This window comes from Papaver somniferum, unplaced genomic scaffold (genome assembly GCF_003573695.1).
Source record: "Papaver somniferum cultivar HN1 unplaced genomic scaffold, ASM357369v1 unplaced-scaffold_10, whole genome shotgun sequence".
Lineage (NCBI taxonomy): Eukaryota > Viridiplantae > Streptophyta > Magnoliopsida > Ranunculales > Papaveraceae > Papaver > Papaver somniferum.
In genome coordinates this window covers 9103144-9175232 of record NW_020618825.1, presented here as the reverse complement: position 1 = coordinate 9175232, position 72089 = coordinate 9103144, and the positions used below count along the sequence as shown (strand labels likewise).

At 35.2% G+C, this 72089-nt stretch overlaps 1 protein-coding gene across 1 annotated transcript; it reads left to right on the top strand.

The window, feature by feature from the left end:
- Positions 1 to 38074: 38074 nt before the first annotated feature.
- On the top strand, positions 38075 to 39788 carry LOC113326743 (3'-hydroxy-N-methyl-(S)-coclaurine 4'-O-methyltransferase 2-like). The gene is made up of 2 exons (XM_026574401.1): positions 38075 to 38943; positions 39106 to 39788. The coding sequence occupies exons 1-2, from the start codon at positions 38164 to 38166 to the stop codon at positions 39397 to 39399; spliced, it is 1074 nt and encodes a 357-aa protein (XP_026430186.1). The 5' UTR covers positions 38075 to 38163; the 3' UTR covers positions 39400 to 39788.
- The last annotated feature ends 32301 nt before the right edge of the window (positions 39789 to 72089 follow it).

Sequence of the window (72089 nt, the reverse complement as noted above, 5' to 3'; positions counted from 1 at the left end):
AGTTTGAGTTTGAGTTTGTGTAAAATCATTCTCACAATCTAAGAAATTAGCCATTTCTGGATCATTGTTGTAGTTGATATGTATTTTCCTGGGTTTTTAAGATGAAGAATGACCCTCCTCATCCTCCATTGAATCAAGAAGAAATTTTTTCTCACTTTCTCCTTCTCTCCTTCTCAATAAAAACTTTGATTTTTTTTTTCCCCAAATTTTTTCATCCAAACAAACCTTTATAATTATGAAAATTATCTTAATCACTAATCCAGATTACTAATACTAATACGTGAAGGGTAGATTTGCCATTAAAAAGAAATTTGGTTAAGGGGATTTCTGATTTTGTTATTTCACATCCTTTTTTGTCTTTATTCAATATGCCTAATAAGATTTCAGTATGCCCAAAATCATAGTTCATTTCTTTCTGCCTCTCTTCCCACCCTCCTGAATCACAAAATTCAAATCTCCTACAACTAACCAAGGTAATTCAATAGTTACAACAAGATTTGTAAGATAATTCCATCTTAGTTGTTTTCGAATCTTGTATAGGCAGCCATGAACATCTGACAACATCCACTCTAAATTTCTAGGTGTGTATTAGTTGGACTGTGACATTGGAAGACCAAGCCAAAACTATACCTCCAGCAGTACCGATTACTCCCGTCGGATTTACAACAATCATATCCAGGTATTGAAAGTTTTTGATTATGGCTTTGATGTAATTTTCAATATGTTTAGCTTTTTGCAGGAAAATGATATCTGGGTTTTAGGTTTTGATTAGTGTGGCTAGGTGTATTTTGGTATTTTTGTTTAATCCCTGACAATTCCGAGCTAATATATTGAGAGACATAGCATTAATCAAATGAAATCTAATCTAATTGAAATTATCTGAATGAAATTCTAGGTTTTGATTTACCTAGTTCACCTCCGAGATTGGTCCCATTGAACTTGAGCTAGCAGTTCCATTAGCCGTGGTTGTATTCACAACTGAATTCCATTTCTCATCTTGTTCCTTTGTGCAACTGCGCAGGAGACGCATCTGAAGTCTCTCGCTGCTTGACTCCACGGATCTATCAGCAGGGGGAGAGGAAAATAGGATGTTCAGAGGAAGATCAAACAAGGTATCATTGTTGATGGATCTTGAGGATGGTATCAATGCTGATGGGTAGTGGATGGCCGTAGGATTTTCCCTAGATGAAGTTTCTGGTGGCGTGTGATGGGGTGTGGTTTGTGCTGGTTGAGAGGTTGATGCTTGGTTGTGGGTTAAAATCTCAGCAGGTACTACACTTCCAATTTCTTCATTTTTAAGCTTAGTTGATGGGAAAGTTTCAGATTAGGATTGAGTTCAAAATCCATGTTGATGATTTTTTCCTTTATCCTTCTTTGCTTTTTCTCCGTGAGTTGGAGCATTGCCTGCAAAAGAGCTTTCTCCAAATTAGTTTTTAGGTTTTTGGTTGAGAGTCTTGCATTAACTTTTTTCTTCTTCCTCAACTTCGTCTTTCTTGTAGCATCTCCCATCTTCCTTTGGTTTTGCAGAGAATGAGCTTGTGTGTTGTTATTGCTTGAGGGAAGCTGTCTAAGAACATGTTTCACGTTGTTCATCTGCCCCTGTCACACTTTCACCTTATCTCCAGATCTAACAGGTAACTTTTGCTTTTGTGTACATCTGAGACTGAAAAGGTTCGAAGTGATAGATTATTTTTCCTGTAGTGCCTTCTATTGAGAGAGTTGTTTTTCCTTTTCTTCGGATGCAGTACTCCACCATTTTTGTTTCCTCAGTTTGCTTTCCTGTCCTTTTATCCTTCTTATTCTTACCCACCTGTGCATTTCCAATAATCTTTGCAATCTGAATTCTTTGAGTAGACTTAGTTATTTTCTTGAATTTTTCAAACCCTGGTGGTGGTTCATCAAAAGAGCCTGGATCCACCAACTGAAATACTAAGTCAGATTGTGCTTCGATACTGAGTCAGATTGTGCTTCGAAGCTGATTTCTATAGGGGGACCATGACAAAATCTAAAGCTACTAGATTCCGTAGTGCGATGCATGCCACTCATTAGTTCTCTTTCTGTTCTTTGGATTTTAGGGGCTGGTGCCATGTTCTCCCCATTGGTAGATGGTCTTTTAGTTGTGCCTACATCGTCTTCTAGTGGGGTCTCTTGATGGTCTTTTAATTATGCCTTCTAAGAGTTCTTGTTTTTTTCGTTTGCGTTCGATTGATGTATTTGTATTGCTATGTATATTTAATGGATGTATAGTTGCATAAATTCCTTCTATTGACATAATATCCTTCTCAGTTAAACTCCTACAAACAACATATGTATAAACAAAGCATAGACTCTAGCTAAGATGGCACAGAAACACAGCGCATTAAAGAAGGTACCGGTATGACGAAACAGAACGAACATATTCCCTCCGTCTTAATTTACTTGTCAAAATAGTATTTCGTAAAAACTTGAAACAAATTCAAATTACTTCCACATACACCATTAATCTTCCAAATTATTTGTTTACTATATTAGTTTTCATATCCTAGTTTTTATTTCTTTCTTAATAATTAGAAAATTTTAGCGAAAAATATAATAATTTTTTGGTACATTTTTGTTAAAAAAACTTAATTTTAGCAAGTAAATTAGGACGGAGGAAATATGAAAGTAAGGCATGTTGATTAATCCAACGCGTCCACGATGAAATTGTTGATTGGGAAGGGGTGTCTATTTTCTTCTCAACCTCCTCATCCTCGTCCTCTTCAATTGTTTTGTTGTTGAATTGGGAATCTACTTCCCTCTCAATAGTTGAAACCAAGACTTACAAACATACATATAAATACAAATTACTCGTACCCTCAGAAGAATTTCGAGGTAGATCGATTTCTTCCGGAAGGAAGGGTCGATATATTATTTAGTTCCATCATTCCATTTTATTATTCTTCGACTTCGATTTTATATATTATTTAGTTCTATCATTCCATTTTATTATTTTTCGGCTTTGATTTTCTTGTAAGGTGATAGAAAATAAAATACGATTTTATCGTCATATAAAATAGAGAGTATCAAAACGTGCAATTTAAGACATCAACAACTTTGGTGTGAAATCCTGGACTCAGAAGGAATTGAAGTAACAAGTGACTAAAAGGTCCCCATACATAGTACTCTACGGAGTATTCATGAAAGAGTATATCAACTCTATAACCGGGAGAGTGCCATTGTTAAGTTTTTCATTTGAGGAAATTAGGCACATACCCAAAATAAATAATATTCTCATTGTCAGACCCACAATTAATTTTTAGTTCCGTGACACCCATAATTATATGAAATTTTGAAAAACGTCTGCATAACAGGTTATGCATCATAGGTATAATTGGTAACACAACTTGGATATGACATATCTAAAAAACTGCGCCTTGGAATTTTACAAATTGTATATCGTTGGAAATCTTTTTAAGAGAGCTACACAACGAGAACAAACAACAATATCAAATTTTTGTTTTTCACGAAAAAGTCGGAGGTGATCATCATTTTATGGGAAAAATTCGAAAACTGACTACATATTCGTTATGCAGCCTCCAAAAAAGATGCATAACACAATATGCATACACCAAAAAAGATGCATAACACGTTATCTAACTATATTTTTGTTCATGCATCTATTATTTTGGTTTATGAGCCACTAAAACGTTGTATATGCCTGAATCCAACAGAAAAAACAGACGCATAACGAATTATGCAACCATTTTCTTAACTGCATAACAAGTTATGTAGCCATTGTTTTGGTTGATTTTAGTGCATACAAATAATAGGTTATGCATCCAATTTCATGACTGCATAACAGATTATGCATCCATTTTCATGACTACATAACAGGTTATGCATATGTTATTGTAGGTGCATGACAAGTTATGCAGTCTTTATTTTTGTTGGTTTCAATAGTAACAAAAAAGTTGCTGCATAAACGTGTTACGCAACCGTTTTCTGGATTGCATAACAAGTTATGCATTAACTTTTGTAGATGTATAACATGTTATGCATCTATTTTGACAGCTGCATTAGATGTTATACAAATATTTTCTCGACTGCATGAAAGGTTATGCATTCATAACATCATCATCATCTTCTTTCCTGTTTCAATATCTCCCATACAAACCAAACAGCATAAACACCTCTCCCATTTCTCTACAACCAACAACATTTTCACCTTCTTGTAGTCTGAATTTCATACAAAACTTAATTTGAATCCGAGTACAAAAATCCCTGAATTTAGTTGGTGAATAAATTCAAATCATCTCATACTCTGAATCATCTTTTTAACCTACACCAGTTCCATAAAAACCCAAATCTTATGAAACCCTGATTTCAATTACAAACTAAGGTATGAAACCCTGATTTCAATTATAAACTCAGGTCTTATGAAACCCTAATTTCTAATCTCAATCTTCAGAAACAGATCTCTTCTATTGTCCATGGCTTCAATCAATATCACCCATTTACTCGATCATCATCTTCTCGATCTCCACCTCTGATTTCACCTGTGAATCTCTTTGCATAATGATTTCTGATCGAAATCGGTTTAACGATTGATCGAACAAAAACCTCCTAGATTAAAAGAGAGATGACTTGGAATAAAAGAAGTCATGAAAGAAAAACGAGGAAGAATAAGCGAAGAAACAATTTTAGAAATTCTGGGTGTGGGAGAAATTTTCATCGAGGAAATGGGTGCGTGCCTGAAATTTTTTGTCGGTGGGTTTGACAGTGAAAAAAATCTGAAAGATGAGTGTGACTGTAGTTTTCACTTTTCATTTACTATCTACACAAAACTGCATGTAATATCTCATGGTGTATTCAAAAGAAAACAGCTAATCTGTGATAGGTTCGTCATATTAACAAAGAAAATGAAACCTCGCACGAAACACTGAATTCTTATCCTAACACTGTATTCTTCCGCGACTACTGCTAATTAGTGGCAGTAACGCCAAAAAGAAACATCAAAAAGGAAAAGAGGTAAGAAACTACCTAAAACAAGACGACGTCAATAAGCAGTAGCGCCAACAAAAAACACGACTGCTTTAAAATTCAGACGATTTCAAATGAAGATGTTTTTTATTTTCTTTCTTTTGGCAAGGTCCACTGTTAATACCAACATGTATATTGCATTTTACTTGTCATATAAACGTAACAATCATCTTGAAAAGACACTTGATGTTTATTATTGGATCTAAGATGAATATCAAATTTATTTGATAAGAAAAATGCAATATACGTTTGTTTGTTTTGTCAGTGAAATTGCCAAAAAAAAAAAAATATCAATAAAAAAATCAAAAATATTTCCAATTTAAGGGTTTCATATATACATGCATCAAGGTTACATCCTTCGGCTTCCCTAGTGGTTTGACAGCACCGTCATTATCAAGTGTAGGCATGAAACTTTAATGGATCTGGGCGTTGTTGGACCAAGCTAGTACCCCCTTTGTTCTGCAACACATATATTTAACTAATTAAGTCGTAATAACACACCACTAGGAGACTCAGAATCTAAATCACAAAAAGATGTGAACTGTGTATGATGAAAAGAAAACGAACTAATTAACACGCCTTAGTTTTTCCCTTCATGATTTGCATGTAGTAATAGCTCAGCCTTCCAACCGAACGCAACTTCAACACACCGTTCTGTTGTTGTGAAAAGATTGTCTGGAGACGGTGATGTTAATGGAGGTGGTGGTGGTGGACAGGGGTTTGGTCTCTCAATTAAGTGATGCTCCTTCAAGGGGATTGATGGTGGTAACCTAAAAGCGGCGGCAGTGATCGTGGTGGGTGGCTGCCAAGGGGAGGCAGTACTAGGGTTTCGAGAACTAGGAGAAGTTTGTGAAAACTACAGGGAGACCCATTCTTCCTGATGTTTCTACTGTGAAACCCACGCTCCCAAAACTACAGGCGCGCATCCAAAGTCTTTCTTTTTTCTTTTTTCTTCTTCTTCTTCTTCGTCTTTTTTTTTCTCTTATTCTTCTCCACTATACCTAGATCTCAGAAAAAGGGAGAGATTCGATTGATTTCGAGAACAAATTCATGCCTAAATTCGATTGATCTCAACAGCAGCACCAAATCGTCTTCTTCGAATTAACGACAAACCCTCTTCATTACAATTTCAATTCACTACTGTTATTAATGGTAGCAGCAAAAATCCCTAAATGGGTTTGTAGAACACGGTTTGGTCATCATAGATTTATGATCAAAACTTCTTTTCAATGAAGATTTTGAAATGAATTTCAGATTTTTATGAAATTCTCAGCGGTGAATTGAGTTGGAGTAAGCAATACTGGATGAGTTGTGAAGAAGGTTTAATTGTAGATGATGGTGTAAACACATGAAAGAAAATGAGGTGTGAATACATGATTTTGACCAAGAGCCCCCGAATAACTGAAAGATAATGGTTTGCGTGGGAGTTAATGAAACATGAAAGAAGATGATGATGTGGTTATGACTGTATAACATGTCATTCAGTCGAGAAACTGTCTGCATAACATGTTATGCATTCGTGAAAATGGATGCATAACCTGTTATGCATCTACAAAATTTGTTGCATAACTTGTTATGCAGTCCAGAAAACCTGCATAACCTGTTATGCATACGAAAATATGGCTACATAATGCATTATGCATCGAGAAAATAGATGCATAACCTGATATGCATCCGTAAATATGAATGCATACTACATTATGCATCAATTTTTTATATGTACGGGTAAAATCAACCAAAAAAATGGTAATATAACTTGTTATAGATGCATAATTTTGTTATCCAAATGCATAAATTGTTATGCAGTGGAGAAAATGGTTGCATAATTCGGTATGCGTCTGCAGAATGTGTTATGCATCGGTTTTGGTGACTGCATAATGGTTAAGTATCAAGTTTTCAAAAAAATTCCCTAAAATGAGGATCACCTCCGATTTTTTCGTTAAAAACAAAAATGCGATATTCTTTTTTGTACTCGTTGCGTAGCTCTTTTAAAAAGATTTCCAACGATATAAAGTTTGTAAAATTTTAAGGCGCGGATTTTTAGATATGTTATGTCCAAGTTGCGCTGCCAATTATACCCATGAAAAATTAGGCTGCGTAACGAGTTATGCCTGAAAAGATAGTATGCATAACCAGTTATGTATTGATTCATATAATAATTTCATATAATTATGGGTGTCACGGTATACAAAATTAATTATGGGCCTGAGAATGAAAATATTATTTTTTTTGGGTCTCTCACTAATTTCCCCTTCTCTTTTTATACGGAACACAGTTGGGCTTAGCTCCCCTGAACAGACCCAGCCAAACGGACCAGCCTCACTGTTGATCCAGTTGCCATCCCAACAAGAAGTTCGGAGAATTTATTAAAGTTTGGTTTTTAGATACTTACGTTGGAAAAGGTTAGAGAGTTTGGGTTATTGTGGCAAAACAATGCCAGCATGGTGTTCTAAAATTTTAGTCTAGACAAAAATTCTGCAATCGGCTTACTTCTCTTTTTACCTTGTTTTTGTGCCTTGAATGATTTATGTAGATTACACACCGTAATGGTGGCCATAGCGGTGATGGTTTTCAACCAGTCAATCACGATAAATGATAAGCATTACATGGAGAATGAATGAGATAAGACTCTTATAACATCCGGTTTTCCAGTGCGTAAACTATAGTGTTTTCACTGTTATACACTAAACAAAAAAAGGTACATCCACTGCACAATCATCTGCATGCGAAAACCATCAGCCATCATCAGAACTTCTCCCTCTCTTTTCCTCCTCCTAGAATGAGGAACATAAAGAATACAAAAACCAATATTATGATAATGAAACTCAAAATTACTTCTTCTTCTTCATTTATTGTCCGCTATGAAGTTTGGTTGCCCATGCAGACCCGTCTCTCCAAAACGTTAATATGTCCATGTCGACCTTGCTGCCCAAATCAAGGTAGGAGCCGTAGCGCAAATTGTCTTATCCAGCATATATAACTTCAACATAAACAACAATAAGAACAAGCATTAATGCAAAGGATTTGATATAAGGCATCCATCTGATACAGCACCTCATGAACACCAAGGTTAAGAAGAAAAGAGAAGAACTTCGACAAATAACTGCAAGTCATCTGTACTTGAAACCAACCTTAAGCGGGTGGAATAATGGATGTGTAACTTAAAACCTAATGGGCGTGCAACGTTACTAACGTACAATGCTCCTGGCACAGATAATTAGTGGTCTGAGAATTTTAAGATCTCTTATATCTACACATAACAAGTGATTGAAAAACTTGTGCTCAAACCAATTGGTGGCCAATCGTAGAGATGCTATCACCTCTTCAAGGGGAAAAACTGTTTTATTTTATATGAAACGGATAGCTCACCTGACTATATCCTCTAGGTCATCCCAATATAGAAAGCATCCCATTTCTCAGCAAAATTTCGAGGTGGTCGCTTGACAAGTGGAACATGTCTGCTACAAAACTGCTTCAAGAGAAGGTTTTTTTATATTTAAAAAAGTTAGGTTTTGTTGATGAAAGAAAAAGAAAGGTAAAGAAAAGCACATATAGTGCTACAAAGTGGCAACAGCCATAGCCAAAGGAAAAAACAAAAGCACAATCAGTGCACCACCAGCCACCCACCAAAGCTCCAAGGCAACACCGAAAAAATAAAAACAAACCAATTCAAACTAAAACCAGCCGCAACTCATTTCGCAATTGTCTTTCATTTTGCTAGATGAACTAAATAAATTTGGACAGTTTCAAACTCAATGCAGAACATGCTTGTTATGTTGACACTAAAGCACACGAAAAATCTTCCTCAAAGGAAAAAGAAAGAAACAAAACAGTAAAGATGCTTTTTGTATTTTTGATACCATCGTTTAGGAGGTATATTTTATGTCTACACAAACGTAAATGTAATACCTCATGGTGTATGTCTACATAAACCAGAGGTAAATAAATGATTAGCTGCAGCATTACATGGGGAGTGAATGAGACAGGACTCCTATTGACAACATCCGGTTTGCCAGTGCGTAGATTGCTGTGCTGCAGAATTATGCACTAAAATAAAGCCACCACTATAATCTGCAGGTAAAAACCACCACCTCTTTTCTCTATGCGACACCATCATCTACTCATACAATTAGAACTTCTCCCTCCCTTTCGCTTATGGTACTTGTAAAGTGGAGATCAGAAGATAGTAATGAGTAGTCATAATTGGCAAAGCTTTTGCGTTCACCCACCTCATATCAGTTGAGATCCCCACAAATTTCTAAAAGCAAACTGATTTAAGGTGTGAAAGTAAATATTCAACTCTGAATAGTGGACAACCAACTATCATATTCATAGTTATAGCTGGCACACTCAGCACTGTCAGAAACACCTACTTCGTCTTTGTTTTCATAGTTGTTATCGCCCTCCAAAGACTCCGAATCGTCGTCTTCGATGCCATGGTTGTTAACCCCTCCATGGAGTCTGCATCGTCGTCTTCACTGGCATCATCCCCATCGCCATTAGTATCGTCACATGAGTATTCTATAAAATCAGTCTATGCTCCTTAGAAATGGATCAAAAATTTCAGTGGGACGAGGTAACAAAACGAATTTTTGGAATGATGTTTGGTGTCATGAAAAAACTCTTAAAGAGCTATTTCCAAGATTGTGGAAAGTGAGTAGGAGGAAAGAAGCTTCAGTTAAAGACATGAACAATAACAACGGTAATGGGCAGTGTTGGAACATTGATCCTTGTAGAAGGCTTAAGGATCAGGAAATTCAAGAGGCCGTGGAGTTTTCAAGAATCTTAGAGAGTCAAGGAGAGCTTGCTGCAGACGACGACAAACGGGAGTGGACTTCTAATCCAAAAGGCACATTTTCTGTTAGTTCTTGCTATGCTTGGCCCATGCATGATCAAGGACAAGTTATACCTCCAAAATTTCCTTCTGATTATATTTGGAATAAGACAATTCCTCCTAAAATTAGCTTCTTGGTATGGGCTGCTGCAAATAGGGTTGTTCCTACTCTTTCCTTGTTGTCAAGAAGGGGTATGACAGTGGTGAATGTGTGCGCCTTTTGTAATGTTAGTGAGGAGTCAGTAGAGCATTTGTTTCTTCATTGCTCTTTTGTTGGGAAGATTTGGGAACACTTTTTACATCAACTGGGTATTGGTTGGGTTCATCCTACGACAGTTATGTAATTCCTTTGGAAGTGGAAATTGAAGTTTTCTACTAAACCTCTCATTTTCTTGAGGTATTGTTTACCTTTTGCGATATGGTGGTCGGTGTGGTTAGAAAGGAACGACATCTTAATAACGCAGAAACAAGGAAGAAAAAGCTTAACTTCTCTTATTATAGATATCAAGTTGTTGATTTTTAGTTGGACTGTTAATGTTGAGTCGTTTAAGCAGATCAAATTTGATGATTTTGTTTTCGATTGGGTGAATTTGTTTAGAGAGTAGTCCAATGTAAACTCTCTAGTCGCCTATCTTCGTGTATCTTTGGAGGATGCCATCTTGGCACTCTTTCTTTCATTTTTAATATATCCTTTGCCTTTTTCAAAAAAAAAAAAAAAAAGTATTCTATAAAATCATCAATATATGAAACTGAAACAATTGAAAGATATCCAACGCTTAGACTTAGATACAACAGGCATAATCAATCAACGTACAAACCCAAGCCCAAAATTTGAACATTTCATCCAATATATTCATAACGATAAGAATGATCATTAGCTCTGGATACTTGTATCAACAAACACGGGTGACTCCAATTTGGACGATGCTTTGAACAAAACAATTAGTCCCGGTTCACGGATTAGGTGGTCATCTATGTTCAATATTTACCGCAAGACTGACATTTCACAATGGCGAAATACTGAACATAGCTGACCACCTAATTGATCAGTAAACCATGACTAATTGTCTTGCTTAAAACAACACCAAATTTGAAGTCACGGTCACGGGTATTTGCTGAGACAAGTGTTCATAATTAATGATTATTCTTTCCATCCTTGGATGAAAAATTCACGTTAACTAATTATGTCTGTTGCAACAAAACATTTGATATCTTTTTGTTCTTTCAGTTTTAGTATATTGATGATTTTATAGAATACTCTAACGTGGGTGAGGATCCAGTGACAACACTGAGGGCAATGGGGATGATGACAGTGAAGATGACGGTGCAGACTTTGAGGAGGGCGATACCCATGACATTGAAGACAAAATAAATGTTTGTGACGTTGTTGAGTGTGTCAGCGATAATCAGACTGAAGCTAACTATGACTATGATTATTATAGTTGGATGTCCATTATTCCGAATGTTGGATATTTCCTTCCACACATTAACTCAGTTTGCTTCAGCAATTTGTGGAAAAACCCACCTGAGATGAGGTGGGTGAAACTGATATCGGAGAATTGTAATCCAACACTGTAATCCCCTGATTGACTTGAGCGTAAAATGCGAATGCGATTTCGGAAATACCTAAAACAGCCTTAGAGATCCGCAAGGTACTGTGGAATGGTAAATGAGTAGTTTTCCAGCATAGTGCTGTAAACACATAATTCAATCATTAACTGCTTACTCCTCCAAGCCGTGATTAGTCGAGCAATGATGTAAAGAAACTTGTAACCTCGTAAATGTAATAAATCATAAAAAGTATGTGAACTATTTGTATACATGAAAGAAAAAGGAACACACCTTAGTTTTCCCCTCTGGCTACAACCAGCGTCGTCATTTGCATGTACAGTATAGCTCACCAACCCAAGCTTGTTGGAAAACCATTAATAAAAAATAATTTTTTAAAGTTTTAATAAAAATTATAATTTATTGTTTTCTTTTGTGAATGAAATTTATTAGTCCCACATTGTGGAGTTTCCAATTTTTAGGAATTTTAAGAAACTATATAAACCTTTTATTCCCACATGGAGGAGTTTTTCTTCTTAAGTTGTATTTGTCAATTATATAAACAAATTCCCTACTTTTGTAAAATCTATGGGAAAGGGGTTGCTCTATATTTAGAGGGACCCCCAAGGAAAAAAAATATTTTATATTGTTTTCTCAAGCGTTCGAGATTTTCCTTTATGGTTTTTCGGAGTTGCCAAGCTCAAGTTGAGCATCTACTACATATGCTAGTAGTAGGTGTATTATGGTGTTTTATCCAGGAGATATCCGTCATGTGAGGGCTATAGCATCACTCTTGAGTGTAGCCGGGCGCTAATGTCTTAAGGGCAACGTGTTGAACACGTGACTCACTCTGTTTTTTCCAAAGTTTTGCCTTGTTGCTGTTGTGGAGATATGGGGAGTTCATTCGTTTCATCAAATCGATCACTTCCATTATAAAGGAGCTAAGTATCAATAACTTTTTCATATTTGATTTTTCCTTGTTTTTGATTATTGCACCCAACAATCTTAAGACATTAGTATTTGTAATAATCAAAAATGGTTGGTTGGTTTGTGAATCATGGATGTTAATTGTGGAGTGAAAAACAAAAACGAATTTTTGGTCAGCTGTAGAGTTTCGAGTTTATCTCTTAACCTAGAAGGAATTTCGATGAACCCTTTTTACACAACGTAGTAGACATCCTGATAGTTACCCACGTAAAATTTCAGAATTTTCGGAGTTGTAAAAGTATTTTTTTCATATTTTACAAAACTGACAAACGTTCCTGAAAAATTCTGATGGGCAGAATTTTGTTGTTAACTAAAGTAGTTTTTATGGGGTAACCATGAGGTTTTTGATATGGTGGTTCAAACGAAGTTTATAAATCTAGCTATTATCTTCAAAACTCATATTTTATCTGAACTAAGGTTTGTGAGATATGTTGTATTAAGTGATTGGGAAATTACCGTGTCCGTGGTCAGAGTATAAACGAAGTTTGTGACATGAAATTGAAAAGGAACATGGCTACCAGGCGCATGTGGATGAACACAAGTCTTACAAAGCTGAAAAAGGCGAGAACGTCAAACACAACTCTAAGCATAGTATTTATAATAAAGATATGTTTCGTAAAACTGAATCCGGCATTACTTTAATTAAGGGTGATTGTTATGTTTGTAAAATTCTTGGCCATACGACAGTAAAGTGTAGACAACATAAAACCTTAAATAGTAGAAAGTTAATGCTAATTTAGTTGAAACAATTTAGAACGAGTTCATTGACATGATGTCGGAAGTTATTTTAATAACCAATATGAGAGACTGGTGGGTGGACTCTGGAGCCATTAAGTATGTTTGTTAAAACAGAGACCTGTTCACCTCTTATCAGAGGATAAGGGATGTCGAGAAACTCTATATGAGTAACTCATCTGCAACAGAGGTTGCATAAAAGGGAAAGGTCGAGCATAAGCTCATATCTGTAATATTCTCACACTGAATGAAGTTTTCATGTTCCGAGCATATGAAAGAATATTGTATTTTGTTCTCTTGAAGATGGTAAAAGATTGAAGATCTTAATTAAATGTGGAAAACTTGTTATAACTAAGGGTATTGATTTTTTAGGCAACAGTTATAGGACTTAGGGTCTATATAAGTTTAAAGGAAAATCTGATGAAGTGAACATAGTTGATTCTTGTGCTTTCTTTTGTGTGTCTTTGAATGTTTTGCACGGTAGACTTGGAACCGTAAAATTATAAGTCAATGCTTAAACTTCCTAGCATATACTTCGTACCCAAATTTAGTTTGGATCTTGAACACAAAAGTGAAATGAATTTGCAATAAAATCTTTTAGCACAAATGTTCATAGTAATTGTAATCCCTTAGAATTAATTCAGTTAGGCCTAGTTGGCATGAGTTCAACCCAAAACCACTATGGTAAAAGATGGTTTATAACTTCCGTAGATGATTGTACGAGGTACTATCTTGTATACTTGCTTAGTGATAAGGATGATGCCTTAGAATCCTTAAGATGAATAAACTTGAAGTTGAAAACAAATTAGAAGCCTTGAACATAATAATTGTATCCTTAAGGAGATAATAATTGCCATGTTGATTAGTTCAGGATTATCTGCGGTCTTGTGGGAGGAGGCAGTCCTCTTAACTAGTATATCCTGAATATAGTACCCTTAAGGATCGGATGAAACTTCAAATGATTTGTGGAAAGGTAGATGACCTTCTTATGAATATGTCAAAGTGTGGGGGTGTTTGACTAAGATTTTCATTCCTCTTCCTAAAAGAACTAGATAGAAACCAAAAATGTTGATTGTGTCTTCATATAAGGTATGCCGAGTATACTTCTACATATAGATTTTTGGTTGTGTGTTCTGATTTTTCATACTTTGGTGTGATTTTTCTGACTTTGTTGTGAATACTATTACATAATCTAGGGATGCTGAGTTCTTTGAACATGTTTATTCTTAAACCTGTACCTCATTAGAGATGTGTTGTTGATCCCCTAGATTTATTTTCAAATAGTCAGAACTTATCTTAAAGGAAGATGAAATTAAGGTTGAGCCTAAGAGAAGTAAAACAATTAGACTTGAGACTTCTTATGAAGCCGACTTCATAACATGCCTAGCTTAGTCAAAGCCATGGACTTGTAAAGAAGCCTTGATATCTACTGAAACCCCATTCTGGTAAGAAGCTTCATTTAGTGAAATGGACTCAGTCCGTCGGAACCTGACTTGGGAGGTTTATAGTTTACCTCCAGAGAGTAACCATGAGATGTAAATGAGTCTTTAAGAGGAAACATTAGGTATATGGAACTGTAGAAAAATTTAGGCTAAGTTGGTAGCTAAAGGCTATAAACTAAAAGAAGGTGTATATTTCCTTGATTCTTATTCACATGTGACGAGATTTACTTCCGTTGAGATGCTAATTGTTATTGTGTCATAAACAAATTAGAGATACATCAGATGGATGTTAAGACAGCTTTTCTAAAATCGTGAATTAGATAAAGAAATTTACATAGACCAACCTGAGGACTTTGTAGTGAAAGGTTATGATGACAAAGTTTGTAAGTTGAACAAAATTTTGTATGGTTTATAAAATAAGCACGTAAACAGTGACATGGAAAATTTGATCATGATAATGTGTAGTGGATTTAAGTTAATGAATCTGACAAGTATATTTACAAGTAACTTGTTAAGGATGCCTGTGTGATTGTATGCTTGTATGTTGATGATATGCTTATACTTGATACAAACATAGATGTGATTAATTCCACTAAAACACATGCGCTGAATGAGAACGTTGACTTGAAAGACTTAGGCCCTGTTGATGTAATCTTAGGGATGAGGATTAGAAAATAATCTAACATAGTAGTCTTAGTCATTCTCATTATTTTGAATTGCTTAAGAGATACAATCAGTGTGATTGTAAGCCTGCTTGTACTCCGTACGATTATTCTTGTAGACTCAAGAAAAAAGGGTAATGGAGTATCTTAACTTGAATACTCAAGAGTTATAGGATGTCTGATGAATTTAATGAACTGTAAGAGTCCAGACATTGCCTATATTGTGAGTAAGTTAAGTAGATATAATTGTAGTCCAGAGCAATAGCATTCAGATGCACTGAGTAGAGTATTATGGTACCTAAAACTATTATTTTATTTGATTTATCAAAGATATCTTGCTGTCCTTGAGGGACTTTGTGACGTAAATTGGATAGTTGACTCAGAGGAGTCTAAGTCTACGAGTGGATATGTTTCACTCTAGCATCAGGGTTTATTTTTGGAAGATTTACAAACAAACATATATTGCTCAATTCATTATGGAATCTGAGAGTATTGAGTTAGATAAAGCACGAAAGGGGTCCGGGTGCCTAAGATGATTTTTAGAAGACATTCCTCTCTGGCATAGGCCTGTGCTAGCTATATCTATACGTTGTGTTAGCCAAGCTATAATAGCTAAAGCTGAAAATAACTAATCTCAATCGGCATTATTTCCATAGATTGGATAAAGTCCAAGGAGAATATCGCGCAATCTTTGACGAAAGGTTTATCCCAAGAGATAGTTAGAAATACATCGAGGGGGAAAATGCTTAATCTCATAAATTAAACTTGCCATGAAGGATACTCAACCTTGCTGACTGGAGATCCCAAGATCAAGGTTTCGAATGAGACAACTAATTTGTGGTGGGTAAAGGTAAACACTATCAGAGAATTTTATTCTTTGTCCCTTCCCTATGGTGTAGACGTGATCGTGTGACTGCATGTGAAGGATGACTTTTAAGAAGTCTTAATGAGTTCTATAGTTTCAATTTAAGATTGAAGAGGGGTGTAGCAGTGACACTATTTATGGAAACTCACCTATCTGAATGAGGAAGTGGGCCGCTTCCTATGAGAATATGAGCTTTGATTCTCTAGAGCATTTTGAGAAACAGGATATGTCCAGGGCCAAATTGGACAAAACGGCACGAGCTTGGCAGCAATCTTTGAGATATCACCCGTGGTTGTTATCGCGAATTACATCAAATGCTAGCAGTTCAAGACATAGTTCACTGTCTCTAGCAAGTAATTCCGGTAATATCTCACTAAGCAAAGATTCCAGACCTCATAGACACCTCTGCCTAAAATGGTATTTCCTGCGCTTTTTATGTGATTTTCGTTTTCATGGTTTTGGTATTACTGGAACTTAGGACCTAAAGGTCACTAAGGGTTCACTAGTTCATGCTTTTTCACTTTGGTGAAAGATACCTATAGTCTCACCATGTGAGAACTAAAGATGAAAGCTCTCAATACTATTATGATTTGTGCAATCCATAGTATGACCCTGGGGTCAACACAATTTTGTGTGAGGGAGAGGACGTAGAAATGACTAGTATGATTTCAACACCTGCAAGATCAGTCTGTTTGGATCGTGAGGTTGGGATGTTGATTTACCAAGATCTATTTGTGTCTTCATGTTTTATTGAGTTTTCATTCATGTGGGGGATTGTTGGAAAACGATTAATAAAAAATAATTTTTTAAAGTTTTAATAAAAATTATAATTTATTGTTTTCTTTTGTGAATGAAACTTATTAGTCCCACATTGTGGAGTTTCCAATTTTTAGGAGTTTTAAGAAACTATATAAACCTTTTAGTCCCACATCGGGGAGTTTTTCTTCTTAAGTTGTATTTGTCAATTATATAAACAAATTCGCTACTTTTGTAAAATCTATCGGAAAGGGGTTGCTCTATATTTAGAGGGACCCCCAAGGAAAAAAAATATTTTATATTGTTTTCTCAAGCGTTCGAGATTTTTCTTTATGGTTTTTTCGGAGTTGCCAAGCTCAAGTTGAGCATCTACTACATATGCTAGTAGTAGGTGTATTAGGGTGTTTTATCCTGGAGATATCCGTCCTGTGAGGGCTATAGCATCACTCTTGAGTGTAGCCGGGCGCTAATGTCTTAAGGGCAACGTGTTGAACACGTGACTCACTCTGTGTTTTCCAAAGTTTTGCCTTGTTGCTGTTGCGGAGATATGGGGAGCTCATTCGTTTCATCAAATCGATCACTTCCATTATAAAGGAGCTAAGTATCAATAAGTTTTGCTTATTTGATTTTTCCTTGTTTTTGATTATTGCACCCAACATTCCGAATGTTGGATATTTCCTTCCACACATTAACTCAGGTTGCTTCAACAATTTGTGGAAAAACCCACCTGAGATGAGGTGGGTGAAACTGATATCGGAGAATTGTAATCCAACACTGTAATCCCCTGATTGACTTGAGCGTAAAATGCGAATGCGATTTGGGAAATACCTAAAACAGCCTTGGAGATCCGCAAGGTACTGTGGAATGGTAAATGAGTAGTTTTCCAGCATAGTGCTGTAAACACATAATTCAATCATTAACTGCTTACTCCTCCAAGCCGTGATTAGTCGAGCAATGATGTAAAGAAACTTGTAACCTCGTAAATGTAATAAATCATAAGAAGTATGTGAACTATTTGTATACATGAAAGAAAAAGGAACACACCTTAGTTTTTCCCTCTGGCTACAACCAGCGTCGTCATTTGCATGTACAGTATAGCTCAGCAACCCAAGCTTGTATGGGGCGCTCGAGGCGCTCACCATATTAATCTTGCGCTTCGCTCGCCTTTGACAACATAAAACTGCAACCTGCAAACAAAAAAGTTAAAAGGTTATCAACAAACCGTATATCGCTTTGATTAGAGCAAAATCTTTGGAGGACTGTTGTTGTGAACTTTTTTGTCTGGAGAATATTGTTAACGGAGGTGGTGCTGGTGGTGGTTAAAATATTAGTTGGGAAAAGGGGTTTCAATCATTTTTGATCCATACCAGTAAAGGGGTTTGATCTCTCAAAGTGATGCTCCTTCATGGGGATGGATGGTGCTAATCTAAAAGTGGCGGCTGTGATGGTGATGGCTTCCAAGGGAAGGCGGCAATAATGGTGATACCTAGGTTTATTTTTATTTTACGTGTCTTCTTCTTAGACACTGTTTGGTTGTTTGCAACTGACTCGGCGTCTGGGTCTGAGTAAATTCCTGATTCCCACAGAGTCAGCAGTCAGACTGTTCGTTTTCTATTTTGAGTCAGATTTGACTCGAACTCTGACTTAGACCTAACCCTTGACTCGGAACCGTTTGAGTCAGGTAACAACATACCCCTGACTCATATGACCAAACCACTGACTCACCTATTTTTAAGTCAGATAAGTCAGGTCTGACTCAAAACAAAGATATCGAGTCAGATCCAGACGACTTAGATGAGTCAGGAATAAGCAAACATGGTGTTAGAGTGATATAGTGAGCATTCATCAATGGTGTTTTGCTGCAACAACAAAAAAAAAAAAAAAAAAAAAAGAACAGATTTCTTTTACCTGCCATCTCCGACGACACAACTCTTACTGATTTACGGAAGAAATCAGATTTCATGGGGAAAAAAATAAGATTTGATATTTTTTGCTATTTTAAAATTTATGCCAACATCGTGCGTGCGCAATTTGGCAATTTTCAAGTCTGCATAAGTTGAAGACGAGAATCGAGATCAACATAGCATAAAGGATTTAACGTGCACACATTAATTGCACTCCCATCTTCAAGATACGTTGAAGAGTTTGTCCAGTTTGGAGTTTACAAGAAACAGCTGCCTGTCAGTATTTATATTCCAGCTGAAGCAAGGGGCAGTGATATAAATATAGAACACTAAGTTGAATCTGATTATCACATCAAAATCTCATAAGCATATTTCATCTAGAAGAAGAGAGCGAGAAATTTTAGAATAGAGAGAAATTTCAGAATTGTTTTTTCCGCAGTGTTTTTCTTTGTCATGATGATCATGGTATCAACTACTGCCGGTAAGTATTTAATCAATTACTACTCTTTTACTAATTATAGGTGTGATTTATTATATGGCTTATGATTTTGTGTGTAGTCAAATTATAAACCTGTTTTCATAATTGTTACTTGCAGATGCACAGGTGCTGGAAGACAAGGGTAGGAATAGATATATATATATACCCTTTGTTTTAGTAAAATGTACGTGTTTTATTATTTTTGGTGTAGTCAAATTATAAACCAGTTTTTACAATTGTTGCTTGCAGCTAGACGAATTTTTTTTTATAGAATGCGTACAAAGGTAAGAAGGGGATATATATATATATATATATATCACCTTTTGATGCAGGGAATACTACAATTCCAGAAGATTCCGTTTAGAGGTTTGGCTTCCATGGTTTCCTAGTTTCAGTCTTTTTTATTTTTAGGATTCTTTTAGATTTCCTTTTAGTTTTCTGTTTCCTAGTTTAGTTATTCTTCAAGCCTATATAAAGGCTAGATTAAGTTTTGTAAGATCCATCTATTACTCAATCAAATTATTAAACACAAAACTTATCTTTCTCTTCTTGCTTTAATTCTCTTCTCTTCTTGCTTATAGCAATCTAGTATTGCTTTCTTTTACCTTGTTCCACATTAGTTGGTATCAACCGCTTAGTTTTAGGTTTTTATCCTATAACTTGATCCTTTACATCGCTTCCGCAACACCTTTCAGTCCTTTTTTTTAGTTCCTTTTCGTATACAAAAAAAAATAATATGACTGCTCAACCAGTTACTCTAGCAGCAATCGAAGCTCTCATCAAATCTCATACCGAGATTTGGGCAAAAAACATAACTGAAGCTCTTGAGAAGTCCATGGAGGACAAATTAGGGTTAAGAAATACCAAGCTTAAAACCATGCAGAATCAACTTTTGAAGGTTGCAAAACATATAAATCTAGATTTGGATATGCCTGAGCTTGTAGACTTAGAAGGAAAAACTAAAGAAGATATACTTCAGTTTTTTACAGAATGATGAAGTACCTGAAGATGTATTGCGTACTTTAAACATTAAGAAACCATATGAAGGTTTCATAGGTCATTCAAAGAAGAAGATAGTTTCTCCTGCACTTGACAGTGAAGATGAAGATGAACGTGAGAACGATCTAGAGAAGAATTGCATTGAAGAACGACGTTTAAAAACTGGTCACAACCCTTACAGTTCTTTACCAAAATATAAACTAAAAGCTGATATTCCCAACTTCTCTGGAAATTTTCGTATTGAAGAACTAACTGATTGGTTCTTTGAGGTAGAAGCTTTTTTCGAATTCATGGAAGTCCCTGAAGATTCTAAGGTTAAACTTGTGACATACAAACTCAAAGGAGGAGCTGCAGCGTGGTGGGATAAGATCTGTGATGATCGTAGAAACGCTAACAAACCGAAAATACGTACTTGGAAACGTATGAAAACTTTGATCAGGGATAAGTTCTTACCTAGAGACTTTATGCAACAACTTTTCATCAAATTACAAAACATTCAGCAGGGGGCACGAACTGTTGAAGAATATGTGTCAGATTTTTATAATTTGGTCGCACGAAATCAACTCAAAGAATCTGAAGAACAGTTAGTTGCAAGATTCATTGAGGGACTGAATAGATTAATACAAAATGGTATGACTCATTCAGTTTTTACTATGGTCGAAGCTGGTGCAGCAAGCTATTAAGATAGAAAATCGTCTTATTCGTTCTTCTAGGATTTATCCATCCAGACAAGGGCGTTATCAAAATACTTACAGGGGTACCAATTCATCTCAAAACTTTTCTCCAGATACTGTTTTGAATATTCCCAGGACTCCTTATGATGATGTTAGCCATTCACATCGACAACCTAGCCATATTGTGCCTTATACTCCACCTCTGGCTACACTTATCTTATCCAATCCAGTTGATCTTCAGCCGGGTCAGCAGTCTCACTCTCTGCAACCAACTCCTCCTACTACAGGGAATCGGTTTCATAACAGGAAACAACAATTTCCACCGCAACAGCGAGCTAATAATGCTTATACAAAATTTCGTGGAGATAAGTGGAATAAATGTCAGCAATCGGGGCACACTTCTAGTGATTGTCGGAAATTCAATGCTTTGATTGGTGAACCTCAGTTCATTAATGAAGTCACTGGTGCGCTTAATGAGTTCGAAGATGAAGACTCACCTGGTGATGACGACGAGTTTGTTGGGATGATTCGTCCATTATTTCTTACTCAACAATGCAAGTCTCAGAGACACAGTATTTTTAAATCAAGATGTTATATTGGGGGTAAAATCTGCAAGATGATAATTGATAGTGGCAGTGTGGATAATTATATTGCTGATCACGTAGTTAAGAAGCTTGAACTACCAGTAACTTCTCATCCAGAACCTTACACTGTGGGATGGCTTAATGCCTCTAGCACACAGAAGATTACGCTTCAGTGTTATGTGTCATTCTCTTTTGAGGGTTATGAAGACACAGTTCTATATGATGTCATTAATATGACGGCAACCCATCTTCTTCTTGGCAGACCTTGGCAATACGATCTTCAAGCGGTTCACAATGGATTCGAGAATACTTACACTTTTGTTCATAAGGGGAAAACCAAGGTTCTTAGTCCATCCAATTCCACTTCAAACTCTTGTGCGCAAACTGATGCTGTCGTAGCCACTGTTATTCGTTCTTTGCACCCACAACATTCTTTACATTCCCATGAAGATTATAAGCCTATGATTTAGTTTCCTGCAAAGGTGAAGCCCTTATTATTTCAATATAATGTTTTATTTCCAGATGAACTACCAACTGCATTACCTCCTTTACGGAATATTCAACACTGCATCGATTTTATTCCTGGAGCCTCTTAACCAAACCAAGCACACTATCGCTTGAGTCCTGCTGAGCATGAGATATTACAGGGACAGGTAAATGATTTGCTTACAAAGGGTTTGATACGACCTAGCAACAGTCCTTGTGCCAGTCCTGCCTTCTTGGTTAGTAAAAAAGACAATGGATGGAGGATGTGTATCGATTGCAGAGCATTAAATCGCATCACCATTCCTTATAGATTTCCGATCCCGCGTATTGATGATATGATTGACTTACTGTCGGGCTCTATTATTTTTACTAAGTTGGATTTACGCAGTGGTTACCACCAAATACGCATTCGAGGTGGAGATGAGTGGAAAACATCATTCAAGACACGTGAAGGTTTATATGAATGGATGGTCATGCCATTTGGGTTATCTAATGCACCTAGTACTTTTATGCGACTTATGAATCAGGTTCTCCAACCCTTTCTCAGTAAATTTGTTATTGTCTATTTTGATGACATACTAATTTTTAGTCGCAGTGAGCCAGAACACCTCCAACATCTTTCACAAGTGTTTCAAGTTCTTGTTGACAACTCTTTATATGTTAATTTGAAGAAGTGTACCTTCATGGCTTCTTCAGTAACATTTTTGGGATATGTGATTTCTACTGATGGTATTCATGTCGATCCTTCTAAAGTTCAAGCAATTGAAGATTGGCCAGTTCCTACTTCTATTCGTTATGTTCGTAGTTTCCATGGTTTGGCTTCTTTCTATCGAAGATTTGTGAAGAACTTTAGCTCTATTTCTGCACCTTTGACTGACTGTCTCAAGAAGGAGAAGTTTGAGTGGACGGAAGCAATGGATAAAAGCTTTATTCTTCTTAAAGAAAAGCTTTGTACGACACCAATTCTTGCACTTCCGAATTTCAACAAGACTTTTGAAATAGATTGTGATGCATCTGTTGTTGGTATTGGTGCAGTATTATCACAGGAGGGTCATCCAATTGCATATTACAGTGAGAAGAATTCAGATGCACAAAAGAAATGGTCTACATATGACTTAGAGTTATTGGATCTTGTTCAATCTCTTAAGCAGTGGCATACTTATCTTATACATAGGGAATTTGTTGTCAACACTGACAACCATGCTTTGAAGTTTTTGAATACTTCTGCTAAAGTTAACAGAATGCATGATCGATGGCTTTCCACACTCAACAAATACACTTTCTCCGTGAGACATAAAAGTGGAAAATTGAATCAAGTTGCTGATGCCTTAAGTAGAAGAAGTCATCTATTAACTACAATTCGTAATGAGAGTTATGCATTTGACTATATCAAAGACATTTATCCAGAAGATGAAGATTTTGGCAAACTATGGGATCAATGCAGTTCTCAAACTCATGGGGTTGATGATTTTCTTATACAAGAAGGTTTTATTTTTAAAGGGAATCGATTATGTATTCCTCAAGGGTCTTTACGTTTACATCTTATGCGAGAATTACATGGCAGTGGTCTTGGTGGTCATTTTGGGAGAGATAAAACCATTGCCCTGATTGAAGAAAGATATTTCTGGCCATCTTTGAAACGTGATGTACAAAAGTTCGTACAAAAATGCATGGTCTGTCAGAGAGCAAAGGGTACAATTCAAAATACCGGGTTGTATACTCCTTTACCAGTTCCTGATGCACCTTGGGTTGATATAAGTATGGATTTTATACTTGGTTTACCTCGTACTGCTAGAGGTAATGATTTTTTTATGGTCGTAGTTGATCGTTACTCTAAAATGTCTCACTTCGTGGCTTGTAAGAAATCAACGGACGCTTCTAATGTTGCTTCTTTGTTCTTTAAAGAAGTAGTAAGATTGCATGGGGTTCAAAAGTTTATAACTTCTGACAGAGATACCAAATTTTTGAGTTATTTCTGGAAAAGTTTATGGATGCGCTTAGGCACAGTTCTACAATTCAGCACAACCTCACATCCGCAAACTGATGGACAGACTGAGGTTGTTAATAGATCACTTGGGAATTTGATTAGAGCTAAGTGCCTGGATAATAGTAAGCAGTGGGATGTGTTATTGCCACATATGGAATTCTCTTTCAACACTTCTGTAAATTGTTCTACTGGGAAAACTCCATTTGAGATTGTGGACTCTAAAGTACCTAATCATACTCTTGATTTGGTAGCCTTACCCACCACACAGAGTACAAACACTGCAGCCGACTCTTTTGTAGACAAAGCAACTGAATTACATAATGAAGTAAAATCTAAACTGGAGAAGTCCAATTCTAAATATAAAAAGGATGCTGATAAACACAAGAGGTTTAAAACCTTCAAGGAAGGGGAGCTCGTGATGATACATCTAAGAAAAGAGAGATTTCCAGTGGGTACTTATAACAAAACCAAGATGAAGAAATATGGTCCTTTCAAGGTTTTAAAGAAGATCAATGATAATGCTTATGTTATTGATCTACCAAATGATTGGAATATCTCCAACACATTTAATGTTCAAGAGATTTTTACGTTTCATGGTGACAATGAACTTCTGGTTTGTTTGGACAACTCGAGGACGAGTTTTACTCTAGAAGGGGGGACTGATGCAGGGAATACTACAATTCCAGAAGATTCCGCTTAGAGGTTTGGCTTCCATGGTTTCCTAGTTTCAGTCTTTCTTATTTTTAGGATTCTTTTAGATTTCCTTTTAGTTTTCTGTTTCCTAGTTTAGTTATTCTTCAAGCCTATATAAAGGCTAGATTAAGTCTTGTAAGATCCATCTATTATTCAATCAAATTATTAAACACAAAACTTATCTTTCTCTTCTTGCTTTAATTCTCTTCTCTTCTTTCTTATAGCAATCTAGTATTGCTTTCTTTTACCTTATTCCACATTACCTTTGTTTTAATAATATATATATATGTGTTTTTTGTAGTCGATTTATAAACCTATTTCAATGATTTTTGCTTGCAGATCTGGATGAAATGAATAAAACAGAAGATTTTGGACTAACAGCTGACCAGCTTACTGCTTTTAAACTAATTGTAGATGCAGAATTAGCCAAAGAACCATTAGAATTTGAAAGCGAAGAGGATGAAAAAAAAAAGTTGTTAAAGAAATAGAAAAATCAGCACAGAAAGACGCACAACTCAAAGATCTCAAAAAGGAAAAAGTTGATAAAATGATTTTGGCCATTGGTATGAAGGCCAAACATTGCAAGGATGACACGAAGGATTGATTAAGGAGTTTGGTTTTGCTTGTTTTTTTTTTTTTTGGTGTGCATTTTGTTTGGTTCTTACCAGGGACTTGTAGCACATGTGTAAGCTGTAAGCTAACAACTGGTGAGCAAACGGCCCTGTATCAGTTTCTCTGTTTACCTTGTTTTTGTGCTTTAAAACGTTTTATGTTCATGGCACACCATAATAGTGGTCATAGCAGTAATGGTCTTCGACCAGTCGACCACGTTACATATAACAGAGGTAAATAAATGATCAGCATTACATGGAGAGTGAATGAGACAAGACTCCTATTGGCAACGTCGGGTTTTCCAGTTCGTAGATTATAGTGTTTTCACAGGTTATACACACAAAAAAAGTACATCAATTGCACTATCATCTGCACGCGAAAACCATCAGCCATCTTCATAACTTCTCCGTCTTATTTTTCCTTTTAGACTGAGGAACATAAAGAATACAAGGACCAATCTTCTGACAAGTAAACTCGGTTAAAAAGTATATTACTTCTTCCTTATTCGTTGTCAGCTATGAAGTTTGGTAGCTCACCATCGCAAAGATATTCATCACATCACAAACTGATGCAGACACCCAGTCTTTCCGAAGCCTTAATATGTCCTCCGTGAATGTCGACCCTGATGCCCCAATGAAGGCAGAAGCCATAGCACAAATTGTCTTATCCAGCATTGCTTCAACCTAAACAACAAAAAGAACAGCAATTGATGAGAAAGATTTAATATAAGGCTATGTTGTGTTAGGCGCTAGGGGAGGCGCTCCCGTGGAAAAATTAAAAAGAGAAAAGAAAAAAAAAAGGAATGTACACATCTTGGTGCCTAGGGCGCTTTATTTCCTAGGCGCCCCTTGGGCGACTCATGCGCCTGGAGCGCCTTTCACAACATATATAAGGCAGCCATTTCATACGGCAACTCATCAACACTAATATTAAGAAGAAAATAGAAGCTCTTCGATAAATAACTGCAAGTCATCTCCAGAATGGAAACCAACCATGAGCGGGTGGAGTAGCACAATTTGTGGGGTAAATGACCTACATTATAATCTAACTAACTAATGGATGTGTAGCTTTAATCTAATGGGCGTGTAACCTACAATGGTCATGGCACAGATAATGAGTTCTCTGAGAATTTTAAGATCTCTAACATCTACGTAAAATGAGTGATTGAAAAACTCGTACGAAGACCAAATGGTGGTGAATCATAGAGATGCCATCTTCTCTAACATCTACATGAAAGGCAAAGCTCACCTGACTATGTCCTTGTATGCCATGCCTGTATAGTAAAGCATAGAAGGACACTTGGATTAAGAAATTGCGTAAGTTCAATCAATTGTGAATCCAACCTTTGGTTGTTGATTAAATTGATTGACACTTGGATATTGGTTTTTGATACCGTCCAAGTTTTTTCTTGTGTTCAATCTTGCTAACAAATTCCTATTTGTTTGATCGAAGATTGAATTAAGAAATTGAGATATAATTCTTGGATATACTTTTTTTAAGATCGAATCTGACTGTCTAGTTGATTCTCTTGAAAGTATATTGGAGTTAGTCCATACAGATTGCTAAGTGAAATATGGGCGTGATTGTTAGACCCACGCTTTTTCACATCTTGCTAGAATATATGAGCTAGATTACATAGTGGCTTGGTCTTGTTATATCTTCTTTGCACGTGTATGACCACCTCGATACCTAGCTCCGTGACTAAGATAGGTACCACATATTCCAATGATCTCTAACTCGTTGAGATGGATATACAACTACATTTGTGATTCCTATATATAGGATGATATGATAATCAAGAAGCCCTAGACGATAACAAACTATCTTGACTAGGTTAGATTCATTAAGTTAGCATACATGAGCTAGATTACATAATGACTTGGACTTGTTATATCTTCTTTGCACATGTCTGACCACCTCGATACCTAGCTCGGTGGCTAAGATACGCACCATATATTCCAATAGGAAGTCAGTAAAGAAGAACGGATAGAAATTAACCTGGATTGAGATGTCTTTGATGTGCGTTTATTTTTCTGTGATGTCTGTAATCGCTAGTTGATAGACAGACAAAGACGCACCACCTAGTACCTACAACACTAAGTACATCTACTATAAGTCTCTGTGGAGTTTGAGTTTATTGACACTTTTATTGGAGCCTAGCTAGCATGATTTTTTATTTTTTTTGTTTATTTTGAAGCATAGCGATGTATCGTATGAGATTATGAATTGTTTTATTTTTTTGGAGGAGCCTATGATGTTGCTTTCCCATCCTTCTCGTCTTTTTCTAAAAATCACATGTACCTTTCATGTGGCATTAAGGTTGTCTATTTTCTCAGTCTTATGTTTTGAAGCACTGGCTGAGATTTTTATTCTCTGTGCTTGACTGGGTCTTCGAGGAAATTACTCATTTATCATATTAAGGAAAGAATTTTAGTAGTAAGGCGATGAAAATAACCTCATAACTTTCCTAATCAACACAACACACCACCATAAATATTGAGTTGATACTTAGTTACCAAGGTAAATAAATTTACTCTAACCTGTGGCGATACTTGCGGAAAATAAAACATTTGATAAATGAAAAGGTTGTCATATTATCTAGATTAATTAAATAATATTATTAATATTTTTTCGGTGGTCGATTCATGCTGCTAAATTGAAAATGAAAAAAACATATATATAGAGAGTATTAAAATACTAGGCTCATATGAATCTTATCCAGGGACGGAGCCAGTCCATTGCAAGGGTGTGCACTTGCACCCCTTTCTCAGCTAGCTCCAAAGCTTAATTTAAACCCAACCTGTTGTAGGGCCTACGTCTCATATATATGCGGTCCAACTAGGATTTTCCTTTCCATGTATATATATGTTATTGTATCCATGTAACCCTACTACTCATATCGATAAGAAACTCTTTGTCTTTTATCTTTCCCTATTATTCTACTACAACACGTTATCAGCACGAAGATATACCTCCGAGCTAGATTTGATCGGTTGATATTTTTCCATGGATGCGTTACCAGGTATTTCTTTTGAACAAAGAATATTCGTTTCATAGTATATATATTAGGGTTCCACGAAAGCATGATTGTCAACCATAAATATTTAACCGTTAGATTTTCATGAAAATTTAGTATATTCAACCCAATTAGTCTTTGTTTACTCTATTAAAATTTAAATCAAATTGGAATATGATGCAATCTCCAAATTCTGATTTCAGTAGAACTGTCTTCGTTCAGAAAACCCTAATTATAACAGCGTCTAAAAACCTAACTTTCTTAAAATTTTAACCGTTGGATCATTATATAATTTTTATATGTGGTATGTATTATCCTTACAGAGGTACTATAAAACTTTCATAAAGATCCAACCATGGAAGTACGTGATGTTTCCTGCTATGTCCACAGAAACGTGAATCAGAACAGTCATACGGCATCATAAATATCTTTTTATCTGGCCGTTGGATGTCCTTGAAATTTAATATGTTTGGCTAAACATTATGATGAATCTACTTTAAAATTTTCATCATGATCGGACGATGATGCATTTGTCTGTAGATCAGAACAATTGAAAGAAGAATTTTATCAATTTTTAGGGTTAACGATATGTTTTGGGCTCATATGCTAATAGTTTCAAACTTATTATCAATGGGCCTGAATATTTCATATATAATGGACCATATATGTTTATATTCATTAACCATTACCTTGTCAACCCAATGGACCATGTCTTGACCAAATAGTTGACCATACTTTGACTAAATCAATTCGACTCCAATTTGACCTTTTGAACTCAGAAGTACTTGAGCACCATTAAAGAGTCTATGATGTGGAAGTTTGTGTGCACAAGTACAATACTTTCGTCATAAAAATCTTCAACTTGTAAATATACACCTTTGAAAGAGGAAGCCATACTTTCAAAATTTCCAAGGCGACATATGAACTTCAGACGATGTAATGCTTTGAAGGAAGTTTGTCGAAACATTCATTTTCCCCCAAACTTGAATGTTCAGTGGGATGTAATCCACTTGTTAGACTATAATGAGTAAATAACTTTGACAATGATATGTTATAATTAAAAGCACACCTTACGTTTTGTGGAAAGAAACTCATAAATGTGTCGATGAGTCAGAGATGTAATTCTGGCTCCAGTAGTAATGATACAAAGTAAATGTATCTACCTATAATGGGACAAAGATGTAATTATGACTCATACCAAAAAAAGTTGCAAATCTTGGTATAAGCATTTTACTGAGAATGATACAAGCGTTGTAATGCAAGTATCATATATTAGTAGTCAACTACAAGAGATATAGGGAGTTTAAAGGAAATCGAACACACTATAATCTTGGAGAAGGTCATGCCTTGGTAAATACACTTACCCATTTTTTTCTTACCTTTATTCAATCGAATTCGTATAGTTAGATTCTACATTTTGATCCTAAATTGTTGTCTACATGATAGTTTGACATATATTTCCTTAGATAAAATAAAGAATTTTTTTTGTGAAGAATTAAATTCATTGTCTGCACTTATGGAATGAAACGTATATCATTTTCATGAGATTGAAATACTCTAAAGAACTTGAGATATACTCAAAAGTACTTGAGTTATAAGGATCATTCGTACATTATGATGAAAAGTATATCATCTTCATGAACGGTAACAGTCTAAAGTAAATGAGATAGATTTTCTTTTGTTACGGAATAAGGTCACACCACTTATTACACGAAACTCTTAAGGAATTTAAAATAGTTGTTGAACTATTTCTTTACTAGTATAACAAGCACGCGCGATGCGCCTGCCGAGATTGATATACAGCAAAACATGATGTTTTAGTAATTGAATTATTTCGTTTTTGGTTACTTATATTATCAGTACTAATGGCATCCATTTTCCGAGATTGATATATAAGAAAGCACAATACTATTAGTCTTTGTATGTTGATATAGTTAACATAGCAAGTACAACAGTATCGAAAGTTAATAACAGGTGGTAGTGGAATGATGGAGCTTGAGTGATTAAAAATGTGGATGAATGGTGGTGTATGGCAATGAACTTCTTCAAGCATCTTGGCCATTACAATAAATCTTCAATTGGCCATCCGTACTCCATCTGAGATTGTTATACACTGCGGGTAATGATGTGCATAAAATTTCTTCCTACCAAGGATGCTATTACCAGGAGAACATTTCCATTCCTAACTCTTCCAAATAGAACTAAGGTTTTGCTTTTCTAGATGTGGCAAAAGACACTTTCAGCTTCTCTTCAGTGTAGCATTCCCATCCCACGGACAACAAACTTTCACCTTGCAGTCTCCATCAATAACAAAATATCCTCTTCACAACACACCACCAGGTTTCATTCCAACAGCGACTACCAGTTCCATCTCATACATTCGCTACTTCCGGTCTCCATACATCACCTCCTTTCCGTACAATCTATTACACAAATCCAGCAGAAACAAAGTTCCACCAATCCATCTTCTCGCTACCACCAGTCCACACCATCCGTTTCGAGATTGCTTTGCAATGCTAAGATTTGTAGGAAGTTCTTGTAATGTGTTTTGCTCTATCGATATTTCTATTAACTCTTGAATTCGAGAATGCTCTTTGATTCTAGGTCTACGACAGGGAACTAAAACTTGTTTTCCTTCCATTACCATAAAGATGTATAGACTGTACCAAAATCAAAAAGAAAACTTCTATTACTCATGCTCTGTGTGCCACGAAAATGTACAGCCTGAACCAAAACTCAAAAAGACAAACTAAAGTTCACAAATGTATAGAGAATCTGTAAGGTCCAATTTAAAGATGTTTTTCTTACAGGAAAGTCAACAAACAACTGAGATTCTCAAATTATATGATAAAATTCACAAATATAATGGGTTCGCTCAAAGCAAGTTTGGAATTTGACTAACCAAAATTCAAATGTGCCGTAGCATAAGAAATCTGGAAAGAAAAGGTTAATGAAATTGGGAATCCAAACTTAAGACTTTAGGTAAAAAATATGGATGATTGAAATTTCTAAATTAAAGAAAATTAGATTGTAGCTTGATGTTGTAATTGACTAACCTGATTAATTTCTTCCGTTGACGCTGCGCTTCTTTCAGGGTGGAGGTGTTTCACAATTCATAGGGAGGAGATGGAGGTCTTTTAACGAAAAAGAGATGAAGAGAAAAAGAAAGAACTCCATAATAGGAAGTCAAGTTACAGTCGCACCCTTTGGTGCATCGTTGTGGCAGAGGAATAAGCGAATCATCCGTGACGTGGTGGTGGTGTTGGCGTGTTGGTTATAGTGGTGGTGCTGTTGTTGGTTATGGTAGTGGTGGTGGTGAAGGACTCCGCGATCATCTGAATTAGAATTAGAAAAAATTGGTTTTTTTAAATTTTGGTTTTCATAGAAGTTGGCGAAGGTGCTGCTTAGGGTGGTTCTGATTACAATTGCGGTGATGGTGGTGTTGATTACGGTGGTGGACTGGTGTTTCTTTGTTCTCAGTGGAGGAATTCAGGGAAAAGAGGAGATCGATAGATAAAATGAAGATACAAATAAGTGTTTCTCCAATTAAGACGTTAAGTTACAGGATCATCCTTTGCCTGCATAGTTTGGATAGTAAAATAAGTGAGGCAGTATAGTAATTAAGGGTGGACACGGTCCAAAAAGACCTCTTTTTTTATATTAGTAAGATAATGTGCTACGATGATTGGGATCATCGAGCGAAGCAATGGTCAAATTTTGTTTCCAAGATGGGACAAGGATTAGAAGTCACAAAAACTCTATATGTACCGAGAGCTAATCATCTTGTTAAATTCCAAAGAGACCCATGCAAGTGGATATCATATGGAAACTCACAACGATGAGAATGTAATTGATTGCATCTTTTATAGTGTCTAATATATTTTAAAGGAAATATATCTTAGAGAAACTAATGAGTCAATCTAGTGAAATGTATATGATTATAGTATTTGGATTATTAAATCCATATTAACTTCGACGATGAAATATTGGGAATTGACTCAGACAGACTTTGACATAACCATAAAGGTACTTTGGTTGTGACATGATGTTTCGTTTTGAAAAGACTCATACGTACATCATTGTGTTTGAGTGGACGAGACAACGGGAAAAAGATTGACAGAATGCGAAGTAACAACATATCTCTCAATAAGTGTTCTCTAAAGAACTAGATACACAACCCCCTCTTACCGTCATGCTTTTAAGTAAGAGAGCATATCACTGATTTCACAAATCCTTCAGTAAAATAGGATCTAGACCACCCTAAGATGCAAATGGTAAATAATCCATATTACAAAGAAAACGAGGTGATATTTAGAAAAATATCCATGCAGAATGCGGACCATTAAAGTGACTTATGGCTCTCGTGGATTTTTTGACATTTTGGACTAGTTATAGCTCCCAAGTAATGTTGTGTTTGGAAAACTACTAGCGCACATTATACATGGAAGGACTCACCACCCCTTGTAAATGCTAGAGAGTATACATCAAAAGGACTTGATGGTTATTGCATGTTTAATAGGATCAATGTAGAGCATCCTATACCCTATGATATCGCAAAGGCTATCATCAAAGGTTATATATGGTGCCTAAGGCATGGTTATGCGTACAAACCTACCTTTAACTGCTTGGGGAATATGCAATATTACACGCATCTTCACTTATTCGTTTTAGACCCACAATTGGTCAACCATTCTTTGCTTACCAGTTTGTAACTGGATATAAGCCTGAAATTTTGTGTCCTTACGCATTTTTGGTTGCACTACATATGTGCCCTTACGACCCCTCCACATCGTACAATGATGGGTCATCAAAATAATTAATTGATTATGTTGGACCAGAATTTTCGATAATTATCTGCATTTTAAAACCTTTGGCATGAGATCTCTTACCGCTACATTTACGAGTTATCACTTTAATGAGATAGTATTCCCGTCGTTAGGGGGATATAAGAAAAAGTATTTTCTAAGGGAATGACAGGAATTGTCGTGGTGTGTTCCCACTGTGTCTCATATTGATTCTTGTACTCCACAAATGTAAATGTGAAGTGAAAGAATAATTGATTTTCAGAATGTACATTGATGTCGCTAAAGTGGTGAGATCACACATACCAGCTGCAAACCTACATGCAAGGTTAAAAATCCTCAATAAGGGATATACACCATAGACTAAGGTGTTGCAACTACACTTAGTGGAAATGTGTTTGAGGCCGTGGCTCCATAAAGGAAGTTGGAGACACCACTTGGTTCGATCAATCCTCACCTAGAAAGGAAGTAGGTGAGGAAACAACTTACTTATATCATCAGAAATCATCTCATAAGATTATCTCTGAATATGTCCATGAATCAAACTGGAGGACGCTCCGAAGTTTAATGATTCCAGAGAACAATGACATCCCAAGTGGATTATGAGAATGTGCACGAGTCAATGGAAAGATCATGCGAGCATATTGATGATTAATTTCATATACACTTTCTTAAGGAAATAGAGCAATATAAGATCGAACCAAGCTCCCTGTTGCTTAATTTCAACGAAGAGCATATTTGACATATACAACCCAGGTAGAACTTAGTTCTTTGACAAATATACAAGTATTTAGTGTGGCAGTGCTAACCAACCAAGTCTAAATCATATTGGACATACATGATTAATTTGTCACAAAGCATAATGAGAAGAAAGCAGTCTTAAAAGATAAATACTCGCTTTGTGGCGCGAGGTTTCTCACAAAGTCCTGGAATTGTTATCTTGTAATGAACTTCATAGTGTTGCGCTGCTTAGTTAGCTTGGTAATTTCAAAAGGACTTGAAATGCAGCATATGTACGTGATTGTTACGTATCTATGAAATATCAAGAGATAAAAGATATTTACAAAAGTACTTGATAGACTTTTGTTACCCAAATCAAGTGATTCTAAACCACAGAGTGTGTCTACGGTTAGATAGGACGCTCACTTATAGATAGAAGCAATCAGGCGGATGTGGTATACCCGTCTAAGTGACTATTTGATTTGGAGGGGATAGACAAGTAAGTTATTTTCATTGCGTATTCACAAGAAATTTCCTAATTTGGAATTGTAGCTATCTATGTCGATGGTACATACATGATGGGTACTCTTGATGTAATAAGAGACCTTAAAAGCTATTTGAAATCCGAATTTGAGGTGAAAAATATGGGGAAAGCTCGACCGAATACTGAGCATGTGGTTATTATTCCACCAGTTTCCATTTGTCTAAGGTTATCAGGCAATTTAATAAAAACATGCATCCTGATAGCACTCCCATGATTAGTCGAGGTATAAATGTAAATAAGTGACCATTTCGTCTAAAGAAAGATGATGAAGATGTGTTGGGAGATGAAATTCCCATATCTAAGTACAATATATGCATTGTTGTAGTTAGTATAGTAATATACTCGATTAAATTTTACATCCTCAGGGAACTTGTTAGCTAGATACAGATCAGCGCCAAGGCAACGTCATTAGAATGGTATAATGAGTGTAATCATGTACTTAAAGGTAACCATTGATATAAAAAAAATTTATCCCTGCAAAGACATTAAAAGGAATGCTAATGAAAGTGCAATCCAAAATTTGTTGATTTTAAAGGGACAATAATCTCTTCTCCAAAAAAAGTAATCATGGGGAGATACGGTAGACTATTTTCTAGGTCATTAACGATATTCAGTTTCGAAATGTACATGACTAAAGGAACAGTCTGGAACAACTCTCAAAGTAATCAGGGGGAGATGCCGACATCATGGGGAGGATCCAATGATATGATGCGACGTATTTTACTTTGAAATTGAAGCTGTGTTGTACTCTTTTTCCCTTCAATCGAGAATAGTTTTTCCCACATGGTTTTGTCACTCGACAAGGTTTTTAGGGAGACAACACTAAAAACATCAAGTATGTTGAACGTTTCAGACATAAAGATCGCGTTGATATTACTGAAAATATCTGAATCAAAGAAATGAAATGCGATAGTCTATTGAGCAACGTAACTTCCAAAATCAACAACATTGTCTTATAAACATTCAAATTACTAAAGTAATGTGTGACAAATTCCTTTTGACTGCATTAGACTAATGAAAATTTTCTGACATCAGGGGGAGCTTCTAATGGTGTGTTGAACTCTTTTTCTAATGAGACAACAACAAACACATGAAACGTAATTTCCTAGCTAAGGCTATTGTCTTTCCCACGTAGATTTTCTGCCTTAGAAATTGTGAAGCAACTAGTCAACTTCAACGGAGCAAAGTGATCATATGCAATAGATTACCTTTACTTGCATCTGTCACGTTGTACTCTTTTTCCTTCGTCAAGGTTTTATCCCACTGCTTTTCCTTGTCCAGGTTTTGATTAAGCAACGTATACGCATCCAACTATGTTTTAATTTTAATTAATATTGTACTCTTTTTCTTTAGTTCAGGTTTTGTCCCTTTGGGTTTCCCTGACAAAGTTTTAACGAGGCAATTAACTTAGGCGCGTCGATCTTTGAAGATCGTATTGCTTGTGATGAACTACATGTAAAATACGAGACAACATGTGAAGTACTACATGTGAATAGTTGTACCAAGGTTTTGTCCCACTGGGTTTTTTCTTGTCAAAGTTTTAATGAGGCAATTTATTTCTCCACAAGTCATCAAGGAAAGAACGGCATTTGAAGAACTACATTCGAAGCACTATATGTGAAGCACATCATGTGAAGTTCTGTTGGACCGCACAAGGGGGAGTGTTGTAGGGCCTACGGCTCATAGATGTGCGTCCCAACTAGGATTTGCCTTTCCATGTATATATATGTTACTGTATCCATGTAACCTTACTACTCATATCAATAATAAACTCTCTGTCTTTTATCTTTCCCTATTATTCTACTACAACACAACCGACTTTTTTTTTGTTATTTATAAGCCTAATTTTGCTTATTTGCACTTTCTAATATTTTTTTGTAACCCCAAAGTAAATTTTTGCACCCCATTTCGGAATTCTTGGCTCCTCCCCTGATCTTATCACCATCAACTCACGGTAAGAAAATCAAAAGTATTCGTTACACAAATGTATCTTAAAAATCAAGAAAAAGTTTAGAAAGATTGGCTGATGCGCATTGGTGTGGTATAAAATCGATTAGGGAAAGCAGCAAAAAACAAGGTTTCTCTTAAATGTAGCCCTTTCTTTTGTTAATCATAGCCCAAAATATTTAAGTTAAAATGAAAAACCAAAGTTACCAAACGAGTTAATTTTTTAACTAATACTTCTTCCCTAGAATTAAAATATTGATCCTATTTTATTTTTTTGATCCAAACTAAATTACATTTCAATTTCTTTGTAATCATTCTCTCATTATTCTACAAATCACCCTATTATAAACCTTAATTTTTTACTTTTCCTCAAAAAAAAAAAAAAACTAAACCAAACTTTTCACCTTATTTTTCCAAATCATGATTATCAATTGAGGTTATATATTCTAGCTAACTATTCCTTTAAAACTTCTCCACAACAATATCAATCGAAAAAAAAAATGAAATCAACTAGCTTTTTGATTCTTTTCCTAAAATCAATTTTCTAAAACTCCATAAACATTATTATTCTATAAAAAAAATTCACAAAATTGGTTAAAAAGAAAAAAAACAATAATTCTTGGGTGAAAAAGACATGTAAAATTTGATATTGTTTAAATGGATGAGAATGTAAAAATAGCCACGATGCAAACAGTTTCATCCTACCCATTTTCAAATACTTTTTCTTATTTTTAATTTACATCAGGATGCATCCAGTTTCATCCTCGCTCTTCTTTAAGTTTAAGCCAAGATGAATCCAGTTTCATTCTTGCTATTTTTTTGGTGTCCATTTTACCCATACTAATTTTTACTCGTCTATTTGAACCATGTTTTAAAAATATTTGGACAAATGACCAATTTTCCGAAAAAAATTCTAATATGATTTTCTTTTTTCTCAATCATGATTACATAAAACAGGGTATTCTAAGATCATCAATTATATATGCTACAAATATTACATAAATCTAACTATAAAAATTACATGATTAACTTTATTTTATTTTTTTGATTTAGGAATTTTGATAATTTAGTATGTGCTATAAATAAAAATTATTTATAAGTTTATGGGTTATGTTAATAATTACAAGAACCCGTTTGGTTGAATTAATGACTTATTTTATATGGGTTATAATTAATAAAAACATAGGCTATATTTAAGAGTTGCTCTTCACCATCCTAGTGCTGCCTTCTTCTTAATATTTTCTTTTGTTTTTTCTGAAAAAGTCACTTGTACCTTTCATGTGGAAATTAACCAATTTTTGATTGTCAATTTTCAGAACTCCATCTTATATTTTCAACCATTGGCTGAGAAGTGATTATGTGCTCGAATGGGTTTTCCAGGAAGCACTGGGGAGGTCAATAAAGAATTCCTTCATAAAATTCTCCGAACTTTCACCGGGGACAAACTTTCCGGCCGGGATAAAGTATTTTCTGATATACACTATACCCCAGCATACACATAAGAAAAACACAATAAAGCCGGATATAGCATGGGGTGACCTTAATTGTTCCCACGAGCTTCTTGCTTTTCTCCCGTGGGCTGATGATATGTGACACTGCTCAACAGCAACCCCCACGGTCAACAACTTTATTACTACCAACTTTTTTAATTAATTCTTAGGTCATGGGGGGACTTATTCTTTGGTCATGGACTTATTGGGGACTTTATACTTTTCTTGTTCTTAATCTGCATCCTTTAGGCACACGAACGATCAGCCAGTCTTAGCTGCATGCACTTATAAATACACCATAAAATTTGAAGAGATTTCAATACACACAAACACAATTCCGAAGCCAAAACAAACATAGTCTTCTCTTCTTGAGAAATATACAGCAAAAATCTCATATCTAATGGGTACTTTAGATGCAAAACCAGCTGCTGAAACACAAGAAGTTTCCATCAAAGATCAAGCTCAACTATGGAATATAATCTATGGTTTTGCTGATTCTCTTGTTCTTCGCTGCGCTGTGGAGATTGGAATTGCGGATATTATCAAAAACAATGATGGGGCAATCACACTTGCACAACTTGCTTCAAAACTCCCAATTACAAATGTCAGTTCTGATTACTTGTACAGAATTGTAAGATACTTGGTACACCTTAATATCTTAGAACAAGAAACATGTAACGGCGGAGTTGAGAAGGTTTACTCGCTTAAACCGGTTGGTACGCTACTTTTAAGAGATGCAGAAAGAAGTATGGTGCCGATGATATTAGGCATGACTCAAAAAGATTTCATGGTTTCATGGCATTTCATGAAAGAAGGTTTAGGAAATGGAAGTACGACTGCATTTGAGAAAGGAATGGGAATGGATATATGGAAGTATCTAGAAGGTAACCCTGATCAAAGCCAGTTGTTTAATGAAGGAATGGCTGGAGAAACAAGACTGTTAACTAAAACTCTAATTGAAGATTGTAGAGATACTTTTCAAGGTTTGGATTCTCTGGTTGATATTGGTGGAGGAAATGGTACAACAATTAAGGCAATCTATGAAGCTTTTCCTCATATCAAATGTACACTTTATGATCTACCACATGTTGTTGCCAACTCTCATGATCTCCCTAAAATCGAAAAAGTTCCCGGTGATATGTTCAAGTCTGTTCCCAGTGCTCAGGCTATCTTACTCAAGGTGAGACTTCTAACTTGACTTCTAACTACTATATATTTTAGAGATGTCGACCTTTATTCTAAAGACTCTTTTTCTAAAGGATGGATTAGAAATGTCGACCTTTTTTCTAAAGACTCTTTATCTGAAGGACGGAATGTCTTTTTCTTTTGAATTGTAAAACAGTTGATTTTGCACGACTGGACTAATGAGGAGTGTGTCAACATCTTAAAGAAGTGCAAAGAAGCAATACCGAAAGAGACGGGGAAAGTGATTATAGTGGATGTAGCGCTTGAAGAAGAATCCAACCATGAACTTACAAAGACAAGATTGATTCTTGATATTGACATGTTGGTAAATACCGGTGGTAGAGAGAGAACTGCAGATGATTGGGAAAATTTGCTCAAACGTGCAGGCTTTCGGTCTCATAGGATAAGACCCATTCGCGCAATTCAGTCTGTCATCGAAGCCTTCCCTTAGTAAAAGCTCTAAGGAGTATTTTGCTTCTTTCTCAGCGAACCATATGCAGGCACTTGTCAACATAAGCCATCTTCAATTGAGGCCATAGTATTTTGCTTTCTATCCTATTTTTTTTTTTTTTTTTGGTTTGTTTGTTTTTGTTTTTGTTTTTCTTTCACTACAAAAAAAAAAAGGTTCTAGGGACGGCCACTTCTCAAAAAACCGTCCCTAGAAAGGAGCAGTTGGGACACTCCAACTTAGCCGTCCCTAGTGTGTGTATTTGGGACGGCTGGCAAAAAACCATCTCAATTATTTCATTAACTAGTTTGTCACCCGTGCTACGCACGAGTTTGGTTCTTGCTTATGAAATAATTTTATTATAATAATTTAATAAAACAGATAAAATTTCATAAAATATTACAGAACACTATTAAAAGTTCAATCAACACTTGAATAATTTAGAAGTTATGCTCGTCCAAACAGGGGCGGAGCCAGCCCATTCCAAGGGTGTACACTTGCATCTCCTGCCCAGATGGCTCCAAAGCCTACGTAGGCCCAATAGGAAGTTTTTTCTATATTTTAAGCCTAATTTTGCATTTTTGCACCCCCTAAAGAATTTTTTTTGCACCCCAAAGCCAGTTTTACACCTATATAACAAATTTTTTGGCTGCACCCCTATGTCCAATCTCTTTTCAAAATTTGATATTCCATAAGTTTTTGGAGCTATATTTTTGTTCCTTTTCTTTTTTATGTACTTTTCCTCTTTTGGTCCACCAATCATTATATGCCCCTTTTGTGCGATACATGATAGAATCTTATTAAGAAACTTGATTTTAATACATTCTCCCATCTCAATTATGCCATATGATTTTGTTGGTGTTTTATTGTGATATAATTGATATCTAGCAACGGTTTTTTTTCGATAGCTTCATAATATTCTTTTGATTTTCCATTTTTCTACACAAACCAGAAAATATTTTACGTGCACACATATACCCCCTTTGGTCCTGATGTAATTCCTAACAAATCATGGATGGATCAAATTATTATCATGAGTGATATAGTCATCGAATATATATATATATAGCTGTATGAAATTATGAATTGTGTTGGATAAAAATATCAAGAAACAACATAAAAACTAATTTTTTTCCATCTCCTTTGTTATTAGTGGAGTTGAGAGAGTGAGTAAAACATGCACCCAGCGTCAGCCCGTTGTCGAACGTTTCTTTGTACCTCGAAAAAAGACTTCTCTCCATTCATACATCAAATAGATAGTGCCTTATTTAAGAAATAAGAAAAATATCTTAATAGCAACTTCTGTATCTATTGGGTTTCTAACCTACAAACTGCTTGAAAGTAGAAAAATAAATAAAGGAGAAGTTTGTGATCGATTACTTGAGCAGCGCCAGCAACGAAATCTATAACTTCTTCGACAACACCCAACTTATCGAAGCTGATCTCACGCTGAATGAGAGTAAAAGTGTTAAACCTTACGACAATGTTATGAGATATTACCTTTATTTTGGGAAAAGTGATAATTTCACCTTTTTTTTGTTCTGTTTGGATTAATATCCGGTAGATTTTCCATGTTCCTTTTATATATTTTACATGTATTTAAATTTAATGTTATGTTAGTGTTTAGTAGACATACGCGCACTTATACAACTTATCACTTAGTAACCAGGCAATGAGCATATCTAAATGATTGGAATTTATTGTCATTTGATTCATCTAGAAAACTGTTGCCGAAATTGTAAGTGTAATCTTATCAATGGATTTCCGCTCTCTGGTATCCGTCAACTTGTGCTTCATACAATTGATTAAGTTATTATTTCTCGTTGTTCAATACCGCTGGTGGTGTAAAATTTCACATTTATGTTCATGCATAGTTGTGCATGTATATAATTGATCTAGAACATCTAAATGACATGGATGCACAATTCGTGCCTACAAAATACTCCAGAATACTAATGGCACAAAAATTTGTTTTTATAATGTAATACAGAAAAAACTTTGCAATTTCATTTTTTGCCGATTTAATTTATATATTTATATTGATGACGTAACTTGAATTACAACTCCATGATGAATTCTTGTAGTATCAACTCACGCTTTAACAACATGTATTTTATTTGAAATTCATTAGGCTTTTCCAAAACCTTATATTTAGCAGGAGTCAGTGACTGCTTCTTTGAAATCGTGGGTTCTATTCACTACACGGCATCGTATAACGGTACAAATATGTAAATATCAATTATACAACCTGCTTGGGAAGGGCTTGCATTTAAGTAACCCCATCTTCAATCCTGAAGATGTCTTTGGTAATCGAAATTATTTGAGTAACAATAATGTCCATATATCATTTTTGATTTCAAACTCCATTGGCAAACTAATTTGACGAAGATAAACAAATAATTGGGACCAACATTTTAAAAGACAAATTTCTAGCCGTAGTTAGTTGTTAACCTGCTCATGGGTGGATCATTTAATTGAGTTTAATTTATTCATTCTTTTGAATGCGTGCTAATAAAGTTGTTTTCCTTATTCATCTTCTCTTCACCATGTCATTCTCAATGGGCCATATTTTTTAAGTGATTCAACGAAAAAATTGACCATGTTTCTTTTAGCAAAAAGAATAGGGACACAGATAGTGGAAAAAGAAAGAGCATGGTTTCTACCTGCTAAAAAAAAAATTGATAAGCCCAATTAGATTTCGAAAAAAACACGACATAAAAATTCTCATTAAACAATGTCTGAAGCAATAATTCCCAAGTAAAAATATTTGTATACGGTGTTAAACTCTTAATCACTTTAACATATAACGATTGCCGACTGGTTGATGGTCTGTACTCAGGAAAAAAAACAGTTAAGGAAAAAATGCATGAAAACCGTTAAGAGATGCTTACAACTGCATAAAGGTCAGTTCAATTTAGTATGCCCGCACACATATTGAAAAAAATGAAAAAAATTAAATTGACTTGATTTTTTAGTACCATATATATCGTAGGTATATCATACATCATTTTATCTTGTCAGATTCCATGTGGAAGAATTTGCCATTTGGTTTGAAAAGAATTGAGTCAATAAGGAGAAGACTTTAAACTTTTTTCTTAAAAAGTTTATGAGATTTTTTCTTCACAAATTATGTACGTCTAGTTTATATTTATAATGGCGAAACTGGGATATTTTTCTTTTCTTAAGCATATATATGGAAAAAATCAAGTTGGCTCTTTTTCTAAATGTAAAAGAACTCCAATCATGACCTCCTATTTTCATGATGATTTTTCCTACTCAAACACTTCCACCTCTGCAAAAGCTAATGGCACATGTAAACAAAGTAATGTGTAACGGGGAATGTTATAAGAGAGGTACAGCATAGACCCTGTTCAAAGAAACTTATAGAACATGCCATCTTTGGTTCGAATAAAAAGATGAATTTCATCCATATTACACCATCAAAGTTTTCAACTTGTGTCGATTCAATTAGTTCTCCCTCACCCTCTTCGTACATATAGTGTACCCCCTGATTGATTGACAAAAATCAAGTTGTAGTTGAAGCAAAAAGAACAGGGACACGAATAATGGAAAAAAAAACATGGTTCCACCTGCTAAAAGAAAAACTTGTAAGTCCAATTAGATTTCGAAAAAAGACAGCTCCAAGAGACAGAAAAACAAATTTGGGCCAACAAAATACCCCTTAAATCTTGCGGTTCAGTAATGGATACTAACTCATTCTTTTCATAAATGAGACTACAAACTTCAAAAGAGAGAAACCTTGTGGATCAAAAATTGATGTTTTCCCACCATAAAAAAAGAAAGCAAAACAAAAAACCAATAATAAGTTCTATAGCCAATAGAAAAAAGAACAAAAAAAACTGATGAGCTGCTTTCAAAAGAGAGAACATCATCCATCGAATACACTTTTTTCGATACATGTAACACAAACGACAATCACAGGCCAATGAAATTAATGTAAGCAGATCCAGAACAATAAAAGATTCAAAACTCGCCTAACCATCAATAAATCCCGCACAAATAAAATCTATCTGTAAAATTTACAGGTTATCATAACATTAGGAGGACTGATTATCATGTATCAAAATAAAAAAAAAGGATTGATTATCAGAAACAATTAACAACTTTATCACAGAACTAATAAGACTTCGAAGCAATTAAATTATTACCCGAGCTGTTTTTTAAAGACAAAAGCGGCACCAATCTACTACGGATGCAAGCAAACTCGAAAATTCCTGCGAAAAACACGTAAGAATCCATATAATAAAACCCTATTAAAGAAATCCTAATAAAAAATATGAAAAAAAGAAACGGCGTCGACGGGAAATACTGAAATAGATTTAAAATTTATATCCAAGCTTATTAACGCCCGGGACAATAATTTTCGGAAATAATGTTAAATAATATCTAAACATATCTAGAATTTTAATATACTTACCTAAATATATTTGTTGTTGTCTTATTTTTGTTAATTAAAACCGGTTATGAAAATATCATTTTTCCATAATTTTGGAAAAATTATATTAGAAGGAAATAAAAATATACTTAACTTAATATCATTTCTGAATTTTAATCTTAAATGTTGTTAGTATTAAAATATTCTAAACGATTTTTTTCAATATATTTTTGGTAATTTGTTATAATATTTTATGACAGTTAACATTTTGGTAATATTTTTTCTTACATTTCATTAGTCAAAAAATATATTGTAGAATCAAAAGATCCTTCTTAAATGCTATTGGTTGAAAATTACAATGGTGGAGCCAGAATCAACCAGAAGCTCCGATTAACCACGTCGCTCGAAAAAACTCTATTTTTATATAGAGAATAGGGACGAGTAATTTCTGTGCGTCACTACTAGTCCACTACTAGGGAGGAATTTCTTCTTCCGTCCCCAGTAGTTAGATTCATTCAAGGGATGGCATTATGCCGTCGGTAATATAACTATCTTACACCCAATACACAATAAAACATTCCCCATTTTTTACTTTGGTTATAGTAGGAATTACCAATAGGTACTATTATGGTAGTCTTACTTAGTAACAGGTCCACCCACTAAAACCCAGTAACCAGAGGTCCATAATAAAAAGAAAAAGAGGAAATTGGACCAAAATTTTTATCCCCTGGTCCGGTACACGTACTGGATGTCATAATCCACTTTTAAAAATACCCAAACTACCCATTTCCTGATAATACATATATTTTTCTTAAAGAAAATCACCATTTTTTACAGATCTGAGTTCCGCTCTCCTCCTCTCTTTCTTCATCTTCTCAAATTTTGCTCCTGCTTTTGGATTACGAGCTAGAGTTTTTATGAAGATCTCTTTGAAGATTTACAGGTATGTTATGTAATATCTCTTTCTGTTGTTGTTTTTTTTTCAACTGAATCAGTGAAGATCGGATCGTTTTGATTACGTTTTCACTTTCTTGTTTCGTTTTTTGTTTGTTTTTTGCATTTATTTTTGTTTTGGTTTGTTTTTTATGAATCTTGATCGTAATTATTCAATTTTTTGGCTAGATTATGATGTTTTTAACATATTTGAACTTTCGATTTGATTATATTGTTGTTTTCGCTTCTTCATTTTATCAAAATCGTGCTTGTTTGTTGTTTCAGGGGTATTATCCAACAGTACATATGTTGAATACTGATACAAATTGCTTTTGATTCTGTTTTGTTCTTAGTTTTATCACTTGTTGTTGTTTGATTCATAAGTACATATCTTCGATACTGAAATAAGACTCTCTCGATTATGTTATTTTGATAGATTCTTTACATACAATTGTTTTTTAGTTCATGAATCAACAGTACATATGTGGAATACTGATACAAACTGTTGTTTTTTTTGGGTTGATCCATTAGTACGTATGTGTAGTATTGAATATGTGCTTTAATTCGTCTATATTCATGGATTCGTCACTTTTTCTTTACATGCAGTTGATTTTTTAGTTCATTTGATTTTGTTTTATTCAAAGTTTTGCCACTGTTTTTGGGGTTCGACCCATGAGTACATATGTGTAATACTGAAACATGTGCTTTGATTCAGTTATATTCAAGGATTCATCATTTCTTCTTTACATGCGTTTGATTTTTTAGTTCATGAATACGCAGTTCGTATATGGTGTACTGATAGAAACCTCTTTTGATTTTCTTTTATTCATAGTTTTGCCATTGTTTTTGGGTTCGATCGATGAGTACGTATTTGTAATACTGAAATATGTGCATTGATTATGTTATATTCATGAATGCGTCAATTCTTATTTACATGCAGTTGATTTTTAATTCATGAATACGAAGTACGTATATGGTGTACTGATAGAAACTTCTTTTGATTCTGTTTTATTCAGAGTGTTGTCACATTTTTATTTGTTTGATCCATGAGTACGTATGTGAAATACTGAAATATGTGCTAATTTTGTATAGTTTTTCTATGTTTACAGTGCATATAAAGGTTTTCCTTTATTTTTCCTATGATTTAATACTGTATTAAAGAAATATTAGAGATTAATTGGTATGATCCTACAGTATATGTGATGTAAAACGTTTTCTAGTTCATTTATCATTGATTATAACAAACATGTACTTTTCCTGTAAGCAGTGCAGCAGATACATACTCGAATTCATAAGCAGCAGATATATACTCGAATTTGTAAGCAATTTAGCGGATACGTGTTCTAAATGTAAGCAACGCGACAGATATGTACTCAGATTTGTAAGTAGTGTAACAGATATGTACTCGAATTTATAAGCAGTGTAGCAGATATGTACTCGAATTTATAATCAGTGTAACAGATATGTACTCGATATAATGAACGTGTAAACACACACGTTTGGTAACAATGGATATTATGGTCATTTCCATGCTTTAATTAATTTTGGACCTCTAAATAAAAAAAAATCCGGTTGGACCCTACTACAACTAACTTTGTGGGCTTAGGACCAAACAACAAAGTTTCCTTGGTTATATCGTCGAAGAAAAACTTCCCTTGTGAATTAAATCTCTCGATTTCACCTTCTTCCTATTCTGCTGAAAAACTTCCCCTGTGACTTAAATATCTCGATCTGAAGCTAAATCTCAGGTAAATTCGTTCGTGCTAGCATATCTCGTTGATTTGATTTTAGGGTTTGCAGGTTATGTTTTGAAAATCTCGTTGTTGTTTGTGGTTTTCGATGTTAGGGTTTTCAAATCAGAACTACAATTACAAGAGCACACTCTCCCTATCTCCGTCGATTTTGGGTTTGAATTCAGGTAAATTCTTAAATCACAAATGGAAATCAGAATTTCTTCAACAAATTAGTACTACTGATATGAAAATCTCTCTTATAGTGCCCTAGAAATGTTTACAAATAACTTAAATCACATCTTATTTACATTGATTTGTGTTAGTGCCCTAAAAATGTTTAGCAAACCAATTCCTCAGGTATCCTTCGGGCAATTGTTTTGTTACTGATGCTTCTATTTCTGCTTTATGATTGCACAATCCTCCGAGTAATACCCTGACTAAGAAACATTTTGCACTGTAGAGTCTAACCAGGTTTATTCTTCAATTTTGAAAGTTGTTATTGTTAGTATATACAGTCCTGCATCACTTGGGGATTCAGATTTGTTTGTGTGTGAGGCTATATGCTGAGAACAATATTTTCCTTCAATTTCCGTATATTCAGTTGTTATTTTTAGCTTCCATCATCTGTTAGTAGCAGGTCATGTACCTCTTTTTGTGCTAGAATTGCATCTGTTTTGCAAAACTTTTCCTATGATTGCAAGATTACTCGTGATTAATATGTAACTTTCAATTTATTTTGTTTTTATCAGACCTCATTGTAAACAATTAGGATGTGCTGGGTTGGAGTTTGGCATTTGGTAGTTGTTTAGGTGACAACTTTCAAAATTTACAGAAAAGTTAGCTAGAAATGGTGGGGATGAAGGGGGTTCTTGATGCCTTATGTGATCGTCACTGGTTATATTTGGTTTCTTTGTGCTCTCTGAACTATTCTCTATCTAATGTACTATATCCCTGTCTAATGTACTACATCTGTCTTCATATCTAGCCTGTACTTAATTTATTTTATTTCTATCAATGTACTCACTGAATTAAGGTGTGTTGCGCCAACACTAGTAGAAAAATGACCTTTAGACACGGTAATTTACCGTGTCCAAACGTCTATGGCCACGGTGTTGCATTTTTGGAAAACCGTGACTAAAGGCTGCGAGGCCAAAAGTCACAGCTTCTGGTCACGGTAATCTACCGTGACCAGAACTTCAAATAGTCACGGTATTTTATCATACACTGTGACAAGGTTGCTCATTGGTCACGTGATGTTGAAATAAACCGGGACAAAATCTGTTCAATGGACACGAACTTTTGTTTACACCGTAACTAATTTGTATGTTAGACACGGATCCCAAATATTCACTGTGTCTGAACAATATACGCACTGATTAAGATACTTTGATGTTGGGCAAAGTTTTGAGTTGGAAACATCTTTATTCCTTATTTACAAAACAAAATAGGCAAAGCAGCAATAGTATCTGAATATAATTGTACCAAACATGGAACTGAATATGATTGTATGGTGAAAAATCACAATATTTTACATGTTTCTTGATATATACATTTTACTAGAGTGAATAAAATCAATATCAAATTATGTTTCTCCTAAAAGAGTAGGAAAGGCAGCCTCCAACAAGCTGCAAACGAAGATACCACTAAAAAACAAAAACTCAATTCACAGTACAAGATCTTAATATACTGCGGAAGTGTGTAGTAATTCGTCGAAATTCTAAATCGTCTCTGCAGCTGATCTGAAAAGCTTAAGCAAGCATTATGATTAAGATGCACACCCACCGAAAACATTCATGTAAATTTTCTCTTATTCCAACTATACAAAAAGAAGAAATAATCATTGATGGCAGCATCGATGTTAGCTTGCAAATCTCAGAGCAAAGATATGGAAATCATACACTGGTAAAGTCGAAACCAGCAATAACGAATTATAATGGAGGCTCCCCCTTGATTTGTTCCTGGATCACAATAAAAATAAATGAGCATGTGGCAGTAGGTGGTACCTTCAGAAACACATTTGTTTCTTTCTAATGTACCAAGCATCATTTAAAGTTGGACAATGAGAATAATTTTTCATAATAAGGAAAGAGTAACCCAATGTAATGATAAGTGGTTTTCCTTGACAGTGATGGATAATAAAGAGCCATATTGTAATTGAAAAGAATCAAAAGATGCATGTGCACCAGCACAAACAGACAGATATGACGGATATTCAAGTATAGTTTACCTTTCCCAAGCTATACTCATCATTTCTCTTGTTTTAAAACAAAACAAAAGAAACTACCAGTACAAGGTTTATGAAACAACCCCATAAAGTGCAGAGTAATTAAGAACAACCAGTTAAAAACCCTTCATCAAAAGGTTCCACTGAAATGAACCTGCAAGTTAGGGACTGACCCAAGGGGGCAGAATGTTAAAAAATAGCTAGAGAACCAGCAAATACATAATTAATGATGGGTTACAAAAAAAAAGGCTAGTTGTCACAAGACAGTTTCATTCGCGATTGCTGGATGTAATGCCTAGTGTTGCTGAAAAAATAAAATCAACTATCAAGTATAAGTATTTCATATCCGTAAATGGAAACGGTCCACAACTTGGATTATCCTAATATTGAACATTCAAAAGTAAGTTTATTTGCTTAAACTGCCTGCAATTATGGGTCCCGTAAAGCCTATGTTTTAAGGAAAAGAAGCCAGTCTAAAATCAATCACAATACGTAGGTATATAGATAATGAATCAAATGATCATTTACTTTAGCATCTAGCATGTAGGCTTACTTGAGAGAGAGAGAGAGAGTTTTTTCCTGAAAGAATTTAATGCTTTTGCAAGTTGTGTATTTCCAGTGCCAGGCCTTTCTTGAAGCGAGACTTCCTGTCAACAAAATCAAAATGTTAACTGTGAAGATGTGAAAGTTTATGAAGATAAAAAAATTGGTACGATGAAATTACCTTCTGTTGATCTACCCCCAAAACTTCCAAATAAATCAGGATGTTTAATTAGGCAGCTTAAATTAAACAAGTAAATAATTTTAAAATTATTTTGCAAATCAAATAATTTATACAGAACATGCAAGTCACCTAGTAAGATTTTGAAAGTGTTTCTCGAGCTTTATGTTTCTCCATTATTAATCCAAGTGCCACGACTTCCCATTTACAAAACGAAGCCAGATGATTAACCCTGCAATATGGCCAAAAATCATTCCAAGATCGACATTAAAAAAAATATATCTTGCGAAAAAAAGAGACCAGATTGCCTATTAATTAAGTGCAAGTTTCTACAACATAACACAAAACTAGAAGAGAACTTGCTTTCAAAAGCAAACTCTTAATGTTTCATTTTTGTTATCTTTCTCGTCATTAGGCAGTGGCAAAAGAAGGATCAGTTTTATGTTTCTGGTTCACTGTAACTTCCAAGGTTCTAATAGAGCTTACCTAGTTCATGCCCCTCTTCCGATTCTTCCAATGTTCTTGAAGGGATTACCTAGTTCATGCCCCTCTTCCAATTCGGCAGGTACAAGTGATTGCTACATCGTTGTTTACAGGATTATTGATAATTCGGAGCTTGACCATTTCCTAAATTTCCTGAAATCCAAAACAAATAATAAAGGATGATATAGAGACAGATAGACAGACAGACATAAAAGTACCCTGAGAGAGTATCGTTTATTTAATTTGACTAAAAGACTTTAGAAGCAAGGCAAGAAGATATAGTATCACCTGGAAACCGCTTTGTCAGTTCAACTTTTCCTCAAGGCACACGATTAATAGGTAAATTGTTACATTCATTCAGAAAGATATTTTAAATTGTTATTCATGGAAGTTAAATTAATTAACAAAAGAAAGTATAATCAATTATTCTCTGGTATAAAATTGTAGTAAGTCAACTTACTTGCATATGGGCCCTAATAAAATTTACATTTTGAAACTCAGATTGATCTGCTCTGCAACATAGCCTGGTTGAAGGGTAAGGAAGCATATCTTAATTCTTTGCCAACGGACACCTGTGGTTGCGGCATAAAGATTTACATGAAAAAGAAAAAGAAAAAAAAGGGCAATGATTAAATCTCTTGTATATATAGCTATAGTTTTTCATTTAGTTGAGCAACCAATCTCCTTATCATGTTATTGAGGATCTTTGCTGCTGAGGTGCCTGGATCAAAGAGATCATGTAAGAACCAAGGGTCCAAGACCAATAAGCTCTAGATGGAGAAAAAAGTAGGCTTACAAACAAACCTGTCAGAATGAACTCAGTTTTAGGGTTATCTTCATCAACAAAGCCATAGTTTATCAAAAACTTTAAATTTGGTTGTGAAGCATCGCCTTACGGCTGTTTCTGAGCCAAAAAAAGGTGGCCTTGGAGGAAATAGTTTCAATTTTCATGCCAAACTAATTTATTGTTGCATTAAGAAGTTACAGAATTCAGAATTAGTTCACGAACCTTCGCAGTTCATCCCACTAAAACAAACTCAACATGTACAACGGGTTTACAGTCTATAAAACTTGCATCAATTGCCCTTGATATGGTATTATGCATCCAAGTTTTCAGATAAATGAATTTTGTATGACAAGTGGATGAAAGATATGCAGGAGAACAGTAATCACACCACTTAAAATATCAGTAAAATACTTCACACTGAAGCTACAAAAGATACTGAAAATCTCAGCTGAGGAGACAAAAGTTACCTGCAATTGAACCATATATAATTGACCAACAACAAAACCAGAGCTCTAAAATCTGATATGGAAAGGCCTCGGTAAGTGTAACATACAGGTACTACTGCAAAATCAAATCAAAGTCACATTAGGTTAAGGATATAGTATCCATTGAATTAAGCACCAAGGAAAAGGAGTGTAATCTCAGGAAGGGGAGTTGGATTTTTTTTATACAGCCTTATAAGTGCAATAATCTGATGTCAACTGGATTAGTTGCCATTATGATCTTTGGGTTCACTGTCAAAGAATCTTTGGGTTCACTAAGAAACTTAGAAAACCATTTCATCATTAAAACAAGATACTGAGGAAGAATCTAACTTACCATTCACATAAAGAAAAGGCATGGATCTCCCACACTCTAGCAATGCCTATCTTAGGGTACCTAATTTTAAATTCAAACAAAATTAAAATCGGAAATATAATGTGCCATGATTATAAATAAGAAAACCCATAAAATACAAAGAATTCACAAATTCAACACTAAATTTATTACATCTATTAACCAATAGTGAGTCCAAAAATTAACGATTTTAGACTCTTAATAGAAAACCCAAGCCGCTCGAACTAAATCGAACATCAGATTCATCATTAAATAGCAAATGCATTGTTAATTTACTCCGAACTCCTCAAATGTTAACCATAAAATTTCCTGAACTATGTAATTCTATGTAGAGGAAGACAAAAACATTGACTGACTGATTAGAACTTCCGATTCAAACTCCATAGGAACAGAATATCAGATCGAACAATCAATCAATATAGATAAAATAAAGTTTTTATTCGGGATTGAATTTAACGCAGAGAGAAGAAGTAAGAAGGTGTGTGGAGTTGAAGGAGAGATCGTGGGAGACTGGAAGTGTAGAAGGTGGGTTAGAAACCAAAGCGGTTCTAACTTTTGATCGTGTTATGGATTGATGTACGTAGATTAGACACGAATTGGATGTACCCGTATCCAAAGATATATGAAATGGCTACGGAAACATGTTTACCCGGGACTATCAATATTTTAGTCACGTTTATAGATAGAACCGTGACAAGGTCAACCGTGACCAAAGAACATAATTTCTCTGGCTTACATGCTCATAATCGTCGATTGTTGTTAACTTATAAAGGTAATGGTGGGGACAAGGAAGAATCAGAAGATGAAGATTACGTAGATGGGGTTACATATGAAGATGATGGTAGTGATGGTGATAGTGATAGTGAAGATGATGGTGATAGTATTGACCTGAACAATTGAATCGATGTTGATTAAACTAGATATTTGTAACTTAGGATTTTTTATTTGCGAACTAGATCTGTACATGTTTTGAACCTTTATTTGTGCTTATTATTTGTGATATTGTTTGATGAGTTTGATTTAGTAAATCAGTTGTTTTCTGTACTAACATCATTGGTTCCCTTTATGTCTCTATTTCTATTTGGTAAATGTTTGTAGGATGACTGATCAAGAAGGGACAAATTGAAAGAGGGTGCGAGGGAAAGGAGAGTTTTCTTTCCTACAAGAAATCGAAGAGGGAGAGACGCTATCAGTGGAAAACTTCACCGTCAGCCTTCTGGGGAGCACCGATCAAATTTAGCTCATTATATCGGTAAACTAGCTAGATATGGTCACATGATGCCATTGTCTGTATCCAGTTGGAAGTATATGCCGCCTCATCGGATTCAGAGAGTTATGGATGATATAAAGGTGAAGTTCAATGCCCTTCAAATTATTTGGTAATAATTCAGGACAATAGTTAAAGTTGACATTTATTGGTTTCATCTAATTGGTTTCATTCTGTTCAAGTTGACAGAACGTATTTGACTACCCCCACCAACTTGATGTTCCCATCAGGAGTAGGCTCAATGAATACTGGAGGGAACTCAAACACACAATGAAATCATTAGGGTTTGATGCAACAAGAAGTGAAGCTAAAAATCTTCGATACCGACCCAAAGGTGTTGTAGAAAGTCAGTGGGGGCCATTAGTTAAAACGTGGAGTACCGAGAAAAATGAAGTACGTATTTTTCCTGTAGTCTGTTAGGGTTATGTATCATCTTTATAACCTGTACTCTGTATGACACTATACTATGGTGCTTTCTGTATCGTCTTGGTTGTCAGACTCGTTTTGACCTGGTTCCATAACTCACAGCAAGCATTGTTTGTTATTATTATGTTGTTTTGAAACATGAGTTGGCAGCTAAGAATAAAGAAAATAGGTCCGAACAAAGAACTCAACACACTGGTGGCTCCAAGCCTCATATGGAATATGCAAAAGAGGTAAATCTTCTGTTCAGTTTGATCTTGGTGAGGGTGTTTCGTATGTTATATACAAATGCAACCAACATCATTAAATTTCATTTTACAGATGCTAGCCGAAACAGAAAGATTTCCTGAACGGCATGGAGTATTTCTAAGGACCAGGACAAAGAAAAGGAAAACATCAGACCAGAAGTGATGGATCCTGTTGCTGCTGAACTATACGTATACCTTTATACTTTTGAGTTTTCTTTCGAGTCATCTGTTTTTTGTATTTGTAATTGGAATTTTCCTAACTTTTGAGATTGATTTACTTCAAGGGTCGAATGGTGAAAATACACAACCAGGCTAGCCAACCTGGATCTGGAGTCGTTTTAGGTGGTCGAAATGATGCATTTGCGGCTGTAATGGAACCAGATAGACGTGGTCGGGTTCGTTGCTTTGGCAGCACTGTGAAGCCGAAACAGTTTTGGGGAGAGTCATCATCATCAAATAAAGGGTTGCAGAATTGGAGGCTCAAGTTGCGGCATTACCACCAAGCCATAACAATGAAGGACTCGAGGTATCACATCATTCACTCTTTTTTTGGCAGTATTTCATATAGACTTAGAAGTATGACACAGTTTGGCATGACACCTATTTCACCATAGAATCATGGACCACTTATTTCTGAAATGAGTACCCCGCATGACACCCCAGAAGTACCCCGCATAATAGGAAGACCTGAACCAATTCCATTAGCAAGATTTTAATCTATCTATATAAAAACATCAAAATAGATTAGGTGAACATCAGGACATGACACATTCAGAACTTTAACATTTGAAAATAGGACACTGCAAGAAGATGAATGAGACTAAACTTAGATTGTTGACTAAGAAGATGATGTATTGAGTAGATTGATGATGTTGTTTACAACAAATTATGTTTTTTGGAGGATATGTGATAGCAAAGGTGCAGGAAGGGTTCTAATCCGTTACAGTAGCTTATTACATTTGCTGTTGAAGAAAAATAGCACCCAAATTGTAGTTAACAGATGATACACAGACACTATTTACTGTAGAGAGTATATGAAAATCTAAATTTTTGCTTGTTTTCTGAGAACAACTTGTTTTTGAGAATGGGTGGGTCTCTTTTGTAAACAAATAACTTGGTTTTTGAGAATCTATACAACAAATTCTTCTATGTATCCGTCTCTGATTCTCTGTTTTGTGGATGTATAGCATTCTAATCCTAGTTGTCTCTGGTTTTGTGATGTATGGCATCTAATATGCATGAGGGGATGGCATTCTGCCAATTAAAACAGGGAATGGGGGTTTTGGTAATATTCAAATATTAGGGACGGTTTCTTAACCGTCCCTATTGTTTCAATTTATACTGGGGACCGTTTTGTTAAACCATCCCTATTATGATGCACTTGGGACGGTTTTAACCTGTTTTATATGCGGTTTCGAAACCGTCCCTAGAAATATTAGTGACGGCTAATAGGAACCGTCCCTAGAAATAATGGTGACGGCCAATCAGAACCGTCCCTAAAAGGTTAAACCATCCCAAGTAGTATTAGCGACGGTGGATGAGGGGACGGTATTAAAACCGTCCCTAATCACTTTCTGGGACGGCCTTAGGCCTCTTGGGACGCTTTTTTGACCGTCCCAAGAGGCCTTCTGTTTTGTAGTGTTTTTCCTTTTCTGGCCATAGTAGGCCGTTGTTTCTGTTGTTCTTGCTCCTATCAAGTGTAATTGAAAATTGTATTTTTCTGTCCACAAACCAGCCCACTAAATACAGATAACAACCAGCAATATACAGATGAAACTAACATGTAATTTAGGGAAAAGAGGGCAGTTAGTGCATAAGCAAAAGGCTGATCCCAAGTCGGAGTATTAGGGAGCGCAAAAAGTCAAAAAGTATTTATGGAGCTAAAGGACAGAGAAGTCTGTGCGAAGTTAAAAATAACAAGAAATGAGTTCAATGCTCAACAAACTTGAGTGCATTACTGATGTGTAACGAAGTTGTGACTAAAGGAAACAACTAAATGCAATTACAGTACTCGTTGAAGAAAAGAAAGATCAACTCAAGCGGCCCGCTTCCTCCCTCAAAAGATATGGATGGATGTTTTATCCTAAAATGCACCGAAATCAATCAAATTATGTAAATTAATTACAATAACTAAATGACAATTATTCCAGACACACAGAAGCATACAGAGGGGTGATGAAGAATTCCCTGCCATGCATATACCACCACGAGAGAGACGAGACAGATAAACAACCAACTCAGAAAGATTAAGCTAGTGATACTTTGAATCTCAATAATAATGAGAGTCATCAATCCAGCAACACACATTAAAAACCTTCGCGTCAAAAACCTTGTCTAACCCCTTTCGCTTTAGGAAACCGACAAACCACAATACTATACGTTCATACATGTGATTTTTCCATACCAGCCTCGCATATTCAATGATTATGAATATGCTACATGTAAAACGTAAGACGCAGATGCTATTCACAAAAATGACACACTCCATTCTTGAAACCCTCTAACTTCTTAACCACTATATCAAACCCAGCATGCAATGGTTTATTCTTGAGTTCAAATAGGATAAATAGGAAAACCATGATGTAGTACATCTGTTAATGTATCAACTATGACAGTTGATCCCTGAAGCGTGTATCAACTATGACAGTTGATCCCTCGTACTTGTATCAACTATAACAGTTGATCCCATCCGTCTGTTTCAGTTTACTTGCTTTTCTAGTGCTTTTCTTTCCTAGTTTGTTTAGTTTTCCTTTTCTTTTCTGTTTAGTCGGTTCTTGTAGAACCTATGTAAAGGATATTCTTTCTTGTTTAGGAGATGCATCTTATTATCAATATTATTAATCAATTATCAAGTTTACTATCAAACTCTAAAGTCTTGATCCTTGAATCAAAGTTTATTAAGTTTCTGACGAAACTTAAACCTATCCTTAATCTACAACAACTAGTTTGCTACCTTCTGATCTGTGCTACACCAGTTGGTATCAGATACAACATTTTTAGTTTTTATCTAGAAACAGATCCTTACACAGCTTCCGCACCTCAAAAAAAAACCTAGCTTTCTTTTCAAAGAAGAAAGCTGATATTGAAGCTATGATGAAAGATCTTTTGAAGAATACGGTTACTGAAATTACAACTTCTATCAATTCTCTTGAAACCAAGCTTAATTCAGCTAAAAATTCTCTGCAAACTAGACTTGATATGAACGGAGGATGTCTAGACAAATTATGAAAACATGTTGGTTTCGGTGACTCGCAGATGCCTCCTTTAGACGATGATAGGGAAGAAGGAGAAAAAAGTACTGGAGACAAAGAAGATGATGAACCCAAAGAAGTTAAACCTTTTTTTGTTCAGAATGATTATATTCCTGAGAATATTTCCTATAATCTTCAACACAAAGATCCGTTAGAAGGTTGTGTCAACAAAAAACTGGTTACTATACCTCTCAACTATGATGAAGATGATGAAGCTGAAGAAATCCTAGAACAACAATGGGTTGATGAAAAACGATTAAAATTTGGTATGAATCCTTATGGAACTTTACCGGGATATAAGTTGAAGGCTGATATCCCTAATTTTCATGGTGGTTTACATATTCAAGACTTACTGGATTGGTTTTATTAAGTAGATTCTTTTTTCAATTTCATGGAAGTTTCTGAATCTTCTCAAGTTAAACTGGTAGCTTATAAGTTAAAAGGTGGAGCTGCAGCTTGGTGGGAAAAACTTGGTGAAGATCGACGCAATGCTCATAAGCCTCTCATACGTACTTGGAAAAGAATGAGAGATTTATTACGAGATAAGTTTTTACCTAGAGAATATATGCAACAACCTTTTATTAAACTTCGGAACTGTCGACAAGGAGACAGACTTGTTGAAGAATATGTAGCTGAGTTCTATACTTTAGTTTCTCGTAATCGATTGAATGAAACTGAGGAGCAATTAGTTGCACGTTTTATAGATGGTTTGAACAACTTAATTCAACAGAGTATGATACATCTGTGTTTACAATGGTTGATGCCATCCAACAAGCTATTAAGATTGAAAGGCGTGTACTCAGTACTTCTAGGCAAGCAAATCCACGTCAAGTTCGTTATCAACCTTTTTATAAAGCTGCCAGACCAGGGTGAAAAGGGATCAACAGTCGTTGTTGATCCATATCCAAAAGGGTCAACTGTCTTTGTTGATCCACAAGACAGAAGTACTAGCCAACCCTATCAGCAGCAACAATCAACACCTATTCCTTCAGAAACTGCTCCGATGATGCATATACCATTTGTTAAGCCACCTCAGGCTACTTCACCACGAGATGTTGCTTGCAACACTAGAAGTAATCAATTTCAACAACAATTTCCACCATTATCTAAACCCTTTAATCCTTATTCAAAGTTTCTAGGAGATAGATGTAACAAGTGCAATCAAACTGGTCATACTTCTAGTGAGTGTCGCAAGTTTCATGCTTACATTAATGAAACTCAAGAAGAAACAAAAGAAGAAGAACTAAGAGATAATAAGTTTAATTATTTACAAGAACATGAGACCTTTGATGCAGATTTTCTTGGAGTAATTCGACCAGTTTTAATCACTGAACCATGTATTATACAAAGGCATCATATTTTTAAGTCTCATTGTATCATTGAGGAGAAGCTTTGCAACATGATAATTGACAGTGGAAGTATAGTAAAGTTTTCTTTCCCTGGATATTCAAATTATGCTTTGTGTGATGTTATTAACATGACAACAACAAGTTAATTGTTGGGGAGACCATGGCAGTATGATATTCGTGTTGTTCATAACTGCTATGAGAATACTTATACCTTTGTTCATGAAGGATTTATCAAAGTTTTGTGGTCTTTACAATCTTCTTCTTCAATCAAAGAAACAGCAGACAAGAAGACGACTGCATTAGTAGCTACAATTGTTCATTCTTTGAACACTCATTCTTTGAGCTCCCATGAAGTTACTAAATCTATGGTGGAGATTCCAGAAAAGGTACAACCTTTATTATCTTCTTTTAGTGACTTATTTCCTGATGAGTTATCAAATATTTTACCTCCACTTAGATATTTACAACATCAGATAGACTTCATTCCTGGTACTTCTATTCCTAATCAACCTCATTATAGGTTGAGTCTTAAAGAGCATGATATATTACAAGGTCAGGATGATGATTTGTTACAAAAAGGTTTGATAAGACTTAGCGAAAGCCATTGTGCTAGTCCAGCCTTTTCAATAGACAAAAAGGATAGTGGACATCGTATGTGTATAGACAGTGGAGCTTTAAACAGAGTCACTATACCATATAGATTTCCCATACCAAGAATTGATGATATGATTGATATGCTTTCTGGTGCTAAAGTGTTTACAAAGCTTGATTTGCGTAGTGGATATCATCAAATACGTATCTGTGAAGGTGATGAATGGAAAAAAACATTCAAGACAAAAGAAGGCTTATATGAATGGTTGGTAATGCCTTTTGGTTTATCTAATGTTCCTAACACTTTTATGCGTCTCATGAATCAAGTTTTACAACCTTTTCTTGGAAAATTTGTCATTGTTTATTTTGATGACATCTTAATCTTTAGCAATAGTGAGGAAGAACGTCTTACACATTTATCTCAAGTTTTTAAGGCACTTCAAGACAATGTTTTGTATGTGAACTTAAATAAGTGCACATTCTTTACAAACAGAGTCACTTTCTTGGGCTATGTTGTGTCAGATACTGGTATTTCAGTGGATGATTCTAAGATAAAATCAATTGTTGATTGGCCGTAACCAACTTCTATACGTGAAATATGCAGTTTTCATGGATTAGCATCTTTCTATAGAAGATTTGTGGGGAATTTTAGTACTATCGCAGCTGGTTTGACAGATTGTTTGAAGCGTGATACTTTTGAATGAAATGAAGAAGCTGATAAAAGCTTTAATTTACTCAAAGAAAAGTTGTGTAGCGATCCTGTTCTTGCCCTGCAAAATTTTGATAAACCATTTGACATACATTGTGATACTTCTATTGTTGGTATAGGTGTTGTATTATCTCAAGAAGGACATCTTGTTGCATACTCCAGTGAAAAGAATTCTGATACAAGGAAGAAGTGGTCTACTTATGAGTTAGAATTAATTTCTCTTTGTTCAAGCTCTTAAGAATTGGCATCCTTATCTTATTCACAGTGATTTTGTGGTCAATATTGATAATCAGGCTCTTAAGTTTTTGAAAACTTCAGCAAAGGTCAATAGGATGCATGATAGGTGGTTATCTACTATCAATCAGTATACATTTTCTATTAAACATCAGAATGGAAAACTTAATCAAGTTGTTGATGCTTTGAGTAGAAGAACTTATCTTTTTAGTACTCTCAAGAATGAAAGTTTAGCTTTTGATTTCTTGAAATACTTGTATAGTGAAGACAAAGATTTCAAGAATCTATGGGAAAAGTGTGGTTCTTCAATAGGCGGTGTTGATGATTATCTTATTCAAGATGGTTTTCTTTTTAAGGGAAGTCCTTTATGTATTCCACATTATTCTTTACGTCTTCATATTCTACAAGAATTGCATGGAAGTGGACTTGGTGGACATTTTGGAAGAGATAAAACCATTGCTTTGGTTGAAGAACGTTATTTCTGGCCATCACTTAAACGTGATGTTCAAAAGTACGTACAAAAATGCATGGTTTGCCATCGGTCTAAAGGAAATATCCAAAATACAGGTTTGTAAACTCCACTTCCAATTCCAGATGCTCCTTGGGTGGAAATTAGCATGGATTTTGTGTTTGGTTTACCACGTACTACCAGGGGGAATGATTCTGTTATGGTGGTTGTTGACCGTTACTCAAAGATGGATCATTTCATAGCATGCAAGAAAACTGCAGATGCTTCTAATGTTGCTTATTTATTTTTCAAGGAAGTCGTGTGTTTGCATGGAATTCCTAAGAAAATTACTTCTGATCGAGATACTAAGTTTTTGAGCTACTTTTGGAAATTTTTATGGATGTGTTTGGAAACTAAACTTCAGTTTAGTACTACTGCTCATCCTCAAACAGATGGACAAACTGAAGTGGTCAATCGATCTTTAGGAAATCTGATTCGATCCAAGGTTATTGGAGGAAAAGAGAAGCAATGGGATAATCTCCTTCCAAACATGGAATTTTCTTATAATACTTCAATCAATCGATCTACAGGTAAGACATCTTTTGAGATTGTTTACTCTAAAGTTCCTAATCATATTTTGGATTTGGTAGTGCTTCCAAAACTGCGTAAATCAAACAGTAAGGCAGATAACTTTATTGAGAAAGCTTTACTCATACATCAAGAAGTAAAGTCCAAGCTTGCTGAATCTAATAACAAGTACAAGGAGGATGCTAATCAGCATTGAATACTTAAGACTTTTGATGAAGGAGAGTTTGTTATGATTCATCTCAGAAAAGAAAGATTTCCTGCTGGTATTTACAAAAAGACCAAGATGAAGGAATATGGACCATTCAAGGTTTTGAAGAAAAGTGCATATGTTATTGATCTTCCATTAAATTGGAACATCTCTAATATATTCAATGTGCAAGAAATTTTCACTTTTCATGGAGAGAATGAAGTTCTCTCTATTCATTAACTCGAGGGTGAGTTTCTTTCAAGAAAGGGGGACTGATGTAGTACATTTGTTAATGTATCAACTATGACAGTTGATCCCTGAAGCGTGTATCAACTATGAAAATTGATCCCTCGTACTTGTATCAACTATAACAGTTGATCCCATCTGTCTGTTTCAGTTTACTTCTTTGCAAGTGTTTTTCTTTCCTAGTTTGATTAGTTTTCCTTTTCTTTTCTATTTAATCGGTTCTTGTAGAACCTATATAAAGGCTATGCCTTCTTGTTTAGGAGATACATCTTATTATCAATATTATTAATCAATTATCAAGTTTACTATCAAACTCTAAACTCTTGATTTTGAATCATAAGTTTCTGACGAAACTTAAACCTATCCTTAATCTAGAGCCAACTAGTTTGCTACCTTCTGATCTGTGCTGCACCAAATCAGAAGTATAAGAATCATAGCAACGTGAAATTTCTTCATCACGGCGTCCTTTGACATTCAAAAAGCAAACACAGTAAATCAAATGAGAACAGGGCAATGTAGTAATGGATATTCCTAATTTACTGACCACTAACTGTTGATTACTTATTGAATTGCAAGAGATAACAAAACAAAATTCATATACACATCAAATGAAACAAATAAGAAGCTACAGTCTACAGAAATGAGTAGAGTTGATCACAGGAAAGATCCAGTTTCGCAAGTGAGCTGAAGTTTGTGTTGATTCGGGAAATTTTAAGGTAGGACTAGCAAATTGGGTTGTATTAGAGTGTCTCATTGAAAAATTCCATCATTCTTGGAAATGTAGGTTCTCAAATATCACTGATCAGTGAGCTAATTTATATACGCACTGCTAATTTACCCCCAAAAGATATATGTAAACAAGTTCGTAATGAATGAATACTCAAATTGGAAGATTCGTGTTCATTGTTAAAACTTGTTCAATACAAAGTGCACTGTTAAACACGTTCATAGTAAGAAGTGGTTCTACCTACATGATTTGACTAACACCCATTCAGCGTGTATATTTGCGATTGGAAGTGTATCTAGCCTAGGAAAATGTTTGCAAGTAAAAGGTGTTAAAGGATTGTGACTCAACAATGATTTTTTCGCATACAAAATCAGAAGATAAATTGTGTTCTAAATGAGTTTCGAAAATAGCCAGTTTAGTGACTATTAAAAAACATCAATTTTACTGAAATACATACCGGACTTCATTCAGAATTACTTTCAAAACAAATATCAAGTATCAAAAGTACATTGTCAGCTATATTTGATCGTGTATCAATTTGCTAGCAACAAATTGGGAAAATATGGATACAGACTTCTAATTTACCCCTAAAAGATTTTAGTAAACAGGTTCGTAACAAATGAATGCTCAAACTTGAAGATTCAGGTTCACACTTCAAAGTTGTTCGAAGCAAAGCGCATAGTTAACTGATTTGACCAACACCCGCTCAACTTGTAAATTTGTGATCCGGAACATTCGGAAGGGTATCTAATGACAACGTCTGCAAGAAAAGGGTTGTAAAGAATTGCTCCTCAACAAACAGTTTATTCGCATACAAAATCAGTGGATACATAGTGTTCCGAATGAGTTTCACAAAGTAGTAATGTTTAGTGATTATTAGAAAAATCAAATCTTAACTGAACTACTAAACTGCATCTTACTACTGATTCACCCCTAAAACACTAAATGAAGACAGAAATACCAACAAATTGCATTCCATGAAACTTTAGGTATTATCTAAGCTTGATTTCTACACCAAGCCCCAAAAACCCTAGAAAATCAAGAATGGGAATAGTGGAATACTATCTAAGCTTGATGTCTACACCAAGCCCTTAATAAAACTGAGTAGAAAACAATATCAAAGCTAACTATTACACATCATTTTGAAGTTCAATGGGAAGAAAACTTACCTCTCTTTAGCTCTTTTTACCAAACTTTCTTTCAGATTTCACCTGAAATTTTAACCACAGACATAAAACTATCAGAAAATTGGAGAAAACACAAACAAAATCCAAACCAGGATACTAAGAATCATATTCTAATTTCTTATTCACCTTCTTCTTGAGGAGATAGAAATGAAAAGTGGGTTTTCTTCTGAAAAGGGGATTTTATGAGAGGTGGAATTAATTGATATAAGAAGAAAAACAGATTTCATTTTGGGAATTTTGGGGATTAGGGTTGCAAGGGAACTCATTTCAGTTTGCTATTTTCAGAGAAGAAAAGAAATTTCCTTCTTTTTCACAGAAAATAAAAATTCGAACTAGTACTCCGTTCCATTTAGGTGTAGAACTTGGTTTGGGCCTTTAGAAAGCGCTGGCCCATGAATCTAATGGTTAATCACAATTTCTCTAATCCATAAGTTCCGAGTTATCACTCATATCAGTTGGCATGTATGTGGTAAATATGATGATCGATGAGTATGATTCATGAATTTCGGCTGAACTTTTTTTCTCATATTTCAAGATTCATTTCGCAATAAATACATTTCATTCTCAAAATCCTTACGGAAACTGGAAACTCATTTGTTCGAATTTACAAATACGGAAATGCTATTTAACTCCATATTCTTCACTTCCCTACAATCTAAACACCACATCTTTATCGAGATCCACATTCAGGTTCAAGTGGGATTCACCATTTCCATAATATGGGGTTTAGAATGTAGGAAGGTGAATAGGAAGGTGGAGAATAGGGAGTTGAATAGGACTGCCGTAATAAATAATATCTAAGATATGGGTGAAAACTAAAGTAAATATTTTGTTTAGTCTGGTGATTGCAGCTTGTGATATTAAAATGACATTGTTACCCCCAATTCTTGCCTGTTAGCTTGACGGTATGGTAAGTTAGCAACATCTACTTCAGATTGAATAGCTTCCACCAATGTGACGTCATCAAAAAATGTTTTTTCTATTTTTTTTTGTTTTTTAATAAAAAATGTTGTGGTAAAAATAAAATGTTTTATTTATGTTATCGTTGCTACAACGTAGTACTTAACTGTGTGTTTATAGTTTGTACATAATTTTACTGCTTAATATACATGGTACGATCATGGTGCAGTACAGTTAGCAATCAAACCTTTAAAACCCTAACTCATATGAGTCCCACGTCACGCGGTGAGCACGACACCCCTCTTAGAGTTAATGAGAAAAGAGGTTTGAACATTAGTAAACCTGGTGATGATACTTGGCGAAACTCTATTGGTCAAAACATTAAAGTTTTGGTTACACTCTGTTTACACCAGGTATTTAATCGGCTGTTAGTAACACCGTCAACATAAAGGTGGGTAGACAATGCTTTTGTCAAAATTTGCACCTAACTAATTCGTTACACTTTGTTTACACCGGATACTTAACTGGTAACATCGTTGGTCTGGACAGTACTTACATCTGCCTAACTGTATACCGACTCTCTTCCTTTCTCTATTCTCCTCTCGACTTTCCTACTCTTCGTTCTTTATTCTCCTTCTCCTCCTTATCTCTTTTTCGTCTCTTCACCTGCAATTGAAATTTGAAAGATAATGGAGGATTTGAGATCACAGAAAGAGATAAATGATCAAGAATCGACCGATAGTGATTATGTGGATTTGTCTGGTTGATTCGAATGCAACAAAAAAGGTAAATTCGGGTGTATCATTTAGGGTTTCTTCTGTGTTGATTGATTTATTTCAAGGATTGATTATTGATTTGTAGCGCCCCTAAGCTAGCAGCTGACTGATCCAAGAGATTAACTATAAAATGAGGCACTAAGGATCTAAAACATCTGTCTAAATAATAAGAAAGAAGTTCTAAACAAAGTTTAACCCGAATCTAAACCCTCTCTGAAATAAATGCAAGAACTCCTCTCAGATGATACATATACAATAATAAGTTGATTTACAAATAGAATATAAACACAAAATAAACATAGCGGAAGTTAACTAACTAACGAAACCAACTCCTTGAAGCTTTCATCACCACGTACACAACTTGATCCGTCTCTGAAACTGAAAGTGGGAATTGAGTGAGCACATCATCCCTAAAAGGGGTGCCCAGTAGAAAATAACTTTCAAGTAATCACTAGTATGATTTAAAGAACAATGCAGGTTTTGTAGAAAACCGATAAAACACGGAAAGAAAGTAAAACATATTAAAATAATAGTAGTACTGAAGATATAAATTTCTACCAACTAATCAACCGGCACACAATCACAATAGTAATAATAGTTAAGCGACGTATTTCTTCGGAGTAGAAAGGCATGACTGTTAAGGATTCTTCAACGATCACTAAAGCATCGTGAGGTTTCCGTCCTCGAAGTCATAAACTATGTGTACCTTACTAGTACCTCAATGTACGCGCACTCTAAATATCAAGTATCCAAAGAAACTAATGGTAACAACATTATATCCGATAGAAGTGCTTACACAGTGCAGAGACATATACACACGTAAATCCAACCATCATATATAAGATTCTAAACATCACTCTCCCTAAACACCAAAACATAATATAATATATTTTTAAAGTAATTTAAAAGAACAGTAAACATCTACGTATGAGACATGCGTTTCCCTATTAGGTATATAGGTAATATTGCATGCTACACCATACCTAGTTCTTGCATAAATATAGATATAAAATTGGGGCACACATCTCATACCAAACAAAAGGAAACCTTCTCCCTTTCATGCTAACAATAAATAAAGATTGTTACCGCTTTCCAGTTAATAGAAAGAATCACATTTTGAAATTAAATAAATACTCGCAAAACACAGATATTAGTTGTTTCTAAAGATCCAATCCCATCCCAAAATGTAAAACAAAACTAGTTTGTATTACATTCATATATACATGCATACACATATCATATACTAGCAAATATATGTATGAATTTCGCAATATAAATAGATTTATAAAACAATAATGAAGACAAGAGACCTCGTTATCGATTCCCACCTCTTTTGATGACAAGGCTCGCCTACTTCGAGATCTACAATACACTGGTTCGTCTTTTGAATCCATCGTCGTTAAAAAGATTAACTGTTAATTACACAAGTACTCTAAATATTAGCCAAAAGGCTCATACAAGGCTCATAACATAAACTCAAACAATTCTCTACTTATAGGCTAAGTGAACTATCTAATGGTTCTAAGCCCATTTATGGTTCTACAACTTTTAATTATCTAACTTTAGCACAGCTAAGGTTTACTTACTGAATTGGGTTGGTTTTATAGTCCTGCTGAGAGGTATTATGAATATCCACAACTTTGTATAAGGAAAACTAGATTTAATCCCAAGGCCACTAATCTCGGCCCAATAACACAAGGCCTAGTCCAACTGGTCAACTGACAGTCTCTAACGGTCAATGTCAAGTCCAGGGTCAACCGTCAAATGGTCAGTTCTCTGAGTCGGTCAACTGAGTCAACACAGGCCAAGACGGGGAAACTAGGTGAGTTAACACCGATCCAACTCAGTCAGATTAACTGAGTCAACTAAGCAAAATCATCCAGACATCTGACTGGGATGACTAACAGGACAAAGCTTCTCTACAGGACAGAGCCATTGCTCAGACCAAAGAATTCTAATGTACAAACAAGATGCAATACAAAAACTGAACAAGACACAAAAGCAATTATAACTCTTCTTGCAAAAACACAAAGTTAAATCAATTCTTTTTTTAAATCATTTCTAATATTATAACCATCGTCTCTAACTCTAATTTTAATATACGACCAAACTATCTAATTCAACAACATCACCACGTATCTTCCTCAACAAACACAATCATCTGCAACAACATTTCAAAATCCACCAGACATTCAACACATCTTCTCAAGCAACTCTATTATTTAGTTCTGCTCCATGACTTCACAACATATCATATTTACTCTTCCATTGCTTTGATCAACTCTTCCTCAACAACTTCAACCATTCCATTATATTCTTAACAATCTAAACATGCCCATCTTTAACTGTAACCCATACCAGTCATTCTTTATGCAACACCTCAAACTCAAATACAACTCTCATTACATTAGAACCACCCTTTCTCAGTTAATCTCATTCTTTATCACTTTCATAACTTCAGTTAAGGCTACCACCACCAACAAAACTTCTTCATCAATACCTGCAGTACCACTACCATACCCAACTCTACACATTCTCTCAATTCAACATACATATAATCAAAACCACCAGCATCATTGTAATATGCAGCTCCATTGGTAACTTCCACAACTCTGATTTGTATGAACCACCATTGTAACACCACCACCTTCATCTGAAACTCAATTCCACACAGCTACAAATCATGTATCCTCCAAACCCAATCACCTAAGCATCAATACAAACTCTTGCAACTCCATTCATCTTCATATTCTCAAACTCAAACCCTAACATCATACACATAAACCCTTCTTGACAGCAACACCGTTAGAGCTCAGCTCGGTTGAACCCACCAACCGTTGGTATGTCAAGTTTGGTTGTCATATTTTAGTGAATCAAAACTCATTTAAATAGTAGCTTGATTATGTACTAGAGACAACTTCGTATAGGTTAAACAAGAAAGACTAGGATTATGAAACATACAAGTATTACTCGAAGACTTGAAGAATGTGAAAAAGTAACAAGCTACAACGATGACATCATCCTTCCTCTTGAGGTTAGTAATATTTTGACTTGAACTGTTTCGTTCCTAACGTATCTTTCAAGTCATATTATATTGAAAACATAACTACGAAGCTGTGAATGATTATACTCTAGTAGTGAGACATAGTATTAATGAATTAGAATACGAAGTATAACGCTTATCTTTTGAACTTTGTATATAAGACATCGACATAATCGTGTGAATGCTATTGTTTATTATGTGTACGGGAAAAGGTGAAGATTTCATCCTAGGAAACAATGTTTACATTCGTTTAAAGGAAGTACATTCATAAACTTGTTCTATAAATCGAAAGGGAAATCGCTAGGCTTATTGGTATTTTTATTCATTTCATATATTTGGATTACCAATATGTGTGAGTTAGTAGAACCGATCATAATTTGTTATGTATCTTGGTAAAACTAATCACAGTGTCTAACTTATGTATTGGTATGAATTTTATTAGTGTAACCGATCCTAAGTAATCAACTAAGATGGTATGATCGATATTTGTAATTGGTGTGACCGATCCTAGTAATTGGTGTGACCGATGACAAAAGATTTGTAATCGATCCTTGTAATTGGTGTAACTGGTCCTAGTAATTGGTGTAACCGATCCTAGTGACTGTCTAACCGATCACAAGTAATACCATGAGAATATGGTAAAAGGTCCTAGTAATTGATGTAACCGATCCTGGTAACTGATGTAAACGGTCCCAGTAACACTACATCAAATTCCCGGATTAGTAATAGAAATTCGTAACGGCTTATGGTCCGTTACAAAAAATTCTTAGCAAGCAAAGCCGTTACTAATTTTTGAAAAATTCGTAACAGGGCTAAGCTGTTACGAATTTCTTTATAGGCGTGCCAGTCACACGCTTGGTCGCACTTGGTTGGTAACACCTTTAGAATTTGCGTGTGTCGTTCACATGCGTGGCATTATGTTTCCACCCACGATGAGTTATACCAGAGGATATTTCCTCCCATGCTTGTGCGATTCATATGCGTGGTTTTGAGGATATCTCAGCACTTAGCCAAATCGAGATTTCATTTTCACTTTTTTCTTTTCTCTCTTCTGCTCCTCTCCTCTCGTCTCGTCTCCACACTCGTTAATCTTCTGATCTTTGAAGAACTGGGTAAGATTAACGAGTTTAGGTTTCGATTTTAGTTTCGATCTGCATAAGTCATTATCAATTTTTCGATTTTAGGGTTTTATCATCTGTTAAATTATATTTTAGGGTTTCATCTGATACCAATTTTTTTTTCGATTTAATTCTAGGGTTCGTCGGAGTTGGAGCTTTGAAGAACTGATTTTGAATCTCAGCTTAGAAGGTATATGTTTCTTATTGTTGTCTATTAGATTTTCTCTTCCTCCTATCATTTTTTCTTCCCTGTAGAATCACATCTGTAATCGAGTTCAGAATTTCAATTTCATCATCTGTTAATCGAGTTTGGGTTTCGATTTCATCATCTGTATTTCATATGTGTAAGTCTTTCGTCATCTGTTTTAGGGTTTGAGTTATTTTGATTTTAGGGTTTCATTTTGCTAATCAGATTTAAGGGTTTCAGTTTGTTAATCAGTTTTAAGGGTTTCAGTTTGTTAATCAGTTTGAGGGTGTTTCACTTGTAAATAGAGTTTGTTTACAGGTACTGATTGATTTGAGTGTTGTTATACCAGGGTTCAAGTGAAAAAAAGAACATGTTTTTAAACCCTTAATACTTTGATAGGTGTAGTAAAAGTATTTTCAGAGTGATTTCTATACGGCTAAAAACCGTACTTTTGCTGCACCTATCAATTTTACTGCGTTGTTGAGGCTAATTTATCGTTGTTTTTGCACAATTTCATGGGTATTTTCTGTGTATTCCCTTGATTTACCGTTGTGTGGAGATTCACGGGTTCCTCTCGAATACACAAATTGGTCACTGAGCTCAGTCTCATGCTCTCATTTGATTTATAGGCTACGGATTTAATTGGTTCATGTAGTTACCTGTGTCCTTTGAGTAGTCCTAGGGCTTAATATGATTTGGGGTATTAACACAAAGGGGGGAAATTACGTTGCTAGTTGATTTTAATCAACACTAAGTTTTGCTTCTTAGAGTTTGAAATGTATTCATAAATAGGGGTAATCTAAGAAATGCTTCAATTTTTCAGTGGTGTATCAATTACCAAACCAAAAAATTAAACCTTTTCCGCCGGGTTTTTGTTTTTGCTCTTGTATTTCCATCATGTGAACTGAAATTTTCTGGTTTTGGAGAAAATCCTTCAGCTTTGTTTTCAGATGATGATTACTTTAGGCGCACTAGTTCGGAAGAACAAAAGAGACCAAGAAGGCCAAAAAAAAGGACATCTACAAGCTTTGAATCAGCTTGATTTTAAGAATTTTTTGATTTTAAGCTATTGCGGGAAGTAAGTTCATATTAAATTTGAGTATTTATCGTTTTCAATAGCATGATAAGACTACCCCACATTACTAAATCATCGCAATTACTGCGGGTTCTATAATGATGCGCTTGATCCAAGATGGTGCATTGTTATACTTAATTGGATGTCCGAAGCTTATCTACAAGCTAGCTGTCTGTCTTTCCGCTCATAACAAACCGTAAAGATATGGGCTTGCTTGTTGAATCGCTTGTTTAACAAATTCTGAAATGATGCACATGATCGATTTATATCTTTCTAGGAATAAAATTATGACAAAATTACACTTAGGTAGACATGAATAAAAACATTTTAATATGAGCAGATTTACAAAGAGGGATCCAATTTTAGCGGGGGTGATACCATTGCGTATAGGACAAACAAATGATAACAGATCCTTGACTGTCGCATCACTCCAATGGTATCCCCCTGCATTGGTATCCCCCTTCATATATCATGCATGTTGGAGCCTTATCTTATAAGCAAATATCTAACTATGTAATTATTTTTTTACTGAAAAAACTGGGTTCTGTTTGATGCAGGAAAAAGTTGCATGATGTTATATCTGTGGATACAATTAAGAGTATGCTTTATTTCTACAGGTTGGAGTTCAGGAAACATCTATTAGTGGTTCTCAAAATTCAGATCCTGGAGTTGTTCCTAGTAGTGAGCTTGCCAAAGATCTCAGCCCAGCTCTACAGAATGTTTCTAATGTATCACTGTCTCAAGCCCAGCGGTGCATGTCATTATTTTTTGCTCTATGTACAAAGGTCAACCATTTAGGCTCTCTGGTTTCCATTGAATTTTTCTAACTGATATAATTTGAAATCCTCGGCACCAGTTGGACGTAACTTTGTTCTCTTTCTTTGAATTGGCTTAGGCACCAACTCATTTCCTCTAGGTGCTGAGTCGTATTATTGGAGCAGGTGAGGCAAAGTGCTGCAAATTTGCGATAGAAACATTATGCAAGAGAAGGCAGAGACTGTTATATGAGTTCTGCATTGGTTAGTTTTATCTTATATGCTCTTAAGTTGTAAACAAATGTTGTATGTGCTTTAGGCCGCACATAACTTAGGAATTCTCTTAAGTTGTTGAAACTTGAAAGAATAGAACAAGTTATTATTATTATAAAATGTCTGATAGAATTTGTATGAATTGAATAACAGACTTGTGCAGCTAATTGAATTTAGAATTCCGGCATATTTCCGGCAGAAAATGAACTGCCGGTCAGCCTTAACCTAGTCAAAATTGGTCAATATTGACCAGGTCAATGTTGACTGGCAGTAATTTTTTTGTTGTTACAAAAAAGTTCGTAACGGCTCTAAGCTGTTACAATATGCCACGTAGTAACGGCTGCAAGCTGTTACAATGTGCCACGTATTAACGGTTCTACCGTGTTACGACAGTGTTGTTACGAAAAAATTCGTAACGGCCCGGAGCAGTTACCACGTGGCAAATTCCTAACGTCTCACAGCTGTTACGAGGGTCGTTACAACCAAAATTCGTAACGGCTGCAAAGCCGTTACAAAAAAATGTAACACCCACTTTTGCAACAGGGAAGAGCCGTTACAACCCCTTTTAGTAACGGCTTAGTTCTATTTCTAATCCCAGAATTTGGTGTAGTGTAACCATATTAAGGTAGAACCGATCCTTGTGTTTGTTAAAATCGTAAACCCATGATTGGTGAATTGATATTTGATTAATCATATAGTTCTTGGAATACAGATGATTCAATTCTAAACTCGCTTGGAAGTATGGTATAATCGGTTCAAGATTCTAAATATGGAACAGGATTTACAAAGAAAAAGATGCCGACGTAATTTGAACGTGCTCAGTAATTCTTATCTTTTATTGTTCAAAGATATTCGTTAATAAGTCAAGGAGATCACGGACCGAAATAAATTAAGAATCTTTTAATTAAGGTTGTTAGTTTTATATGCTTTAATTACCAGCAATTAAATTCATATCTCTGGAGAATAAAAATTGGTAATGTGGATTTACTAATTGGAG

What these genes read in the sequence shown, in the direction of transcription:
- LOC113326743 (XM_026574401.1), top strand. Translation starts at nt 38,164, where the DNA reads ATGGGTACTTTAGATGCAAAACCAGCTGCTGAAACACAAGAAGTTTCC. An exon ending in CTCAGGCTATCTTACTCAAG is followed by an intron (nt 38,944 to 39,105) that starts GTGAGACTTCTA and finishes ATTGTAAAACAG; the next exon opens with TTGATTTTGCACGACTGGAC.